The following is a 72,089-nucleotide window of genomic DNA, read 5'->3' on the forward strand; positions in this document are numbered from 1 at the left end:
TGCGGACGTCCTTACCTGAAAATTTTCCTATAATTATATACCAACTATGAATTATAAATATATATATATATATAAGGTACAAGAACTTATAAAAATATACCATTCAACATTTTTCCATGATAAATATATGGTTCAATTGAAATAATTATATTAATTTTATTAAATATTTATATACCCGGTTTGGTTCGGTTTATCGACAATTTTGGAGTCTGGGAGCTGGAACCGAACTGACCTTCCCGGTTTGGTTGGACAAACCGGGGTCTCGGTTTCAGTTACCCTTTGGCTCGATTTTTTCTGATTTAGAATTAGTTTTCGGTTTTTCGATCAAACAGACCCAGTCCTAGGAATCTAAACATCCGATAACATGAACCTCAATGACCTCCAAGCTTAAGGCCTCCAAGCTCATCATGTTTTTTCACTTAGACTTCCATGGATGCATTCATTCACTTACACAATAATCCTAGAGGTCTAGTATAGTGAATAATGCATATGCCCTATTAATGTGTAATGCACATTAATTGAAATGAGTCACTTTAACCAAACCCCTTTAGTTAACCAATTATCATTGGTTTAGCATTTTAAGGCATATTTCCAACAATCACCTAGCCATGTCCAAAGTTTCTTCACTAGGGAACCATAAATCCAAATATTCGACAAAAGTCAAAACGAAAAACGAACATGACCTTTCTTTTTTATTATACTTCTCTAGAAAATTCTAGAAACCAGTCTTGTTAAACAATATTTTTGTATTTTCTAGAGTTCATCATATTTGTTTCTACTTAAGTCTGGAGGTTGTACTCATTAAAGTCCATCAACATGATCGATCAAGTCAGTGTGGGGGTTGGGGAACCTCTAGCTAGTTTACCCTTAACATGTATGCGGAAGCACTAACCTCAACAACACGTAGTCTAGTTACTTTACTGGGATGGCCTCTATTTATTATTAAGTTAATTAATTAATAAATCCAACATTAATAGATTCACCATTAATAACTCGGCAAATCCAGACCCACAATTCTCCAGACCCCCTCAAAGCATGAAGACCATTACAATCCAGGAAATAGAGGCCCTTGAGAACTTGAGCCCAAAGAGAATTAGGATTATAGAGACGGCGCCAACATTGTTTTGCAAGCAAGGCAGAGAGAGACAGCTCATGATACCATTGCCGAACCTTCCTGAACTCTTTAAGGACAGTATATTTCGCAAAGGCCATACATATCTACTCTCTCACCTAAGACATCAAATGGACAAGATATCAACAAATTTCAATCAGAAAAAGCAGGTAAAAGTCAAAGATGAATAAGAAATACTCAAATCACCTTTACCCCGGGATTCTGTAAGCACGGTTTTTCACAGCAGCAAAATGAGGGCAGTCTTTTGCTGTTCCATGCAGTACCTTAGATGCAAAACTGTGCATTAACACAAGTCACAATCCCAAACAGCAGGTTCAAACTGTAATGTTTGAAATTGGAGAATCAGGACTTGTAGATGGAAGCAGTAACCAAGACGCTTCTTAGCATGATTCTTTTTCTTTTTCTAAGAAGGGGTAAAATCATTCTCAAGTCCCCATCAAATCAAGTAATTCTAGAGGAACTTTAACTGATGCTGCAGACATTAAAGCAAAGGACTGGGAGATTTCTTTGGTACATTCTTATAGGCAGGAACGTTTGCTCCAATTCGCTTGAGAACCTTAGCCTCAGTCATGATATAGGCCTTCAAATCTCAAGTGTCTGCTATTCCAGAATGCTGCAGGTGTTGCCAGTCCTCATTGATCCAAAGCTCCAAGCTTATTTTTTTTTTTTTTTCAGAAAAAAAAAAAAAGAAAAGAAAAGTTAGCCTGGTTATTTAGTAGAAAAGAAAATTAAGACCTGTGGGGAAAAAAAGAAGTATCTGAGTTACCTTTCCAAAAGTTCAGGAATATGATAAGACAAGTCCTTAAATTGAGTGACCATCAACAACTGCAAAGTCCTTAAAATTTTCAAATTCCAGAAAGCAGCAGTAGCTGAGACAGAAATTGGGCAGGCAATTTGAATCAGTCCAAATATTCAATAGCTTTAAAACAGTAGAGAAGCTAGAACGGACATGCTAACAAAGCAGAAGCTCATTTTTGTACACCTGAGAAAGTATATGAAGAGGTAATATGATATTTAAGATAGAGGATTAAACAATGGAGGTTTTAGAGTTACCATAGTTCAAGATAGAACCTATTAGAACATTTCATTAGTTAACAGTGTCACATAAGAGCTAACAAGCCATGATCCCTAAAACTCTGTAAAAATAGCAGTAAAAGAAAACTGCTGGTTAGGGTTTCCATACCGTGGTCTTCTATAAGAGGAGACTCCAGTAGGAGGCTCATTCATATGACGATGAAGTGATTTGAAATCCTCCATGAAAACACTGTTTTCTTGATAACCTTTCAATATTCTTACCAGTAATCTCTACAAGAACAAACACCATCTTCGAAATGATGGAAACGATAAGCATCCCGTACTACAATAGTTCGGTTTGAAATTTTTGATATGTACTTGATCCAATTATGACAATCATTACAAACACGAAGATTCTTCATTACACATATAGGAATTGTACTAGATAAACTGAGTAGGCCAAAAGCAATTGCCAATTTCTCGCTGTGAATGTATACTGTTAGATCCTTCTGCTGTTGCTCTATATCATTCCAAAGGTTGTTACCATCCTTGACATAACCAATTTTAGCCGCCTGTTCATTCAAATCCCCTAAGAATTCATATATCTTATCTGCAAGGGGGTGCAGCCGGTCACCAACATAGAATGCATGAACCAAATTGTTGACTTCAATCCAGCTACGACCAGGCTCTTTCTTCACACCCCTTTTCTTCATCAATTGCCTTGTCTGATCCCTACAACCCCACATTCCTGCCACTGCATACATATTTGATAGTAGAACGTAAGTTGCTGAGTCTTCAGGTTCCAGTTCTAGAAGGTGATGCGCAGAAAACTCTCCAATTTCCGTGTTCTTCTGAGTTATACAAGCACTTAAGAGAGTCCTCCAAATCATTGCATCTGGTTTCATTGGCATCTCCTCTATGAATTTTCTTGCACAGCTCAAAGAACCAGCTCGACCTAGAAGATCAACAACACAAGCATAATGTTCAGGTTTAGGCACTAATCCATGCTCTTTGCTCATGGATTTGAAGTAGCCAAGCCCTTCATTTACCAAGCCTACATGGCTACAGGCTGAAAGTACTCCCACAAATGTGACATGGCTTGGCACTACATCATGTTGTTTCATCTGCTCAAATAGATGTAATGCTTCAATACCGTGCCCGTGTTGAGAATAGCCAGTGATCATGGAATTCCAAGAAATCTCATTTTTTACAGGCATTTCAAAAAATTCTCTCTTGGCATCATCAATGCTGCCACACTTTGAGTACAATGTGATTAAAGCATTAGAAACCTCTGTTTCTGAATTATTCCCAGTTTTTATAATCATGGCATGGATCTGCTTTCCTTGTTTTATATTTGCTAAATTAGCAGCAGCACTAACTGCAGAGCCAAATGTGAACAAATTAGCTTCTACTCCCTCTTTATTCATCCGGGTAAATACCTGCAGTGCTTCCTCACAGTAACCGCTCTGTGCAAACCCTGATAACAACCCATTCCATGATATGTTATCTTTAGCATCAATTTTCTCAAATGCTAGGTATGCTTCCCATATTCTACCACATCTAGCATAAAGGGTAACAAGTGCATTGCTGACTGAAAGATCATCCAAATAACCAGAGACACATGACTGAGCATGAATTTGTCTTCCTTGATTCAGTGCTTGAATACCAGCACATGCATTAATTGCACTTGCCAATCCTATGTTGTCAGGTTGAATCCCTCGGTTTTTCATTTCATCAAAAAGTATAAGAGCTTCAGCAAATAAATCGTGCTGTGCATACCCTGCGATCATAGCTGTCCAAGAGACAACATCATTGTCAGTGAGTCTTCTGAGAATTCCAAGGGCAGTATCTAGTTCCCCATGCTTAGCATACATATCAATGAGCACACTACAGACATAGACATTAAACTGAAAACCAGTTTTTATGACTTGAGTATGAATCTGTTCTCCTAAATTGAGAGCTCCAACAGAGGTACAGGTTCTCAGAATACTTGGATAAGTGAATTGATTAGGAATCATGCCCTCAATATGCATTTGCCTAAAAATCTGAAATGATTCGTTCAGATTATCTAGCTGCCCATAAGCAACTAGCATCACATTCCACAGGACCACATTTTCGGTCTCTGTTGTAAGGAAAAATTCATAGGCAGTTTGCACATCAGAGCATTTCACATAAAGATCAAGCAGAGAACCTTCAATGATAATATCTGATAACATTCCCGCTTTTATTGCATATGAGTGGAGTTGCTTTCCCTTATGCAGAGCACCAACTGATGCGCACGCACTTAAAAGACTAGCAATCGTAACACAGTCTGGTTTCAAACAGTCAGTGTGCATTTTCTTGAACAATTCCAATGCTCTATCACTAAATCCACACTGAGCTAGCCCAGAGATCAGTGAGTTATAAGATACTCCATCCCTGTGCCACATTGTTTTGAAAATTTGTTCTGCAGATATGAAGTTTCCTGAACGAGAATATAATGTCACAAAAGCATTGCACACATATGTTTCACAAGAAAATCCCCCCTTGAAAACAAGGCCATGCAGCTGCTCTCCCAGCTTAAATAACTCTATTTTGGCGCAGGCACTTAGCACACTCGAGAATACATAAGGTGTTGGGGAAGTTCCTGAATTATGCATCTGGATGAAAAGGAGAACTGCTTCTTCTTCGCGTCCATTCTGAGATAAACCAGAAATCATAGCCACCCAGGAAACATTATCCCTTAAATGCAATTTATCAAAGACCATTTTAGCAGAATCCACGGATCCGTTTTTGGAATACAAATCGATCAAGGGATTACATACACGCAAACTAGTACCAAAACCACAACAGATAATCCTAGCATGAATCTGTTCCACAAATTGGAAGCTGACACTACCACCACCACATGCCCTTAAAACCCGGGCAAACGTGGTCTCATCAGGATGCAAATTATCTGCTATCACTCGCAAAAAGAGACCTAATACCCGACGCGTCAACTTCTTCTCAAGAAACCCATGAATAATGTTATTCCATGAAAATAAACTTCTATCGGGCATATCATCGAAAACCTTAACTGCGCTCTCTAAATCACCACCAGCAATATAAGCATCAATAAGTCCGTCACATATTACATGTTCTCCGTCAAACCCCAACTTTAAAATCCTAGAGTGAAGCTTACTGGCATCTAAGAAAGACCCAGAATTCGAGCACCCTTTTAAAAGCCAAATAAATGTCTGAGAATTAGCACGAATGCAACGGGCTTCCATGGAATGCAGGAATTCGATTCCCTTTGAATTACCTTCATTTTGGTGAACTAGAGAATCATCCAAGATATGGGCATTGGCTCCGTTACTATATTCTGCGAAGCTCAACCCGATGACACTCCCACGACAGCACTGCAGAAATTTCAGATATTAAAGAGCAAAACGACAAGACCCGAAGGAAATATTGATTTAGTGCACAGAAAGAAAGAGTGAAGTACCTTGTGAAGATTGATAACTGAGGTGGGTTTGGTTTTGAGAGTGAGTTGGTGTTTGAAATTACGCGGGAAGCGATGGAAAGCCGGAGGCTTGTGGAATTGGTTTACAGTGACCATCAATGACCTGAGACACCCACACCCACTCATCATCTGTCAAGGAATTGGGATATGGGAGTGGCAATGGGACCCCTATTCCTCACTTCATATTGTGCAAAGACCCTTTGGCCAGATATTTTAGTCCATATGTAGCGAAGAGAAGTCATACAAATACTTCACATTTTCTTTTAACTACATAAAATGAAATCAGAAGTAGACTACTGAAAAACTTCTAATAATTCTTACAAATACTCAAAAATGAGAATTTTGTTGTAAAAGTATGTACAAATTAGGGTTGTAGAAAAGAGGAGGCAGAGAGAATATGATCAGTCTATTTCATTCATGTTATAAATATCCTTATATAGAAGTAGGGTTTACTAGGTTTTGTATATTTACTAGTATGCCCCTACAACTAATTACAGGGATAGCCACATATAACAATATATTTACAACACTCCCCCTTGGATATTCCATGTCATTAGTGTTGTCTCTACTATGCGCTTCTAAGTTGGCTCGTTAAAACCTTGCCAAGTAATAAAAACCTTGTGGGAACAAAAACAACCTTGGTCGAAGGAAAAAGAGTGCAACGCGCGTGAGTGTGGAGTAGTCGCATCAGAACCTCGAAAGTAGGTGAAGTCATATCTTCTGGATCATAAGCAGATAGTATGTCTATGGGAGCGGAGTGCATTAGAGTTGCTACACCAAAACCTTGCCCAGTAAACCCAATGGGAAAAACCCGTGGTCGAAGGGAAAAGATGAGCAAATGCATATATATCATATCCTAACACATCTTCAGGATGTAGTATGAGTAGGGTGACCATGCCAAGATGTGCCTCATTAAAACCTTGCCAGGTAACAAAACCCAGTGGACAAAATAACCCTGGACGAAGGACAAAAGAGTACACGATGGTCAAGCGAGTATGCTTCGGGATACTCCCCCTGATGTCGACTCCCCCTGAAGACTACATACTAGGTAAATCAGCCAATCTACGCAAACCAATACCTCGAACATGCATCAAGAACGTGGACTTTGGCAGTGACTTGGTGAAGAGGTCTGCATGGTTGTCTTGAGATCGGATCTGCTTGACTTCAATCATCTGATGCTCTAGTTGCTGTTGATTGAAGAAGAACTTCAGTGCAATATGCTTGGTGTTGTCTCCTTTGATGAAACTCGTCTTCATCTGCTGGATGCAAGTGACATCATCCTCATAGATAATCGTTGGTTCATCAGTGGTGGAATTCAGCCCACACGTACTTCGAACATGTTTGGAAACTGCTCTTAGCCATATACATTCACGAACTGCTTCGTGAAGGGCTATAATCTCAACATGATTCGAAGAGATAGCAACAAAGGGTCTGTTTCGTAGACGTCCAAGATATTACTGTATTCCCAATGGTAAAGACATAACCAGTTTGAGAACGCGCCTTATGCAGGTCTGATAGATACCCTACGTCAGCATATCCAAAAAGGCGGGCATCATTCCGAGGATCGAGGGGGTTCAATCCATTCCTTGATGCGTAGCTAGGGATAGAATAAGTCCATATCCATCGTACCTCTAAGGTAGCGAAAAATGTCTTTTATGCCATTCCAGTGGCGGCGTGTTGGCGCAGAGGTACATCTAGCTAACAAGTTCACAGCGAATGAGATGTCCGGTCTAGTACATTGAGTCAAGTACAATAATGCGCCTATTGCACTTAGATATGGGACTTCTAGTGCCAATATCTCTTCGTTATCATCTACGGGACGAAACGGATCCTTCTTAGGATCTAGACTACGGACGATCATGGGCGTGCTAGAAGGCTTCGCTTTATCCTCATTAAAGCGCCTTAACATCTTCTGGATGTAATTCGATTGATGGACTAAAATTCCATCTGCACGGTGCTCGAGCTCCAGGCCGAGACAGAAATTCGTTCTCCCAAGATCTTTCATCTCGAATTCCAACTTCAGGTGTTTAGTTGTTTCCTTGATCTCTTCAGGAGTACCAATTAGATTCATGTCATTGACATAAACAGCTATAATAGCAAAACCGAAACTTGTTCTCATAATAAACACACAAGGGCATAGATCATTATTCACATATCCCATCCCGATCAAATGCTCACTTAGACGGTTATACCACCTCCGTCCGGATTGTTTCAATCCATAAAGTGAACGCCTCAAACTATTGGAGAGCGTGTTCCGTGGTCTGGAACTATTTGTATCGGGTGTCTTAAGTCCTTCGGGAACTTTCATATATATCTCTGTATCAAGATCCCCATAGAGATAAACAATGACCACATCCATAAGCTGCATACTCAGTTTTTCAGAAACTACCAAACTGATAAGGTAGTGGAACGTTATAACGTCCATTACGGGGGAATACTCTTCCTCGTAATCAATCCCAGGGCGTTGAGAAAATCTTTGCGCCACTAAACGAGCCTTGTATCTCACAATCTCGTTTTTCTTATTACGCTTCCTTACAAATACCCATTTAAATTCTACAGGTTTAACATGGGGAAGGTGTAGGAACGACAGGCCCAAACACCTTTCTCTTTGTCAAGGAATCTAATTCGACCTGGATTGCTTCTTTCCATTTTGGCCAGTCGTCTCAACGTTGACATTTATCAACGGAGCGAGGTTCGATGTCATCGCTAATTATAATTTCGGTAGCTACCGCGAATACAAATATATCATCGATGATAATCTCGTTTCGATTCCAGAGCTCACTTAAGCATGCATAATTTATAGAGATCTCTATGTTCTCGGGAGTGGGTTCAAACGTTGGAGCGTCCCCCAACGCCGTCTCTTCTGGGACGGGCCCATAATCCGGAACTATTTCGTGAGATGGATCGGTTGAGATCGCGATGTCAAGGGGACTCGTTTGTGCCAAATTTATCCTCTTCCAGGGATAAGAGTCCATCGAACCTAATGGTCAACCTCACTTCTGAGCAGGGACATATGACTGGTTAGCCGCTATGGTTGTACCTCGACCATCTGGGACGACACGTCCTCTTGGGACGATACGTTCTTCGGGGACGGATATCCTTGCAGGCACGTTTGCAGCAGGTATATGTGATCTCGTCACTTTAGCTAGATCAGAGAATGCTTCTGGCATATTATGTGTTATACTCTGTAGATCTAGAATTCTCCACACTTCGCTATCACATTGTGCGGTTCGGGGATCGAGATGAGACATAGTGCGGACATTCCACATCAATTCACATCGTTCTTCTGGAACGGTGACGTTCTTATCTCCCCCTAACGCGGGAAGACTGTCTCATCAAAGTGACAATCCGCAAATCTGGCGGTAAAGAGATCGCCTGTCAAGGGCTCTAAAAAGCATATAATAGATGGGGATTCATAATCAACATATATGTCCATCGTTCGTTGAGGACCCATTTCGGTACGTTGTAGCGGCGCAACTGGCACGTAAACTGCATACCCAAATACGCGTAAGTACGAAACGTCAGGTTCATACCCAGTCACCAGCTGTAACGCGGAGTAAGGTTGGGTAGCAGTGGGCCTGAACCGGACCAACGTGGCTGCATGCAAGATTGCATAGTCCCACGCAGAAATTGGAAGCTTGGTGCGCATAACCAAGATTCGTGCGATCATTTGTAATCTTTTAATGAACGCTTCTGCGAGACCATTCTGGGTGTGAACATGGGGAACTCGATGTTCAACATTAATCCCAAGGGACATGCAATAATCATCGAAAGTTTTCGATGTAAACTCTCCGGCATTATCAAGTCTTCTGGACTTTATAGGATAATCCGTGTGCTGAGCCTTCTAGGCGAGAAGTTTAGCAAAAGCAGCGTTTCTTGTGGACAATAGTGTAACATGTGATCACTTTGTCGATGCATCAACCAAAACCATGAAATATTTAAATGGTCCGCATGGTGTTTGGATAAATCCACAAATATCCCCTTGTATCCTTTGCAGGAAAAGGATGGAGTCTTTACTAGTCTTTGCATATGATGGTCTAGTATTCAACTTTCTGAGCGAGCAAGTTTGGCATAGTGTGTCACTAAACACAAGATCCTTATTAGTAAGGGGATGCCCGTGTGATGAATTGAGGATACGGTGCATCATACTTTGACCTGTGTATTCCAACCGGTCATGCCATAGCAAGAAACTGCTCGAATCGGTTAACTTCTGGTTAACTATGTGATTGGCCTCAATCGATCTAATGGTGGTCATGTAGAGACCGTTCGAGAGACATTTCAATTTCTCCAATGTACGCTTCTGGCCATACAAATTGGAGGTTATGCAAAGATATTCCACTCCATTTTCCTCAGTGGTTTCAACGTGATAATCGTTGGCTCGAATATCCTTAAAACTCAACAACGTTCTTCTGAAACTTAGAGAATATAAGGCCTCATTAATGGTAATTCAGTACCATTGGACAACATAAAAATGGGCTTTACCATGGCCCTCTATCAGGTTGGATTAGCCTGATATGGTTGTCACAGAGGTATGATTAAGCAATAAGTTTGAAAAATACTTCCGATCTTGAAGTATGGTGTGCGTAGTAGCACTGTCTGCCAGACAAAAAAACTTCCCCACTAAACATGCTTATTCATAAATTTAATTCAATGGATCACATGTATGAAAATAACTTGATTGAATTAAATAATATTCGAATATAACCAAATTTCCAAAACAAATAATCCAAGTCATAAATCACCAAAATAATTCCGAATAAGAAAAATATTATTCAGAAAATAAATACGGCACAAGCGCCGATCATATCCATGTCATCGAGTTTCTAGTTCTCGAAGTGTCCATATTCAGCCTGGAAATCAGTGACCTCTAAGGTGGTATCCATAGGGAATGATCCTTCAACGAGGTTGGTCTCTCGAGTTCCGCGACTGGCGTGATACTCATCTACAGCTTGCGCTGATGCACGGCAGGTGCGAGACCAGTGATCAGTTCCTCCACATCGGTAACAGAGATCATTCTGATTCTGATTTTGATGGCGACGGGCCGGACCAGTGTTCCTCTCATTTCGAGTTCTTGGGGCCTAGAGACCGTGGTTCCTACCACGTGGGCCATGGCCACGTTGGCCTCGGTCATACGGGCCATTTCTCTGAGAACTTTTCCTTCCATATCTCGGGCGATTGGACTTTTCGTCCTTTCCATGACCTCGGTATTCTCTTTCGCGGTTTGAATCGCGATAAGCAACAGCGTTTGCTTCAGGCAATGGTGCTGCTTTAGTATCGACAGGTCGGGCTTGATCATTTCTCATTAATAAGTTGTTGTTCTTTTCAGCGAACAATAAAGTAGTGATCAATGCCGAGAACTTAGTAAAATTCATCTCCTTGTATTGTTACTGCAGGACCAAACAGGAGGTAGGGAAGGTGGAGAAAGGCTTCTCCAATAAGTCAGCTTCGGTGAGCTCCTCTCCACAAAATTTGAGGAGTGACCGGATCCGGCAGATCTCCGAATTATACTCATTCACGGATTTGAAATCCTGGAAACGGATGTTCTGCCAATCATGTCTTGCTTCAGGCAAGAAAATGGTCTTCTGATGGTCAAACCGCTCTTCCAGAGCAACCCAAAGAGCTCGTGGATCCTCTTCAGCGAGGTACTCAACTTGAAGTGCTTCCTTCATATGTTTCCTAGTGAAGATCATGGCACTTGCCTTAAGGGACTCTGCGACAACATTGTCAGCATTGATTGTCGACCTCATCTTATTGGCAGTCAAATGAAGCTTAACATCTTGTGTCCATTTTAGATAGTTTCTTCCGGAAACTTCCAAAGCCACAAAATCAAGCTTATTGAGATTTGATATTCTTTGGTTGAAAGGAACAAATAATCATAATTAATGCTTTGGCCAATAACATCCATAAGCAACAAATAAGAACTTCAAGTTCTATAACATGGTATAGATATGTAAAATCTACTGGTTTTATCATGTATGGTGAATTTATGAAGGAAACTTCAGGTTCCTTATACGGCATTATTGAAGCTATAGGTTCAATATTTATGTATGAACTACTGGTTCATTAATTACCTGCAATTTCTACACATATACTCTAGTGCAAAAATTTAAACAAGTAAAATATTCATATACCCAAGTAAAACAGAAAAATATCACAAAATTATTTGAATAAAAGTTTCTGGCATTTAGGGTATATATATTAAATGGTTTGCATACTAACAATAAACCATCAGTAGCACAGTGGTTAAGGTGCAAGGTGGTGCACAAGAGGTCCTGAGTTCAAATCCAGGCATGGCAAGAATTAACATTTCCTTTTTACAAAGTTTCAGGAGGCTCGCCATGTGTCAGCGTGGGAGTGGTGCTGACGTGGCAGCTTGGTGGAGCATGCATGGAGCTGACGTGGCAGCGGCGTGGCGGGCCTGCTGGGCTACCAGCGTGGCGCTGACGTGGCGTCTGCGTGGCTGCTGACATGGCAGCAGTGTGGCGGGCCTGCTGGGCTGGCAGCGTGGGAGTGGGTCTGCGAGGTGCTGCTGGGCCGCTGCAAGGCTAGCTGCACGGGCCTGCTGGGCTGGCGCCTTGGGCCTGGGCTGCATGGGCCTGCTAAGCTGGCGCCTTGGTCTGGGCTGCTGGCTTGTTGGGCTGCCTACTGGGCAGCAAGGCTGCTGGCAGCATGCATGGCTGGGCGCTGCTGCAAAGGTGTGTGCTGCTGCTGGCATCGAGGAGGGGTGCGTGCTACTGCTGGCAGCGAGGAGGGCTGGCTGCTGCAGGCAGCAAGGCAGCACAGTGAGGCAACAAGGCTGCTGGCAGCGAAGGGCGAGGGGCTGCTGCTGCTGGGCTGCGCCTCTGCAAGGCAGCAAGGCTGCGCTGCTGCGAGGGGGCTCTTCTGCAAGGTGACGCTGCTGCTGGCAGCGATGCGAGGCGCTGCTGTGGGCGCAAGGGCTGCTGCTGGCAGCGAGGCGTTGCTGCGAGAGGGCTGCTGCAGGCAGTATGGCAGCGAGGCGCTGCTGCGCGCGCGAGAGCTGCTGCAGGCAGCGCGCGTGGGTGAGGGGGCTGGTGGCTGCTGGCCGCGCGGGGTGATTTCCGATCACCCCAATAAATTCTTCCTCTTTTTATTATTATTTAATCATTCAATTCAAGGAAGCATGTATAAAATATATGTAATCCTAAATAAATCAATCACATAGATTTAGGGTTCATGCCTCATGGAGGATTTTTCAATCAATCAAAGGTTTTAAAACATAAACATAAAATTGTTTTATAAAACCTACTTGGTTGAAGAACAAATTGAAGGATGATCCTCTATTGTTTGGCGATCCACAATCCTTAGAGCTCTTCGTGCTGATAACATGTTGTAAAAGTATGTAGAAATTAGGGTTTGTAGAAAAGAGGAGGCAGAGAGAATATGATCAGTCTATTTCCTTATAAATATCCTTATATAGAAGTAGGGTTTACTAGGTTTTGTATATTTACTAGTATGCCCCTACAACTAATTACAGGGATAGCCACATATAACAATATATTTACAACAAATTTATCTATTTTTAATTTATTAAGACATAAATAGTGTCAAATCATGTGTGCACCAACGTCTGTATTTCTCTCCCAAGAGGCCTATCAATCGTTTTAGGACCGGGGTCGATAGATTGCCCACTACAGTGTAGTAACACTTGCAATTCAAAAGACTTATTTGAGTGTTTTTTAGGTATGATTTAGTAAGTTTTATGGAATTACTGAGTTTTAAGATTTAGAATTCTGAGTTCTTTTTTGTTAAGATATAAGTAAAATTACATTGCAAAAAAATAAAAAAAGTGTGATTACAATTTTCACGCCCCAAACTGGCAACATGACAGCAGCATCCGCTTTAAAAATCCCAAGAATACAACACCCGCACCCCCAATGTATTATATTCTCAAGTTCCTTCAGACGAGTTAAACATGTTTTTGTAAAAGTCGGATTAGATCAGAGTTTTTAAGTGCCATCATAAAAAATTATTTAAATGGAAAGCATACTTATAAACAAAACCAACTCGTCATGATCATAAGTCTGAAGGAACAACCCTACATAACATATGTCAAAATGATGATCTCCAAAATATTTACAAACCACCAACCCTATTGGTAAATGACAAATGCCCAAGTTATTTACTTGCCAACTACCAAAAAGGACAACCAAAACATGAAACCAACAAAAGCTGTTGAAATACTAGCCCTCAAAAATAATTTCTTAATGATTAAATTGAATAAATGGAAAAATTATTCTCCAAAATGCTAGTCTTCAACTCTAGATTGATGTGCTAGTGCTCGAAAGTTTATTGGTAGATCATGGGACTAACATTGTTAGAACATTGTCTACCACAATGAACAAGTCTCATAATACACATATCATTTACTTAGTCTATTTGAATTGTCAATGAGGCACTGAGCTCTTATGAACTTTAAATATACCGATATGATTTGGTAGGCTAAGTATAAGAATGTGTGAACACCTTCACAAGATGGAATCTACTCTCCATTCTTTAAGGGATAAAACTCGTTATGTATAATGGATGTCCAATATTGTACTCATTATTAAGAAGAATGGAAAGTTAAGAGTTTGCATATATTGATTTTAGAAATCTTAACTTAGCAACTCCAAAGTTGTTGAATATTCTATGCCAATAGCCAATCTTTTGATCGATGGGGCGGCCAAAAATGAATTGCTTTCCATCATGGATGGTCGTGCAGTGTATAATCAAATTTTTATAGCCAAAGAGGACACCCATAAGACTGTTTTCTGTTGCCCTGGAACACTCAATTCGTTTGAGTGGGTCGTCATGCCTTTCAAATTAAAAAATGTTGAGGCTACATACCATAGGGCCATGAACTTAATCTTTCATGACTTAATTGGGAGAAATGTAGAAGTCTACGTTGATGACGTAGTGGTTAAGTCAAATAGGAAAGAAAATCATTTGGCCGACCTCAAAGCCATTTTTGAAAGGATGAGGCTTCACAATTTGAAGATGAATCATCTAAAGTGTGCATTTGGGATCTCGGTCGGAAACTTTTTAGGTTTCTTGGTCCATCAATGAGGAATTGAGGTGGATAAGAACAAGGCCAAGGCCAAGGCCCTCATCGAGGCACCACCACCTCAAAAAAAGGAGTTACAATCTTTTCTTGGACGAGTCAATTTCCTAAGGAGATTCATATCCAATTCGACCGGAAAAGTACAGTCCTTCTCTTCTTTGTTGAAAATAAACAGGGAAGAGGCCTTTGTTTGGGAAAAACAACATTAAAAGGCCTTTGAATCCATTAAACAGTATCTGGCCTCACCACTGATCTTAACCCCACCAAAAAGGGATAAACCCCTGAAATTATACATCTCAGCCTCGCATAAGTCCATTGGGAGTCTGTTAGCCCAGGACAACGAGGCCGGAAATGAACAAGACGTACACTATATTAGTCGAATATTGACCGACGTTGAAGAAAACTATACGACCTTTGAGAAATTGTGCTTGGCCATGTATTTTACTGCAATAAAACTAAGGTATTAATTACATGTTACCATCAGTCATGCAAATCATATCAAAGACCGACCTAATCAAATACATGCTTACGCAGCCCATTATGCGCGGCCATATTGGCAAATGGACCATGGCCCTTTCAGAGTTTACCTTTCAATATGTGCCTCAAAAGTCAGTCAAAGGTCAAGCCTTAGCCGACTTCTTAGCTGATCACCCATCCACTCTCATTGAAGACGTAGAAGAGATAGAGTTAGGGGTTTTGTATGCACAAACCATGCAAAACAACTATTAGACCATGAGCTTTGATAGGTCAAGGGCTCAAGAATCGGTTGGAGCTGGCGTAGTCATAAAGACCCATGAAGGCCAAAAATTCCAGTTTGCCTTTAAGATAGACTTTAAGTGTACCAATAACCAGGCCGAATACGAAGCCTTAATTATCGGTCTAGAGATTCTACTGGATCTAGGAGCAAAAAGGTCCTTGGTAAAGGTGACTCGATGTTAGTCTTTAATCAAATGGTCAGGGTATTCAGATGTTATGACCCCGGTTTGTTGGCCTATAAGGAAGTAGCTGAACAGTTTGTGGCCCAGTTTGACCGAATAACATTCAAATACCAACCGAGAAGAAGGAATGTTGAGGCCAACAAGATGGCCAAGCTGGTAGCGTGCGGGGTCAGAATCAAAGAAGGTGAATCCGGCCGTATAATTCAAATTGAGAAAAGAAGCTTACCGGCCATGAACGATTGAGGTGTTCCTCTCGAGGTCTTGGACTTAGAAGTGGAGGAAGATGATTGGAGATATCCCATCATCAAATATTTACGCCACCCAGATAAAGATCATGACTGTAAGGTCAGATACCACGCACGACATTAATTGTATCGTTTATCAAGATCAGTTATATAGGAAAAGGTATGATGACCTATTACTTATGTGGCTTGGCAAGGCCGAAGCACTTCGGTTAATCGCAGAAGTCCACGAAGGGATATGTGGAGCTCACCAGTCTAGCCAGAAGACCAGATGGTTGCTACGACAACATGGTTATTAGTGGCCGGTCATCCTCAAAGATTGCATAGAATATGGAAAGGGGTATGTGTCACACCTTGAAACCCGGGTATGCGGTAGAGACACCTTCCTTGAATATCTCGAGGAATTAATACCAATAAACCGGTGTTCATCCCCCAAGATACTCAAGAAACGTTGAGCCTTTTGAATTAAATAGACCGGGTTAGATCAGAGTACTCATTACACAACAAGATCTTTTAAGAAAATAAATAGATCAAAATAAATACGTAAATATAAATTAGCCAACCCGCTATGGTGGAATAGTTAAATCAACACCCTAGAAGAGGGAATTACTAAAGTATGAGTAAAACCCATATAAGTTTACAAAATGATTAAAATCAAAATATCATTGTTCAAAACAAGTTCCCAATGGAAAACACCCATGGGAGAACAAGAACCGCTGCAAAGCAAAATGCATGAATACAGAGACCTTAAGACACCTGACAAGAGAATCCAAGTTGCGCACCCCTTAATCGAGATTTCCTCCAAAAGGCAAATCTACATAAACAAGAGAAAAGAAAACAAAACAAAAAAAGCAGAGGGTAAGCATCACATACGATCATAGCTTCCCTCAAAGGATCCTGCTAGGTTTCAAAACTTTTAAAAATATTTTCCTGTGAAAGATTAATTTCCAAAATCCCAAAACATTTTCACAAAATCATTTTAACACCTCAGCTACAGCAGTATATGGTAAATATGCTTAAAAACCCATAAATAATAATAATTCAAATGGTCGATACACATTAGGTACGACTATGGCCAACTATTAAAATAAAAAGCATCCATAGCGAGGATCTCATGGTAAACAAAAATAGGAACTTGCATTTGAGAAACCGTATCACTGCCACCTAATCAATCATAGGTCTCCGCTTTGCACAAGAACACGTAGCCACGTGTTAGCCTGGCTAAACTTCTCATAATGTACTAATCAATTCGTCTATGAGGTTTAGAGACTTAAACTCAAGGTCACCGACGAGACTACCTTAACTCTCAAACCCATCATACAAACATAGCAATAGCATTTATAACAGTTTAAAAACTACACATACACACACAAAAGTATGGAGGTTAACCAGTTAAAGTCCAACAACATGACTAGGTCATGGCATGGAAGATTGGGGGAGCTTTGGCTCAGTGTCTAGCGCGTCTATGCTCACGTACTAACCTCGACATCACGTCGTTCAGTTACTTTAACATGGTGGTCTCAATCCGTTATTAGGTTGATTGATTAAGCGATAAATCTGTTTGCAAGTAATTAAAGTGAATAAATTCCAACTTGTTACCTTAATTGCATGCTACCTAATTGTCTAACCAGTTTGTAGCAATTATATAATTCAATTTCTCATGCATAATTTGTTATTCTACTATAAATCCAACTTTAAATAGTCATGCGTTTAATCCAACTTGAAAAGAGAGGTTTAGGAGCACTTACCCTATTGTAAACCTTCTTAGCTTAATCTCCAAACCAAGAATCGCTCAACTTAATTAGAACTATCACAAGATTATAGCCTGATATGTAAACAAGTTAAAAAGAACTTAACCAAGCTTAGGGATTTAACAAATCTTACCAAATACTACTCGGAGCGGATAGGGAAAACATGCAAAGCTTCCTTATTTTTAGCCTAACGTTTGATCGAGGACAACTCGATCAGCACCTAAACTAGAAGAAGTTGGTATCACAATCTAAGAGAGAGAAGACAGCGAAATATGAAAGAGTTTGAACTCATAATAATGGTGTGAAGAAATGAGGGAGCAGGAGTCGATATTTATAGGCAAAGGTATACCCTATCGAGCTCTCGGTGGCCTGCCGAGCCCTCGGTAGGGTTAGGGTTGCAACCTCAAATTTTGCACGTGTCCTGTTTGTGCAACCCTTGGCCACCTAGCCGGGTGGTTACTTGGTGTTGTATAGATTTTATTTTTATCAATTACTCGCAAGTGCACGAACCAGTTATAATATAGATATGCAAGAATGAGGTTGTACCCACAGAGATTTGAATAAAAGACACTCACTACTACTACTTAAACTTACGGCTAACCCTAGTATAGAAAGCAAATTTAAAACTAATTTTGATTTTGATTTGATGAACAACGTTATTTAAAGTACATGCAAGAAAAATAAAGGGAATCGTTTGGTTGAGTTTTGGTTTTTGAAAACAATAGATTAAAACACTAAGGACTCGACTTCACCATAGCAATCCAATTCCATGCCTTAAATTAACTAGTATCCAATTCACCCAATTCAGTTTCTAGGAGTTGTTCTTACTTTATTATGATCATCTATATTGTGTTTGGTTTTTATCAAATACCTCTAATTCATAACCTAACCTTGGTGTTTAGTTTAGGTTAATTCAATCAGAAATTCATTAAGCACAAGAAAAACTTATAGAACCAAGTAAACATTTAAACATGGTGTGTGCATCAACATCTACTAATTCATCCACAAACAATTCCAAGATCAAAATGGTGTTTACTTAACCTTGCAGCAGATAATCAACATGCATATTTAATGGTAGCTAAGCATCAAACAAGCATAAAGATTCAATTAAAAACAGTGAATGAAAACTAGAAACATGAATTGATAAACTAGATATCATTAGTTTAATGTTTTACTAGGCTACATCGAAACCCTAGTTATGGAATTATTTACACATCATGAATGGAAGTACGAGCAATTTAATCATAATAGACATGAAGAAATTAAACTTGAGAAGAAAAAACCCTTGAAGAACCAATTCTGGTGTTGAACTACTCCTCGTGGCTTCTTGGAGAGTGGCTACGGCAAGGATGGAAAAATTTGTGTTTTGTGCTTCTGATGGTCTTGAACGAATTGTGTGTGTATTTGCGGAGTTCTCCTCTTTAATAGACGTGAATTAGGGTTTTTAATGAGCCAAGTCAGCCCAAAACCATCCCTATCCAAATCCAACCCATTTTAGGAATCCTAATGCACAAAGGGTTAGCTTTCCTTGTCCAATCCTAACTCCATTTGTCCTAGGCAATTATAACTGAATTATAACATAATTTAGGCACCTCCTAACTGCGCAAACTACCCAAGAACTGTCCAATAGCCTTCTTCCTGAATTGGTAGCTTGTGATGCAAGATTAAATTGCATGATTTCCAATTCCCGTGCAAATTTCCTAAACTGAACAAATGACACTAAAACCAACATAACTTCTTCTAGAAAACTTGGGATTGTGAACTCTAAAATTCTCCAAAAAGCTAACTTCCAAAGCTTTCCGATTATATAAGGCTGATCAGCTGGTTCATTCTAAGGTGGTGCAGTTTTATCCGAAGATTTGACCTATCTGCAAAGGAAATTTTCACAAGATTGACCAATTGCTTCCATTTTGCTTCTAGGGTTTGACTAGCTGAAAACTTAAATAAAAGAGACGTAAAACGCACAAGTTTTAACTCAAAAACATAGCAAGGAACTAAGAAAAAAAAGGTATAAATCATATGCAATTCTAGAGTTATATCACTTGGGGGGGGGGGGGGGGCAACATTCAGCCGTTCGATCGTCGATCGACGACCGAGATCGCGATCATCGTTTTCCTTTTCTTTTTTATTTTTCTTTCTGTCATTTCTCTAATTTCTTCTGAAATTCACAGGAAATTATCTCGGGGTATGGTGCAAAATCCAAGGATACCGTGACGTTCACGACGTTCGATACTATTTTCCTATATTTTTAGGTTTCTCCAACGATTTACACATTTTTTCCAAACAGTTGGAAACGTCCGAAAAAAATACTTGTTTACCTATTTTCTACAATTTTCTAATTATTCAAAAATACAATCTATCTTTTGAAATTCTCTATAAATAATTCGGTTGTCAAATAATCATGATCTTAGTCTCGTTGGGTTCGTCTCATCGAGTACTACGAAATCAAGGTCTCAACTATTTTGTTAATAGCAAAAAACTAACTGAATAATTTTCGGAACACTTAGAAGTGTGTTTCCTTAATTTCTAAAAATAGTAAATAAATACTAATAAATCCTAGAAAATTACTATAAGCTCAAAATAAAGTACCGGAAAATTTCAAGGCATCACAAATAAAAATTATTACAGATGCCGGAAAAACAGTCCCAAAAGTCTATCTTTGATATCGATAGTGGTGCGTCGTTCGGGTCGCTTATTGGTTGTCGGTGGAGTGGATGCAATGACAATGATAGAGTAGAGAGAGAAAGTTATAAGAAAGAGAGAGTGAGAGAGTTATGAGGAAGTGAGATTGAGAGAATGAGAGAGAAATCACGTTAGAACAAACTCAAAAGCTCTGCCCAAAGAAATAAAATTAAACTTTAAAGCTATTTTGAACCCTTGAATTTAAATTGCGATATGTGGCATTATGTAATCAAAAATAGAAAGGTTAGAAGAGGATCCAAATCCAATCATATGCAATCCCCACAAAAAAGAAGCTAAAAGTTAAGATAGATTCTCGGATGATTACATTTCGTGTTTTCACAGCCTGCAACAAGTTAATATTTGTCTGGAAATAACCACACCACACACCAAATGTTTCTTCTTTTCTGCTGCACTAAGACACCAGCTCTTCATTTTTGTTGCTGAAAACTGCCTATTTAATAGGATTTGAAATTTCTGCTATTCTTGCTTTTTTACATGAATACTTCAATAGTGTGCTTCAAATGAAAATTATAAAATATTACATTAATTAAGTGATTTAAATTGCTGCAAGTAAGTGATTGCATCTTGGGGAGTTCATGTGTACGTAGCTAGCTATTTGTATTTTTTTACATTACTAGCATTCACATTGTTCTGACCGTCTCAAACTTTGACCTCAATTTCTCTCATAGTGCATAGCAAGCACAAAAGAGACGAATAATATTAATTAAGATGATCGTTAATTTAGCTTAATCATGTTGTGCGGTTGATTGCATCTCATTTTCTTCTTGCAAGTCTTTATTAATTCACTTTATTAAAACATGTACTAGTTAATCTATTTTAAACACCAAGACCTTGACTTGTTGCTTTTATTTTATTATTTTGACTAAACAACCACATGCCTTACAGTTGTAGTAGTAAACATAAACAATACTAGGACTTTAATACTAAGTCTTTAATATTTATTTGATTTAAACATATTTTAGGAGCTGTAGTTTCCTTGTAATTGCTCCCTATAACCTCCTCTTTGGCATCACTAAATTCTTTCCCTTTTTTCTCTCATTATACGTACCATTGCTTCCTTCAATCTCCTCTCTAGCTTCTTTTTTATTTGGTTTTAACTTACCAATCATTCGTTCCAATACTATCCATGGATGGTACTGTTGCCCACAATTTATTGGAAGCAGCAACCCACAAGATTGCTTTCCTTATATATGCCCTTGGCTGCTGCGTTCCTTACATTTGTTGGTGTGGAGTGCTTTGTGGATCAACTTGTTGCTCCAATCAAACCAATAGTTGCCCAGTACTTGGTCAAGTACCTGCTTGCCTCAAGTGGACCTCTGCTCACCAAGTACTTGGACATCTATGTTGCTTACATTTTAAGCTACAAGACCAACATTCAGAACCTCTTGAAGCAAGTGAAGAAGCTGAAGAGCGCAAGGGACATGGTGCAGCAAGCTGTTGAAGACGCGAAACGAAGCGGGGAAGTAGTGATCAGAGCTGAAGTTGAGAGGTGGCTGAGCAGCGTGGACAAGCTGACTGAAGAGGCAACTAAGTTTTTTGAATATAAAGGCGATGCAAACAGTGGGTGGTTTCGTTGGTTGTATGGTCTGTTTATGTCGCGATACCAGTTGAGCAAGAAGGCAAACAAGATGGTAGAGATTCTTGTTCAACTCCAAGCAGATGGAATTTTTGCTAACGTTTCTAGCTAATTAATTTTCTTGACGGTGCATGTACGTATTTTCTTGTTGTAAAAGTAATAAGTTCAATCATATTAATTGCACCTTGAATCTTGAATCTTGAATCTTGATCAATGTTTGTCACACCTAATGCTTGATATTTTCTTTTTTAATTTGAGGAGGAAATCTGAACTTGATTAATATTTCAGCTATATAAATTTGATAATGAAGCCTATGCATTATTTTATATGGTTGTATGTCTTGTGTCTGGAACAAATATCATCTGTTGGGTGACTATTCCCAAGCTAGTGGAGATCTCTTTAATAGTCGCAATTTAATTTCTTTGATCACATCAATCAATGTAATTAATTGATATGCAATAAAAGATAAATAAGGACTTTCGTCAAATTTTTTGTTTTTTTTTTTTTTTTGTTTTTGTTTAAGAAACTGTGCTTTTATTGAGAAATGTCAGAGTACACAATTTCGGAAAGCCATGAAGGCAATACATCAGACCAAATGAAGGCACCAACGTGGGAAGTGGCATACTGGAGCAATCTACAAAACGTTACCTGGGCCTCTCCTTTCTTACTCGATTATGCAGGAAGTCATTGCGCATGTTCCATATACCCCAAGTCCCAACGACTAACATCAAATTAATTAAGCGCTATGTTAATATAGCTTGCACATGTAGGGCTATTCTAGTCTTTTGGACAATCGTCAAACACCATATACAATATGTCCAATTCTGCATGTCGTCCATATAGACATTTTGTTAATTAATTAATTTGATGAAGATTTTAATTTATCCTTAATTGTAAATGAGGCAACCAATAAGTCTAATAATATTTTTCTTCCTAATATTTAAAGAGGTCTCAAGTTTGAATCTTCTTCCTTTAATATTAAAAAATAAAATAAAATAAAAACTACACTGAAATGTATGATTGATAAATTAAAATTATTAAGAGTAAAGTGAAATCTTTTTCAAATTACATTTGGTCATTTACCAAAATTGTGATAATGCACTTAGAAATATTAAAGTCATCATGAACAAAACATATGGACCATCCTTTCACCATAAAAAGAGTGCCACTTGAGTCTACCTTAGAGAAGCCAGCATGAAAACCCCAAAGAGCAAAGAATAACTAGGAGTCATGACACGCACATGAGGTGTTTGTAAGAAGGCCCCAGAAACCTGTACCCAAGAGCAGGCCCCATGGAAGGCCCCATGGAAGGAGCCACATGCCCTCATTGTTATTGGTACAAGTTTTTAATTGTACAAGCTATATTGATGGAATGAATGGGATTCCCCCCAGAAATTACTTTCTTCTAAACACTAATAATATAATATTGATTAATTGCTCCAAAAAAGAAATTATTTATTAATAATCTTAGTATTACAGCAGTAAAAAAACTGAAATGAAAGGAAAGGTTATAAAAATAAAATAAAAAAAATAAAAACTTCATATAACAGATCCACCATTGACCCTAATGACCTGGCCATTAACCCACTCCCCAGCATCACCTGCTAAAAATCCCACAAGCTGAGACACATCCTTGGGCTCACCTAGTCGCCCAAGTGGGCAAACATCCACAATTCTATTAATCATTTCCTCACTTTTACCTGTAAAGAACAACTCTGTTGCTACAGGCCCTGGTGCCACACAATTCGCAGTTATTCCTGAACCCTTGAGCTCTTTAGCCACGACCTTCGTCATGGTCTCCACTGCTGCTTTGGAGGCTGCATAAGCCGCATATCCAGGTATAAGTGACCCAACAAGCGATGTCGTTATCATGATTATTCTTCCTCCCCCTCCACGCACCAACCTCTTGGTACCCTCTCTACAAGCCAAAAACGCCCCTTTGGTGTTCACATTGAATGTCGTATCCCAGTCCTCCACTGTCGTATTGGTCAAAGTTGGGTACTTTGGGTCCAAAACCCCAGCACAATTCACAAGGATATGGACAGGTGACCCAAATTCTTGTTCGGCTTTGTCGAAGAGCAGCTTAATGTGATCTGGGTCTGAAACATCTGCTTTAACTGCAATCGCTTGTAGTGTACTGGATGTGGTGTTGAGCTGAGAGGCAAGTTGATCTGCTTCTGTGGACCTTGAAGCGTAATTGATGACAAGCCTTGCTCCAAGGGAGTGGAGGTGAGTAGCAATGGCACGACCGATGCCACGCGAACCGCCAGTTACAATTGCTACGCGGCCATTCAGGGGAAGGGAATTAGAGGAAGATTGTTCCCCAAGAAATTCAGTAGCCATGAATATGAATCGGAGAGATGGCTAATCTGGTGAGTTGATTTGGAGATGCTCTGGCGTTCTATAGTTGGGGATTGATAGATATTTAAAGGTGGAGGTCGGCCAAGTCCTCACTCATCTTTAATGGTATTTCATGGGATGATGCGTCACCACATACATAAGCCATTACACTTGACAAATTGACCATATACGGTCCTAACCTTTTCTGGATATATAAATGTCTTTTAAAGAAAAAAAAATTATGGGTCATGTTAAAAAATTAATAAAACTAAAGAGAACGTAATAGAGGAGAAAAACTTCGGTGGGTACTATTATGCCACCTTACTATGCTGACTGGCAAGACTAACAGTAAAAAACTCCCGTTTGTCCATCATTTTAACACGCACTCTCTCTCTTCTTTCTCTCTCCAACGACACTTCCCCTTTTCATCTGTTCTTCTCCTTGAAAAACCCCATGACTGAAATTCACTAACCTTTTTCTAAGGAGTCTTATAAGTTGGAATAAAATATATTCAAACTCATTCATTCTCGAGAAAACTAAATACGACCTGTTATGGCACAAAATGTTTCCCGCCACGTGTCAGGTTAGGATTCATTTTGCAGACAACATATGATTCTCTGGACGCAGGTATGTAATGAAATAAAAAGGCGTGCCACCAAGTGATATCGCACTTGGAACGAACAAATCTAAATCTTGAAATTGTGCAAGACCAGTTTGTGTGATTAAAAAGAAAGAATAATTAACTTCTAATCAAACGATCGAATTAGGTCCATTTACTGCCTATGCATTCCAGGACTTTGAATGGCTATGAGTGCTTGAACGAATGTTCGTTGTTTAGTACTTTATTCAGAAAATGTCCATTATCTTTGCGCAATTTAAATGTAAGAAAACTCAAGATTGTATGAATGAAAAAATGGGAAGGTAGATCTGAAAGAAATTGAAAAGATCCCAGATCCAACCAGCTGGATATGAATTCCTTCGTAGATCTAACTAAAATTAAATGAAAAATTCATAAACAAGAATAAGACACTAAAAGAAAGGAATGCAATAAATGTAGATGATTCAATTCTTCTTTCTTCTTTAATTGATCCTCATATCTCAAGAGAGATGTACATTCAATGAAAGGAATTTAAGATCAATCCGAGAAATAAAGACTAATGAAAGCAAATTCAAACCAACTTAATGCACAAGTCAAAAATCAAAATAAAGAGAAAAGATCATGATTCTCCCTAACTAACTGAAAATTGAATGTGATATGTAATCAAATAAAAATTCTATAAGCAAACAAAATGTAGTAAATGTCAAGCCATGTCATGACTGTGCAAATTGCAGAGAGTTTTTAGGGTGTTTGTTGTAAAATTTTATTTACTCGCAAATATACGAGTCTAGTAGCATATTAACGAGGTCGAACCTCAAGGAGTGATAAACAAAACGATATACTAAGCTTAAACTTAAGTTAATTTAAAGCTAACCTAGTTTGGAAATTTTGTTGGTTTGTGAGTCAAATTAAAATAAAATGCAACTAAATTAAAAAGCAAATAAAGTAGATGGAAAGAGATTAAGGTAAATAAAGGTGCAAGATTAAATCTAGAAAAGAAAATCACAACTTTTTGGTTTTAGAAACTAAACAATGGTATAAGAACCAAGGTTAGGGTTCCACACCACTTATGAACATATTAAATGAGATTTTTATTAATTTTCCCAAAAAGGAGGGCACCCAAGAGTCACTTGATGCCCTCTTACAAAGATAAATATGAATTAAGCACAAGAATTAAAGATTTATATGGTAGATCTTGATTTTGCTTAGAGGGTACAAATTTTAAGCAACTCAAGTGAACCAAAACTAAGGAACAACTAGAGTTCAAAAAAAGTTTGTGTTTAAAACAATTAACCATAAAACTAAAATGTAGAAACAGAATCTAACTACCCATAATATATGAGATTATGGGTGAAAGGGGATCTCTTTCTCATTTTAATATCAAAATCTAGAGCTTGTAAGATCTTAAACAAGGGGAAAATTTACATAAAGACCTCATTTAATAATGTTCATGGTGGTGCTTCCCCCTTACCTTGGTAAGGGGGTTTAATGACCACCCATGATCTTATATCTTAAATAAAAATAAAGAAAGAAGTAAATGAGCATGGAATTTAAAGAGCAATAAAATAAATAACACTACTAACAATAAAGTAAAGAACTACATAAAATAAATGGCATAAAGTAAATAGAGAATTAGAATTAGAGAAGATAGAAGGGAGACATAATATTAAAGAAAGAAGTAAATGAGCATGGAATTTAAAGAGCAATAAAATAAATAATTCTACTAACAATAAAGTAAAGGACTAAATAAAATAAATGGCATAAAGTAAATAGAGGATTAAGAGAAGAGAGAAGAGAGACATAATATTAAATTTTCATTAATTAAAATGCTAGAAAATTACATCCTATTCTCTCTCAAATATCATAGCCAAATGGCTTGAGAGAGAAATTCTAGGAGAATACTAGAAAAGGCAGCAAATTAAATTCTAGACTAAAAGATATGAAGAGGGGGTTGAATGTTCCTATTTATAGGCAAATACTAGGGTGGAAAATATCAGAAAGGGGGAGAGCTGGTGACAGCTAATGAGGATCAGCACAAGCACAAGAGGCGTTGGAACAATCTGGAAGCAGCTGGAGAAGACTGGACACGTGTCGCCTGCTGGTTGGTTGAATGCTTGATTAATCTAGCAAATTGATGGGCGGAAGAAAGAGGGGCGGCTGGCTTGCGCTGTGCTGATGCTGTGGCTGCTTTGAAATGCGTGAGGGAGAGAGTAGATAAGGGAGCTCGGAAACAAAAAATTACTTAAGTGAGTTACCGGGAAAAATCCTTAAATTTCTTATGTGAACAAAAATTTTAGAACACTATCACATAATCAAAAATTGTCCATTAACCAAAAACAATACATTAAACTTTCTTAAAGTGCTACTATCCCTAGACTGATACATTGAAAAATTGTATACTAAAAATGTTACAGCTGCACTCAAAACTGTGATAAACCAAAATAGCCATAAACTCTTGTTTGCCAATTTACTAATATATATTTGATTTGCACTAAAGAATATAATCCATTAAATTAATTTGATTTATTATGTGGTCAGAACCAAACCAATAACAAAAACAAGTCATAATTGATACTTAAAACATAGAGCACGACAAATCAACCAAGCCATATAATAAAACTTTAATGAATTTGTCATACAGTTAAAAGTATTAATCTAAAACTGAATTGGAACCAAAATCTAAAATCCTTACCTGTATTAAATCTATTAAAACTTGATGTTATTCATGAATCAAATGATCTACTTATAAAAAGATTCATATAAATTTAACAACTAATGATGTAAACAAAAAAACTCATTACTCATATAAGTTTAATTAACATAAATAGACAAGAACAAATTTGACTGACAATTGTTCTTGAAACTGTAACTTTATGCGTTGTTATATCACATCTTTGGGCAAAAAATATAACAAGCTCAAACAAAATTTGCACAAAAGTACCCATGAATTATATTGCTAGCTAAAAGAATACAAATAAGTGAGAATAGGTTCAATCAACAAAGCTGTTTGAATTTTAATTGCAGATATCAATGCAACATTGAAAATTAAAAAATACGAGTAAACTTGTTTCCATACGGCTACCATTATAATGAAAATGAAAACAAGATCAATCTCTTTTGCCAAAAAGCCCAATCAACTCAATTTGTAGCAAAGTTAAATATCAAAAAAACCCAGATTGAAAAAATCATTTATTAGGATTGGTTTTCAAAATCGGATTTGAGATCCCTATTCTAAAAAAGTCACAATCCCTTTTGCTCAATATCCCTCAATATCCTCTCTTAAGGCTAAATTGAGGCCTAACACAATTTCAATGTCTTGCTTCCACTTCTTGAAATTGTGACCATTAAGAGGTTCAATGTTGGATTATAAAACTCATGGATGCTGCAGTTAGAACCAAATAACACTTAAATTTGATTAAAGATGCTTAAAAGAATATATTTTCATATCTGCATTGAAAATATATTCGTATGTACCCCAATCTGCAGGTGTCCTTGACCACATGAAACATTTTTGTTCTGTTCATGTAGTTAAGACTATGTATCATATTCGATTATAAGATCCCTTCTTCTGGATGGTCTTTCTGCATTTTGTTCAGTAGAATTTCCAACTATATAGGAAAACTGATCTTATAAGCAGGAAACAATATGTGAATTCTGTATTTTAAGTATTCAGATGGCTTATCCCTTTAAAGAGAGCTAACAAAAAACTTAAAATCTCAGACTTTCAATCTAGATGTCAGGTACTGTTAGCTTGATCACAACACTCAATATGTAGAAGGATTTGTGATTTCTGACATAATGAGAACTATGAACGAAAACCGAGCAACTGATCACAGATTTATCATCAATTCTATAGTGGATTATATAGCCTTATTAATCCTTGCATGTTCTGAATTACCAGTTGGTACCTGGTACCATATAGGATTAATCAATAAGTAAACAACCTAATAAGGTTACGTATCATATATATAATATATATGCAGCGGAATGAAAAATTTATTAACACATAACCTCATGAAAAAATTGTAGATATGCAGGTACTCATAATTTAGTTAACATGGAAGAGAACGAATGGTCTAATTCTGGGAGAAAAACTCTTATTTAGTAAAAACCAAAAACCAAAAACTGAATATTCTTTTTTTGCTACATGAATCGAATTTGTTGTGTTCATGTAGAAAAGATATATGCAATGAATCATGTCCCCAATCTGCTATGAGTGCCCTTGTTCTGAATATGCTTTCTGCGATTTGTTTAGTAGAAATTATATCCAAAAGAAGAAACTGCCCGTGCCCAGCCCTCAGAGCCAATCCTATGGTACAGACATAAAGAAAATTATAAGGACTTGAAGTCTACATATGAACTTGAAGTTCAAAACTCGAACATTTTAGACTCGGAAGTTTTAAACTAAATTTATGCCCATGTTTTGATTCTGGAACATGAAGTTTCAGAAATATGTTAATGTGGACATGATGTTCATGTTATGACTTTTGAGGAGCATAAATTTAGAACCCGAAGTTCTAACCTACTCCAAATTTGAGGTTTTGGGAATACATGAGAACATAATCACATATTATATGTATTTTGCCAATATTGATTAAACCAGAACTTCAGATATATAAATATTAGATGTTGTACATTGTTAATTAATTCTTTTCATTATGTACACTAGTTGGCTATATCATTTTCTTTATATAGAACCTGAAGTTCTAAATCTTTGATCTATACTGTATGTATTTATACCTCCTATCACGGAATTGAGAGATCAAAATTATAAAGAAATTGATATTCTAACGCATACAAAGTGAAGTTCCTTATTTCTTGGTTTTACTTAAAACATGAGAAATTTGAGTTCATGAAAAATAGGACCAGAACGTGCATGTAGTTCTACATTAAACAGTCATATAAGAACCTGACGTTATTTGACTTTTTGTTTCTGTATCAAAAGTGGATGAAAATTGGAGATGCGATAGAATCTAATGTTTTTATGATTGATTAAAATTTGTAGTTCAATGTGCATTACTTAATCAAGTCAGAACTTGAAGTTCCTTGATTTTCATGCGCTATGTTATAGAATCAAATTGAACAAGAAGTTTTTTGATATAATGATGATATATTTTGTTTATAGTAGCTACTAAAAATCATCATGGACTATAATAATGTGGAATCACGTTTACTATAAATGTCGACAAAATTAAATGATTGGTCAAACTGAAAATAGGCAATTCCAGTAGAATTGAACATCATTATAAACGTGGAATAATGAGAACCTATAGTTCAAACACCAAAGATGTTAACCCTGAAGGTTATAGAGTGTTTGAAATAAAGTGAATGAAATCACTATTTATAATGGCACAAGGTTTCTCTAAAGAAACATGGGATTGTGGTTATATATTCTCCTATTATAGATGCAACTGCATTTTAACAAATTTGGTAAATTTAATGTGTTCATTACATATGGAAAAAACCTTTAAAGATTATGAAATCTTGAAATATATCGCCAGAAGCGATTTCCTACAAGATATAAGACAAATTACTAAGTCAAATCTCAAATTGAAAGTGCCATGAAATATTATGTGCATGAAGCAAATCCTTGAAAGATTGAAAGAGCCTGCAGCTCAAAGTATGTACTAAACTATAAATTATGAATATGGTCAAAATTCCCTTATTGAGTACTTTGATTAGAACCCAAATTCAGAAATTGTTGCAACATATTCAAACTTTTGAAAGAAGTTATGAATTAATTGAGGCTCCTGAAGAGCTCATAAGATTATTGAATGCTTGAATATTAGATTTGATATAAATGACTTTGGGAAATGAAAATAGTGTCTCGAGCTGCAGATCGAGTACAGTACTAGTGAAATTCTTATACCCAATAGTTATTTAGTTTATTGGCACTAAGATTGATTACTTGCTTCCTAAGGAAGATGGAAGAAAGGTCTTTGGTCCAGAAGCATCATATCTTAATGTGCCTTATTTAACTTAGAACAATGTAGCAGACCGAATATAGCATTGGTGATTGTGTCATAAATTTTTTTTCAATACTCAAAGTATTTTCATAATAATTCATCTCCTTTTAGAGAGAATTGTTTCTAACCACTTTATTTAGTGGATTTATATTTGTTAGTATTGCTCTAACTTCAACAGGATTTCAACAAATGATGACAAGCATGTATCCCCTAAAAGTATGGAAGTCATGTTGATACAAGCATTGTCAAACTACACTCTCTAGAAGATGGCATATAAGATATCATTATTTGCTAGATTATTGAGCCAGTCAAATTAAAGCTTGTTGTTATCAGGGGGAGCATCAAACCATTTTGCGTGTTGTACTCTTTTCCCTTCGACTAGGTTTTTTTTATCCCACCGGGTTTTTCCTAGCAAGATTTTAATGAGGCAAATGCATCCAACATTGTATCAGTAATATTGCAAAAGTTGCACTCTTTTTCCTTTGCTTTGGTTTTGTCCCGTTGGGTTTTTTAAGCAAGATTTGAACGAGACAACCTTCACTGATTGGAAAAATATATCAACATCAGGGGGAGCGTGCCATCAAACATTGTACTCTTTTTCCTTCGTCCAAGGTTTTTGTCCCATTGGGTTTTCCTGACAAGATTTTAATGAGACAGTGTCGCGCGCTCGCCATAACTATTAGAAACATATGAAGATTGTACTCTTTTCCTTAGCTAGTCTTTTTCCCATAGGGTTTTGGCTAGTAAGGTTTTTAATTTGGCAATTGTCATATTCAATGGACATCCAAGGGGAAGTGTTGTAAATATCATTATTTATGTGGCTTGTCCATTATCATGTTTAATATTTATCTCTTGTATTTATATATACAAATTGTATAGATAATTGAGAAGAGTCCAATTCAATGTAAATGACTTATCCCTGGTCATCCAAGAGCCTATAAATAAAGGCCTTATGTGAATAAAAAAGAACATTCTGATTCCTCCTCAATTTTCTCTTATGTTCTCTCTGTATTTCTCTTTATTTTATAACAAACTAATAATACTTGTATTTATATACTTTACTAGTTTTTATAATAGCTATGTTTTTATAATATCCCCTACATATTATATACTTATCGTATAAACCCAAATTTATGACACTTATATGTTTAAATCATGCATTGATGATTGATTTAATATATTATGAAGTTTCATTAAAAAGTTATGTATTTTGAAGCCAATATCTATTGTTTTTGTGAACAGGGGCCGATATCGAGAACGATATTGATATTTCCTTATTTTGGAGTCTCGATCATATACTCACGGCCGATATTTTGAACCTTGGATGCACCATAAGGCACAAACGCTGATCGGCTGATGAGAGTTGAAATAGAATTCTTGGCCTCACTGGAAAGTGCTATTTCATGTGGTAGATCCCTTTTATTGGCAATACCCAAGCAAAGAGATACGTTTCTTATTTTGTATGTAAAAGCACTTAGGTTTTACAATCATTTAAGAAATATATGCAAAATGTGGCCAAAAAAAAAAAAAGAAATATATACAATCATTTTGTTCATTAGTGTTGCAGCTATACCATATTTGGATTTTTTTTTTGGGGTATGCATCAATCTATTTCTTAGTTGAACTAGGATACATGTTACAAAAAGAATACCCTAAATTTTAATAGTGCCTAATTTTAAACACCCTACTCACCAAAAAAATTTATCTAAACCCCCACCCATCTAGAAACTCTTTCAAAACCCCCTAAAACTTATAATCCTAAATTACCCTTCTGACGCGCGCTGACGCATGCTGACGCGTGCTGACACATGCTGACGTCACTGTAACTGTATTTTGGTGAAACTGTTTTTTTTTTATTTTTTTTTTTGAATTGAAGTTTTTGCTAAAACTCAATATTTCACTAAAACTAAAATCAAACACTGAAATTGAATTTCATTACACTAAAACTGAATTTCAAAAATTCAGTTACACTGAAACTAAATTTCAAAAATTCAGTTACACTGAAACTGAATTTCAAGAATTCAATTACACTGAAACTGAATTTCAGAAATTCGGTTACACTAAATTGAAGAATTCAGTTATGAATTCACTTACTGAAACTGAATTAAGTGATGAAACAATTACACCTCGACTAAAATGCAATTACACCTTAATTAAAAAACAATTACACATTTACTAAAACAATTACACTTCACTAAAACAGTTACACCTTTACTGAATTCCGTTTCACAAAAAAGAACACAGCAACCTTATAAAAAAAAAAAAAACCAACAATACAACAAGTCATTGAGATGAGAGGAGTAGCCAACAATACAACGTCGTCCGATCACCTCACGCGTGACGAGTACACGACAGCCGCCACTGTCTTGATCTGTTTCTACCTGCAAATTTGATTCATCATATTTCAGAACCATAATTTCATTCAAAATTCATTTAAAACTCATGTTTCACGAACTGAAACTGTTTCATGAACTGAAACTGTTTCACGAACTGAAACTGTTTCACGAAATGAAACTGTTTCACGAACTGAAATTGTTTTACGAACTGAAACTGTTTCACGAACTGAAACTATTTAATCTCAATATAATTCCTAAGCCTAATTCATCTAAATTAAGATCTAATAAATTTGATTTAGCATATCTAAGCAGATTTCAAAAAATTTCAAAATACAATAGGCCAACATTTCAGAATATTAGTGAACTTTTTATGAAGAACATCAACACACCATGCATAAACAATAATGGTTTCTTAGGTGTGTCAGATGAAACATTTCACGTAATAAAACTAAGACAATACAAACCAAATAGCATCAATCTCGAGGTGGTCATACTTCCTCCACTATAACTCTATAACTCTATGGCTCGTTGACCAAATGGATTTTGCTCCACAGAATTTTGAACATTGTCAGCCAAAGCTAATCCTTCCAGGTAGGAACGAATATCACCTCTGGGTCTGCGATGAATAACAATTGTAAAAAAGTCAATGATGCTGGAATATGTGATCTAGGAGCATCCGTAAGGAAATATGTATGTAACTCCTACTCTGATGGATGTATCTTTATCGTCTCTGAATTAATATAAGTAAGGAAATATGCAGATCTACAAGTTACTAAAAGATAAACAAGCGAGGAGGAGTGAGGATCTTACCGAAGCCATCCATAGTTCTTAGCAGCATCTCCGATCAACCTCTTGGTGTCGATGAAGGTGACGTAAGATGAGAGGAAGCCATCCATGGCGGTCCGGCACCTCGTCGTCGCCAGAATCAGCGAATCGCCAGCGATAGAGCTCGGATCTGCCTAGACCCGATCCGGCGTCGACGTTTGGTTTCACGGCACATGGAGGGCATAGGGAGGAAGAGAGAGGAGAGACGAGAAGATCGGGACCGGTCTCGCCGGCAACCATTGCCGGACGACGGAGCACTCGCCGATGACAGCCACGCGGAGAGAGAGAGAGAGAGAGAAAACACAGAGGAGAAAGAGAATGTGAGAGAGAGAAATGTGATTAATTGATTAAGTGATCAGCTGCTGGGGTTATAATTGGAATGTTAGAAAAACTTGGGGTCAAACCCAGTTGGTTATTAGTTGACCAGGGGGTTTTGGGAGAGTTTAAATAACTAATAGGGGGTTCTGAATTAATTTTAGTAAGGCTGGAGGTTTTGAAATAACTAAGCTCTAATTTGGGGGTTTTGAATAGTTTACTAAAATTTTAATGGTGATTTCATTTCTTCCTTCTCTATAAAAAGAAAATGTAACTTGAACAAGAAAGGAATGAGCATACCAAAATTTTGTAGATGAACATGCCTTAAGCTTTCACCATGTGTGCCTCACCCAGTGAAGAATTGAGGTCTTATCGAGATTGTGATCGCCCGCTTTGAAGACGCATCTGAGATTTGTGAGGAGACCAGAAGGAACCCATGCCACTGCTGTCAAATTGCATCTGTCCCAGATTATTTGAGGAATAACTATGGGCCATACTGGTCGTTGATGGGTATAAGGAAGACTACATTAGCTGGATGCCACTGCCGCTGTTGAGACCATGTCCCAAGCCAAATGGTCTCTATTGGGCACCACCTGCAATAGTTGGACTTAGAGGCATCTTTACTCTTCCATCCCCTGAAATGCCAAAGTTAACATTGATTTCTAAGGACTAAACACGGGAAAATTATATAACAAATTAACGGTACGATATTAAAGGCTCACGTTGGACTAAAATCTAAATCTGGTCTTTATTTTTCTTTACTTTTGCTATGTTTTTCAATTAAAGTCCTCTATCTTTCAATTGAAGTAATGTGGTTCTTCCATTTACTGAAGTCAATATCTTTCTGTGCGAAAATGTTGTTTTGGCTGATATGGCAAACACTAACGGCCTACAGGGTTATCAAAGGTCAGTCACAGAACACATGCCATGTGACTTTCATGCCACACGACTATTGTACGGACAGCGATGCAGTCTGTTTACCTTAATACAAGGGATTAGAGCTTCAATATGCTCCCAAATGAATCCAATTGTAATCAGAATTACTTGCAATCTTAACTTAGATTATGTGCCAAATCAACAAATTCTGCAATAAAGTTATGTTTGCAGTGGATGAGACAGACAAAATTGCTCTGTTTAAAGAACTCAACAGCCTTGATTAAAATAAACTAAAAATATGAAATTAAGGTCAAACATGAGGAAGCAAAATATTGGCATGTGAATAATACAGCTCAAATTAAACTAACCGCTAGCTCAACTAATAGAAACTGGCTAGAAGAATCATCATTATTCATTTGGGGGTCATTTAAGAACTACATGAAAATTAGAAGTCTGGGGAAAGAGCTTACCAGCGCTGGAACCGAAAAGGAGATGGAATACTCAGAACGGATGCAGAAGATGCACTATTAGTCCTAAACAGCGGGAGATATGACCTCCAGAAAATTTTTGGCTGCACAGACAGACAGAGAGAAAGGGAGAGAGGAGAGAGGAGAGAGGGGCAGGGAGGGGGTGGGTGGTCGCCGGAGGTGGTGGGCTGCTCAGAAAAACCTTTGAGTTCATGGGTGAGCAAAAAGATTGTGTTTGTCTGTGTATTTTTGAGGTGGTCGGGGATGCACAACTCAAAACACAATTTTTCAGATTAGACACTGAATTCTTCAAGAAAATGCACAACTCAAAACACAATCTTCTTGCTTTCAAATTACATACTTTGAGGTGGTCGGGGATGAGTGTGTGCTTGTCTGTACTTTTTTTTTTGGTTTAGGTTGGGTGTGCACAAAGAAAAATAGATAGGGGTATATGATCTTTTTCCTTGGGTGGTTTTTTTTTTTTTTTTTTTTTTTTTTTTTTTTTTTTAAAGGGTGTGAAAAAGAAAAAAAAGGATGTGCAGTCCTCTTAAATAATCGACCAAAAAAAAAAAGTCCTCTTAAATAGTTGAATGGGTCGGGGTGGTTGATATTGAGACTTTTCTCAACTTGATCAGATTGGAATGAACTATTTATTATCATCAGTTTACTTTACTACAAGTAGGAATGGGGCATTTATATTTTTGTGACTTTCTGCTCTAATAAAATCTTTATTTTTGTTGGGGTTCTATTACCTAACAAATCCAATCTAAAGCTAGCAAAACTGCCAACCTCTGTCTCTGTCTCTGTCTCTCTGAGTCTGCCAGTTGAAAGGAATATCAGATTCATGTCAGGAACTTTATCAACAGTTTTGGTGTTATTCTGGTATTCTGCAGCTTGCAGCTGCTTCATCTTCATCTTTGGCTTTGCTGGTATAGCAGAAGCTCAATCCATGACAGACCCTTCTGAAGGTGATCTCTAATTCTCTCTCTTCATATAATTAGCTTTTTTTTCGTTTTCTGGAATCTGGGGAAGAGTTAAAATGCCAAGTTATATGACATATATTTAGCTTTTTGGCTTTTTTATTCAAATAACACTTGAATTATAGAAGGTGTGCTCAAATACCACCCAAACTTTTTTTTTGGTTAATTTACCACTGAACTTTTACATATTGGCCAATCTACCACCTACGGTCATTTAGTTAAATTTTCTGTTTATTTCAAGAGTATTTTCGTCAATTTATATGATAAAAGCATTTTAAATATTAAAAAAAAAAATCTAAGTAAACCCCCTAAAAAAAAAGGTATTTCCATTTTCTATTTTTTACCTTTTAAGTTTTTTTATAATTATATTTTAAAAAAAGTTTTTAAAATAATATTATTTTTTTATTGTATTCAAGGACAAAATGGGAGGTTTAGGAAATTTTTTGATGATTTAACAGAAAAATGAATGTTAGGTGGTAAATTAGCACATATTGATAATTTCAGGTGGTAAATTGACAAGAAAAAAAGTGTGAGTGATATGAGAGCACACCCCTATAGTTCAAGTGGTATTTGAGTAAAAAAGCCTAGCTTTTTTGCCTTTTTTTTTTTTTTTTGGCCAAGAGCTTTTTTGCTTTTCTGAACTGTAAGATTAGTGTCGTAATTTTTTTTTTTTTTTTAAATAAATGGGGGATTGAGGTTAAGAAAAAACCACTTTGGTTTGTGTCAAACAGAGATTAATTCCTTGCAATTGGTGGTGCAGTGAGAGCTCTGAATTCAATCTTTCAGAAATGGAATATTTCAATGGTTAATCAGAAGCAATGGAACACAACCGGAGACCCATGCACTGGAGTTGCCATAGACGACACCGATGTTGACGGCTATTTCTTTAACTCAGATTACAACCCCTTCATCAAATGTAACTGTTCTTTTGAGACGAACTCCACTTGCCATATCACCCAACTGTAATTAAGTCACTTACGTACTAACCTCTCTTGTTTTTACTTCACTGCCACTCTGAAGAACTTCACTTTCTGTTCAAAATCACACCTTGCATTATTGGCATATATAATTTTAATTTGCATTTGCAGGAAGGTTTCTACTTTGGACATTGTTGCTGACATTCCCGAAGAGCTCTGGACTTTGTCTTTCCTCTCACATCTGTATGCTTTTATAACTTTTGTACAATATTAGTTCTACCCATTACCCAAGTTGCAAGCTAATTTCTTCCATTTCTTAATTATAGGGATTTGAAAAAGAATTACTTGACAGGACCTATCTCTGCATCCATTGGAAATCTAACCAGGATGGATCGCTTGTAAGCCAATCTGAATTTTATTTAAAAAGCATATTCCTCATACAGAATGGTATTTATACCCGGCCCAAATAAGTTGTATAATTATGTATTTCAAGCTCATGATTGCTGTTTAAATTTTAATGTCTAGGGACTTAGGCCATAACGATTTATCAGGCGAACTACCAAAGGAACTCGGAAAACTCACTAATTTGACATTTTTGTAAGTTTTCTCATGTTGGAGCCTCAAACAAGAGAGCATCTCTCTCTCTCTCTCTCTCTCTCTCTCTCTCTATATATATATATATGTGTGTGTGTGTGTGTGTATTGGTATTGTCCTTATTTGATTGTGCGATCAATCAGGTGGAAACAGAACTTGTTGTTTTTGCTGTCAGATAATATACACCATAATATTGGAGAATTTTCTGAATGCTTTATTCCTCTCCATAAGGAGGTATTTATACAAATATACATGTACAAAATATGGAAAGTACTTGGATACAATAGGATACAAGGCATATACAAACTTAAGTAACTCAGGCTAACATTTGCTTCTTTTCTAAATTCAAGCATGCACGTAGCCATATTGCTTGATTCAAGCATGAAACTTTTCTTCACCAAAAAAAGCATGTAACTGTTCACTGTAGTCATATACATGCTTGTACTTAATCTTGATTATCTGAACCTCTAAAGATCGAACAATATCCTTGCATGGGAATTTTTAACTGCTAACTCGTCAATTTTGTAGGGGTATTGGGACACTGAACCTTTCTGGTGCTCTGCGACCTGAGATAGGGAGTTTATCAAAATTACGAATGATGTAAGTTTGATATATATGTTGTTCATTTCCTTTCACCATATACAAGAAGTTGTAATTAAGATAGCAGTACATATATTTCTGATAATTCATTATCGTCTACTTTGGCAGTTTTATTGATAATTCTGGACTTAGCGGTGAGATTCCACCAACATTTGCTAATCTAAAAAACTTGGTGACATTGTAAGTTAAAGCTTTACTAATTGTAATTAATGACATGTCGAGGAATTATTATTGATTATCTATCAGAGATTACCTTTGTTTGCTGCAGTTGGGCAACAGACACTGAACTCTCTGGCAGGATACCCGACTTCATAGGAAATTGGTCAAAGCTTACTACATTGTAAGCTACTCTAAATAATACTCTCTCTCTCTCTCTCTCTCTCTCTCTCTCCATTCAGTTCAGATGCTGTTAGATGATAATAGGTTCATCCTTTAGTTAGGCTTCATAAGCTCAATGCTTTTTGAGAAAAATTAATTTCTTATATGAGTTAGCTAAATGTTTTGTTAGGAGGTTTCAAGGAAACTCTTTTGAAGGTCCTATACCATCGACACTGTCCAATCTGATTCTTCTGACAGAGTTGTGAGTATCTACCTAGATCTACTTGTCACTTTTCGTTTATTTCTGAATATCTATAAAGCTTAATTCTCCTGTGTGATGTAATAATAGGCGAATTACTGATTTATCAAATGCCAATGGGAACTCTTCTCTTGGATTTATTAAGAATATGACGTCTCTAGAAGTCTTGTAAGGAAAATCTTTCTCGTTTACATTTGAATCTAGTACAACATCTGATATGATAATACTTCTATTCTATTTTCTTGTTGGTTTTCCTTCTGAAATCAAATATGTCAATTTGGTTTCACATCCTGCAGAATGCTGAGGAATAACAATATTTCTGATTCAATTCCTTCAAATATTGGAATATACCGAAAATTGATTCACCTGTAAGTTTTTCTTGGTGATCTGTGACCTTACATGTTGAGCTAAACCCAAATTGCCCAACTTTGGAACCTTTTCTTTTTTAAAGTACAGAAGGGTACCAATACCATATGCTAAAGGCAACGTTATCCTCTTTTCTTACATAATTCAATAATGTATATAAGGTTAACTGATAATCATTTTGTTTATAGTGAATTTTTACCTGCTTTCGGTGCATCAAGATTATGGTGTTTTTTATAATAATTTTACTACTAGCTGCTTTTGACATCAAATCATGTAACTGCATAATTTTTCTTTTCCCCTCCAGCGATTTGAGCTTCAACAATTTAAATGGACGAATACCAGACTCGCTGTTTGATTCGAGTTCGCTCGCTGTCCTGTAATATATCATCCATCCCCCTTAAGTATTTTAGATTCCTTCCGTACGTATTTTTCAATTATTAAAGCATGTATTTCTATCTTCATAATTAGGTTTCTTGGCAACAATAAGTTGGTTGGTTCCCTTCCTGAGAATAAAAGCACGTCTATTCTCATTGTGTAAGTATTTCAGCATATTCGCTATAAACATCATTCATTCTAATGCAATAAAACTGATGTTTTCTGATAAGTATGTTTTCCATTTGATAGATAAAGTCATCTCTGTGTTGATGGACAGGATGCACTTATTCTGGCTTTATCTAAATTGGACAGTATCAGCTTCCCTTAAATGAACATGAAGGATTCTGAAAACCCCACTTTTCTTTTGCTAGTTAATTTTGGATTTTTTGAACGACCTTGATACTAGATGCTAAAAAATTGTTTTTGGGTTGATGATTATACTAAATTGCTTACAACGAAGAAAATAACTCCACAAAAGTACAGATTTATATTCAGTAAGCTAAAATAAGTCAAATGAACAGATTTTTCTCACCACTAGAACAATCGTAATTGACTGGGCTACTTGATGCATCATGAGGAAGAAATAGTAAGTAGCGCGCAATTATGAGTTACAGCTAAAAGCCTAAAATTCATCCCTCAAAGAGGCTTGCATTTATTTATTTATTTTAGTAATTGTAAGTTGTTTTGAAATTGTTCTTCCTTCAAGTTGGTTTGGAGCTCATTTTTGGTCCTACAACGTATTCAGTCTGTCAGTCGGTATTGGCAGTACCTAAATTTGATAATGTGATACACTATTTTGTTATATTAATTTTTTGAACTATGTATTTGATGTTTTTGTCGGAAATGAATGCAGAGATTTGTCTTACAATAATCTAGTAGGGCAGAGCTTTCCTTCTTGGGTCAACGAACCAAATTTACAGCTGTATGTCTTCACATTCCACTATATATTTAGCTTTTATATTTCTGTTTGCTACAGAATTTTCGTTTTCTTTTAGATGAAAGGTTTCTAGTTTAATATATAAATTTTTTTTCGTATATTGCACTATTTTTGTTCGTTAGAGACATTTTCTCCAACAATATAGATTTTGCTTTGGCTGGATCGGCTTGCATTCTATAATATTAGATGTAATTAACATTGACATTTTGTTGGGTGTATTTTGCAGTAATTTAGTTGCCAACAACTTCAGCATAGAAAGTTCAGACAGCAGGTGGTTCTTTGCATCTGAGCTCACTTTTAGTGTTTTGAACATTTCGATAATGCATGTGAGAGTCATATGTCATTTACAATATATGTTCGTGTTAGCATGATTAAAGGCTAATTTAGAGTGATTAGCTTAATTGCAGAAGTTGACTTTAGACAGATTTTGTAATTACTCTGTAATTAGTTCTTTCCTTATTTCAATCTTTTGTACGACTATATAATGCCTCCAAATTGGAGAAGAATACATATAGAAAATTATTCCAACTACTCTATTTTGGCATGGTATCAGAGCCAAAGATCCTAGCCTCCTAGGGTTTTTGTATCTCCTATCTTGCTTGCCGTCGTCACATACCCAATACCCATATACCATACCCATACCTACTCTTTACACCTACCCAGTAACATACCCGTTAGACTCTACCATACTTTGTGAGAGCTGGAATAATCCTGGTTCGCATTACTTTGTGAGAGATTTAGTTTTTTAGAGGTAAGAAAAGGCAAGTGGTTTTTGAGAGATGTGTTATGTTGGCATTGTTCTAGGTTGTATGGATGGAAAAGAATATGAGGGTTTTTGATTATGTGAAGGGTGAGGAGGTGGATCAGTTATGGTTCTGTTTTTTTTTTGGCCACTGATCAGTAATGGTTTTTGTTTGTTTTCTGGAAAATAACTGCCGTATTCCTTATTTAAGTGCTATTTTTTTTTTTATTTCAGTGTTGAATTTCCTTCTGGGTTGAATTGCCTCCAAAGGAACTTTCCTTGCTATCGTGGTCATGGAATTTGTAAGTACATTCCAAGCCTTATCTGATGTTAACATTGCAAGTTAAAATGCCTTTCTGAACACTCTATGACTTGGTGCCACTTTTGTATCTTTGCACAGATTATAACTTCATGATTAACTGTGGTGGTCCTTCATTTACGTCTTCCAATGGGACTGTGTATGAGAAGGACAATGAGCCCCTTGGTCCAGCTACATATTTTGTGAGTGGCACAAACAGATGGGCAGTTAGCAGTGTTGGTCTTAAAACACAGTTTTTGGGTAATAATTCTTCACTTTCATTCTTCTCCATAAGGATGTTTAAATAGCTATACAAAGGAATTTACATAATCTAAGCTATTATGAAAATCTAACCATTTTAGTTGTCTAGAGTCAACTCAATTAGTGAAGAATAGAAAGTACCACTCCACACTGCCTTTTTTAAGATATCAGCCACCGGCTGGTCTTCTGACTTCATGTATGAAATGAAAATTTGTCCTCCCTTAAGCTTCTCCTCGAAAAAGTGTCTATCCACCTCAATGTAGTGAATTAACACCTACCCGTGACCTTGTTTCTTTGATATATCTAGGTTTAGACAGTTAGCAAACAACACAAACTATAACAGCAAAAATAAAGCACACAAAGAACACCAAGATTTGTTCTCGAGGTTCGGCTAACTTTGCCTACGTCCCCGTGTGATCCTTAGAGAATCACAGCTGCACTATGTATAGAATAAGATTACAAGAACTTATTGAAACCCTAGACTACCCAACTCGCAGCCGCTCTCTTCTCTCTTGCACAAATAGCCCTCTTGTGTTTTCCCCTCTTGAAAAACCCCTCCCTTGATGTCACTCAACCTTGAGTCTCTAATGAAGACTTAAGAAACCCCACCTCTTTTCTATGAGACTTATAGCAGTATATTTATAGAGCATAGGCTTACCACTTACAATATGGATTCCTAAACCTAATAGAATTAGGTAATTCACCTATTAGCTAATTCTATTTCCTTGTGCACAAGGAAAACCCTTTAAAACTCCTTCCCACACTAGGAAAGTCTTGCGCAAGTCCTCTTTGTCTTCCAAAACCGTACCCCTCTAGGAAACCCAAAATCTGCCCCAAAAAACTTGACTCCCTTCCTCACTAGTCTCGAGCGACTGGTCAGCCAGAGCTCCAATCGGTCTGCCAAAGCTCCAATCGGTCTGCCAAACTGCCTGGAAAGTCCAATTTGCCTCTGGAGCTGGGTGACTGGTCAACCAGAGCTCCAACTGGTCGGCCAAAGCTCTGACTGGTAGGGCAAACCTTCCAGAACTTCCGACGAGCCCACTTTCACAACACTCAAAATGTTTCATGTGATGATGCTAAGAGATAAAGATGCCCTCCTTTGACCTTGCAACCTCAATGCCACTCCTTACCCAAAAAGCTGTGGGATTTGATATAATTAGAATATGGCTGAATGATTTAATTTCATATATCAAGGTATATTTATACAAGAGTACAAAGACCAAATAGGGTAAGTCAACTATACAGCTATAACATTAACTCCTAGCTAACTAAGGAAAACCTATATACACGCTAACTCTCCCCCTCAAGTTGGTGCATAGATATCGCACATGCCCAACTTGGATAGCGATGTATGGAAAGAACCACTAGTAACAGCATGAGTCATCACATCAGCCAACTGATCCACACTCCTAATATAAGGAACCTCTATCACACCAGAATGGAGATTATCCCTGATGTAGTTCCTGTCAACGTGTTTGGTTCGATCGTGCTGTATTGGATTATTACCAATCTCAATAGCTGCCGTGTTATCACAAAAGAGCACTATCGGTTTCTGAAGACCATATTCAAGTTCACCTAAGATGATTTTGAGCCAAGTAACCTCCGTAGTTGCATGGTGAAGAGCACGGTATTCGGCTTCTGCACTAGACAAAGATACTGCATTCTGTTTCTTACTCCTCCAAGTCACCAAATTGCCTCCAACAAATGACACATACCCTGAAGTAGACTTTCTATCCAATCTGGATCCAGCAAAGTTAGAGTCAGTGTATTCCACAATATCTAAGTGTTCATGCTTGGAGAACATAATACATTTGCCTGGAGAAGACTTCAGATAAACTAAAATACGATTCACTGCATCCATGTGTCGATTGTTTGGATTATGTATGAATTGACTAACCACACTGACTGCATATGATATGTCAGGCCTAGTATGAGCTAAATAGATCAGCTTCTCCACTAGCCTCTGATACCTCTCCTTGTTTGTTGGAACCTGATCAGGATAGATAGTCAGACCATGGTTCACCTCGATAGAAGTATCCACAGGTTCACAGGCAGAGTAGCCAAAAGATTTAATATATACTTCCGTTGGGAGAGGAAAATTCTTTGCTTAGACCGAGACACTTAATGCCCAGGAAGTATTTTAAAACTCCCAAATCCTTCATTTCAATTCCTTGGCCAAATAGCTCTGAAGCTTCTCTATTTTTCTTATATTACTATCAGTAATAATCATGTCATCGACATAGACATAAGCAAAGTAATATCATCACCATCCCGTTTATAGAACATAGTGTGATCTGCCAAGGCTTGCTTAAAGTCATATGCCTTCATGGAATAGCTCAACCTGCCAAACCAAGCCCTTGGCGACTGCTTCAATCCATACAGCACCTTCTTCAGCTTGCATATCTTACCCCCTTTTGGTGTAAATCCCGGAGGAGGATCCATATACACCTCCTCCATCAGATTACCATGCAAAAAAGCATTCTTCACATCCAATTGTCGTAATGGCCAATCCAAATTAGCTGCAAGAGAAAGTATAACTCTAACAGTGTTCATCTTGGCCACAGGAGCGAAGGTCTCTCGATAATCAATCTCATATGTCTGAGTGTAACCCTTGGCAACCAACCTTGCCTTATACCTGTCAACAGTCTCATCTGACTTATGTTTCACTGTAAACACTCACTTACACCCCACTGTCTTCTTTTCCCGAGGTAACTCAACCAATTCCCAAGTAGAATTCTTCTGGAGAGGCTTCATTTCCTCTACCATAGCAGACTTCCACTTGGGATCTCCAAGAGCTTCTTGAAAATGACTAGGGATAGACACATAGGACAACTGAAGGGTAAAAGCTAAGTGAGACTGAGACAGACGATGATAAGAGACAAAATCAGACATGGGATAAACAATATTAGAAGATGATTTGGAGAAACCCAGCCTATCAGGCTCAGTACGAGTACGAGTACGAAGGGGATATCTCTATCCTGGACTCCAACTTGTGGTTCCAAGATAGTAGACTCCGAAGCTGCAAGGTTAGAATCCAAGACAATATCTGAAAATGTTATAAGGGAAGAAACATGTACCTCAGAGTCAATTTCAGAAGAGTCATCCGATGGCATGGTAGTATCATTAAAAGGAGGATTGGAGTCACTAGGAGGCGCAACAATATCAGTTTTGTTCTTCCTGGTATAAACCTTTCCAAACAACGTGTTTGGCCGTTCAACCTCCAACTCATCACCCATTTCCCCTGGTTCGATGTCACTCGAAATCCAAAACTTTTTTTCTGCCAACCATAAACGTTTCTCTTCCTTACTTCGAATCTCCCCTGAAGAGGAGCTAGATAAACCTCCCCAGAAAAATAAGAAACATGTTCACAGAACTCAACATCCATGGACACATAGAATTTACCTGTAGGAGGATGAAAACATTTATACCCCTTTTGGGAACTAGAGTAACCTAGGAAGACACACTTAAGAGTTTGAGGATCAAGTTTATCCCTGTGGAGAGAATGAACATGGATATAGCAAACACAACCAAAGACCTTAGGGCAAAGATTGAGGGCAGAAGGAATAGAGTGAAACCGTGACAACATCCTCAATGGAGTCTGATAGTTAATAATACGAGCAGGCATTCGGTTAATAAGAAAGACAGTGGTCATGACAGCATCAGCCCAGAAATGTTTAGGAACATGCATAGTAAACATAAGGCCCGTGCTACCTCAAGAAGATGACGGTTCTTACGTTCTACTATGCCGTTCTGTTGTGGCGTGTAAGCACACGTCGTCTGGTGGATGATGCCATGTTGTTTGAAGAAATCAGTAAGAGACTGATTAACAAACTCCCGACCACTGTCAGAATGGAATACCCGAACCTGAGAATTAAACTGTGTGACAATCATTTTGTAAAATTGAGGAATAACATGAATAATCTCACTCTTAGACTTCAGCAAATACACCCAGCTCACCCGAGTATAGTCATCAATAAAAGACACAAAGTATTTATGACCAGAAGCAGAAGAGGTAGAAAACAGACCCCAAACATCAGTATAAACACATGAGAAAGGAACATTACTTTTATTGAAACTGACTTTAAAAGGAACACGATGGTTTTTTGCTTAAATGCACTGTTCACACCATAAACTAGCAACATGAATATTGAGAAATGACCTAGGAAACAAACGTTCTAGATAAAGAAACGATGGATGTCCTAGACGACAATGCCATAAAAGAATATTCTCTTGTTCAGACTTCCCTCTTTCAACTTGAAACCCACGTCCAGACTCTGACTGCAACTGCCTTGCCCCTTCCAAGTAGTAAAGTCCTCCCCTCTCTCTACCAGTGTCAATCGTCATCTTCGTGAGATTGTCCTGAAACACAATGAGTAGAATAAAAGGTTACAGAACAATTAAGACTCTTGGTAAGCTGGCTAATGGAAAGAAGACTATTTGAAAGGGTAGGGGCAAGCAACACAGAAGACATGGATAGTGAAGGGGTAAGAGAGACGGTCCCGGCCCCTGTAATCGGCATGGGAGTCCCATTGGCAACCTGAACAGACATAACAAGCGGAGACATTAGAGATTTAAACAAGGAAGAATGACTAGTCATATGATCAGTAGCCCCTGAATCAATAACCCAAGTATTGTTAGTAGAAGAAAGAAAGGCCAAACCAGAATTACCTCCATGAGAAGAAACTCGAGAAACCTGAGAAGCAGAAGAGATAGAGGCGTCTGCAAGAGCAACCTAAGAAGATTTTTTTTTTCCGCTTGGCTTGATTAAGCTTATACCACGCCGGATAACCATGCTTCTTCCAACAAACATCTACTGTATATCGAGTACCATTGCAATAAGTACAGAGACGAGCAGAAGGCTCAGAGAAACCCGCAAGAGGAGCTGGCCGAAAACTGCTCTTTTGGACCACCAGGGCTGAAGCCTCAGAACTATCTTCAGTGCTCATGGTGACTTGTCGTTGTGCTTCGTGACGAACCAGTGAGTAAACTTCTTCCAGGCTTGGTAAAGGAGAAGCAGCTAGAACACGGCTGCTGACCTGATCCAAACTATGATAAAGACCTGCAAGAAACATATCAACTCGATCCTCAGCGATACGCTTCCTCTGTTTCTCAGCATCAGTCGTACACTCCATATCATTAGGCCTTCGATAATCTAACTCCATGAAAATGGAGTTCAGCTCATTGTAGTACTCTGTGAGAGATCAGCCACCCTAACGCAATTGAAAGGTCTTCTTCATCAATTCATAAACCTGAGACGAATCAGAGGCATCAAGATAGCTCCTCTTAACAGCATCCCAAACCTCCTTCGTTGTTCCACACTGAACAAAATGAGACATGATGTTAGGCATCATGGAGTTGATGAGCCATGACTTGACTAGAGCATCCTCAGCTTCCCACTCATCATAGGCAGGATCTGCCTCTGCAGGTGCAACCTTTCTCCCTGTAATATAGTCCTTCTTCTTTCTGCCGGCAATATGCATCTCTAGAATCTTAGACCAAATGCAATAATTTGTGCCATCCAATTTGATATGGATTGGAGAAGAAGTCTCCTGAATGGTCACAGTAGATGACACCTTATTCTCAAGGATCGAAGAGGACTTGGGTCAAAACTGGATGATCTTCCATCAGCCATGTGTGTTGCAGAAGAAGATTGCAGCTACGGTTTTGTAGAAGACGATTGTGGCTAGGGTTTTCGAAAAGAAATAGACACAGCGGCAACACAAAGAGAGGCTGGGGTCGCTTCTCTCTGGAAAAGGCCGCAGCTGTAGAAATTAGGAATTTTTTTTTCAGCAAAGAGAGTAGGTGTAACACCCCGATCCTAGGGCCCAAAAATACACTGAAACTTGTCTTTTAAACCTCTTTTCAAAGAATGAGCTATGCACTTATCATAATAATTAAATACATTTGGTAAATAAGAGTGTGAGCCCAAAACATTTATGTAAAATTTACTGTATAAAATCAGTTAAATCAAATTAAAGTGGGTCCCACTGCCTCGTCTTCTCCTCACTGCCTCCTCAGCCTGCTTAACCTGCAAAACACTAACAACCACACTGCACAATACACATGGTACACCGGGTCATTTAAACAAACAACCCGGTAAGCTCACTAGAGCTCGTATAAGTGAAATGACATAATAATAATTGTACTCTGACAAATCAATTGCATAATCATAAACCATTAACCTCAACCTCAATCATTCACATCCTAATTAATATCCTCAATGCATAGACACCATCATTTCCGTCCTCACGATTCAAGCTTAGATTTCACTAAGTCCTAGTAAACAAATGCAATACAAGCAACCTTCACACACTTCGTTTCTTGGAAATCCTCCAGCTTTACAACTACTTTCAAAAATCTCCTTTCAAAACCATTTTAAATCCCCTTAACCGTAAGTCAAGCTCTGAACTGAATTTATCCTTGGAAACTGATATCTCAGAAACACTTATTCTTAAAACTCACATCATCCTCGTACCTGTACTGTAGACAATGTCCTGGCCACAATCCCGCGCTCGAGCAGGCTCAAATCCTAGCCACAATCTCGTACGGATGACCCTTCCGCACGAGCAGGCTCGTATCCTGGCCACAATCTCGTACGGAGGGGTCTCTCCGCACAAGCAGGCTCATATCCTGGCCACAATCTCGTACGGAGGGGTCTCTCCGTACGAGCAGGCTCGTATCCTAGCCACAATCTCGTACGGAGGGGTCTCTCCGTACGAGCAGGCTCGTATCCTAGCCACAATCTCGTACGGAGGGGTCTCTCCGTACGAGCAGGCTCGTATCCTAGCCACAATCTCATACGGAGGGGTCTCTCCGTACGAGCAGGCTCGTATCCTAGCCACAATCTCATACGGAGGGGTCTCTCCGTACGAGCAGGCTCGTATCCTAGCCACAATCTCATACGGAGGGGTCTCTCCGTACGAGCAGGCTCGTCCAATCCGTACTCGCATTTCCAACTCACAACATTTTTCCCAAAATTTCTCTGAACTCTGCCGAATCCTTCCGAATTTGATCCCCGCGTATAAACCATCACTTGTCTGTCACTCGAAACATACTGACTTTTCCTCAATAATTAGTTTGATCATTTGTATATAATAACTGCCTAATCATCAATCATTAACCTCGACTATAAATAATCCTTCTCTAATTTGGTGACTCTCCTCTAAGCAACGCTATAATTCCCAATTAATTCCTTCGCCTCAAATCCTCGTCAATTCATTCTCATGATCCAAATCCTACCTTTAGTCTTCCTAACATAAAGCAACAATCACACAAAACAAACCATTCAATAACAGTACTCTACATTACAATCCAATAAGCATCATTCATAGTTCCACTGCTCGGATACCAAATCCGGCAGCATAACGGCATCGGGAATGAGATTCCCCGAGCCCGTGTACCTGTTAGGACCAGACAACCAACTTCAATATATACAGAAATTTCACAGAATTCTCCAAACAACCTCCGAGGGTTTCCTAGAAGTTCAAATTGGGCAAACAGAGACAAATAACCGCTGACCCGCCGCCACAAGTGGCGGAGACAGTGGTGGCAGCGGCGACAGATCCTTAAAAAAATTTGGTTTTTCAACTAAAATCAACCCCAAATCAACCTAGGCACTTCAATTGGACCAAAATCAACTCAGCATTCATTCAAATATGCTCAATTCAAGGTAAACCCGAAATGGGTACAAGCCCTAAAATTTTCGATCTCCAAATTCTCAAAATTTACACGCAAGAACAAGGGGGAAAGAAAGTCCATACCTAGAGGATCATTTCTCATAACTGGATCGAGGGCCAAATCTCGCCGGAAAAGCTCGAACTGGCCGGAGAAACCGCCGGCCTGAAATTTCTCGGTTTGCCACCGTGAGGGGTCGTCGGAGCTAGGGGAGGACATGGCTGGACTCGCCGGGGCCTAGGGGAGAGAACCCAGGTGGTCCGGCGTCCCGTCGTCGCCGGGAAAAAGGAGATCGCTGGCGAGGGCCTCTCTCGGTCTTCGCGTCGATCCGTCGCGATGGTGGCTCATGTGGGTGATCGGCGGCCAGGGGAAGGATGAGGGAGGAACGGCGAGGCTGGTGGGCCGAAAACCCAGCCCATCCGCCGCCGGACGCGCCGCCACGCGCCGATGGCAGATCGGCGAGAATGAGAGAGGGAGAGACGCGCGAGAGTGGGAGAGAATCGGGGAGAGAGGAGAGAGAATGCCCCGAAATTTCTGGATTTTTGGGTATTTAAAACCCACTCTTGTAAAAATTACAAGTTTGCCACTCGCTTCAAAAGCCCGTATCTTTCAAACCGTAGCTCCGATTGACGCGTGCCGCGTGTCTACGAACTCGTAGGCTCGAGATCTATCAAACGGACCCAAGGTCAAAGACGAAAGTCTCTTAATTTTAAAAGTCAATTTTGGGTCGGGTCGTTACAACCTTCCCCCCTTACAAAAATTTCGTCCTCGAAATTTAGCATATATCGTAACAGACAAGTGATGCCCAAACTCGTACCCCCTATCAACCTCGCTGATCCCTCTATTAACCACGTGCCAACGTGATTTGTTTAAGACTCACCATGCTTCCGCTGCGCCACTCTGATTGACCCTCTGACCTCTTATTAATAAACTTACTAAACCTTCTAACTTTTCTATCTTCAAACCTCATACTAAGTCTCAAACTTCCAACTTTCCTGAACTTGCTGAGGAGCAGAGAGACGATGACAGTGCAGGGGACATTTCTCAAAACTTTCTCAAATATTTTCATGGCTCAAATAAATACATTTCTGAAATCACTCGAAAATCATTTTATTTCTCAAACTGGCTTCTCAAACCTTCTGTAACATTACCAATCCTCACCCGGGCAGTGTGGGATCAATCACTTCTCCTCACCTGGTGGCTCGCCACTGCCTCGCGCAGCCGCCCACTCAGGGTCTTGGTCCCTGGGTCTTGCAATCCACACACTTCCGGCTGGGTCTAGCTCTGATACCATTCTGTAACACCCCGATCCTAGGGCCCAAAAATACACTGAAACTTGTCTTTTAAACCTCTTTTCAAAGAATGAGCTATGCACTTATCATAATAATTAAATACATTTGGTAAATAAGAGTGTGAGCCCAAAACATTTATGTAAAATTTACTGTATAAAATCAGTTAAATCAAATTAACGTGGGTCCCACTGCCTCGTCTTCTCCTCACTGCCTCCTCAGCCTGCTTAACCTGCAAAACACTAACAACCACACTGCACAATACACATGGTACACCGGGTCATTTAAACAAACAACCCGGTAAGCTCACTAGAGCTCGTATAAGTGAAATGACATAATAATAATTGTACTCTGACAAATCAATTGCATAATCATAAACCATTAACCTCAACCTCAATCATTCACATCCTAATTAATATCCTCAATGCATAGACACCATCATTTCCGTCCTCACGATTCAAGCTTAGATTTCACTAAGTCCTAGTAAACAAATGCAATACAAGCAACCTTCACACACTTCGTTTCTTGGAAATCCTCCAGCTTTACAACTACTTTCAAAAATCTCCTTTCAAAACCATTTTAAATCCCCTTAACCGTAAGTCAAGCTCTGAACTGAATTTATCCTTGGAAACTGATATCTCAGAAACACTTATTCTTAAAACTCACATCATCCTCGTACCTGTACTGTAGACAATGTCCTGGCCACAATCCCGCGCTCGAGCAGGCTCAAATCCTAGCCACAATCTCGTACGGATGACCCTTCCGCACGAGCAGGCTCGTATCCTGGCCACAATCTCGTACGGAGGGGTCTCTCCGCACAAGCAGGCTCATATCCTGGCCACAATCTCGTACAGAGGGGTCTCTCCGTACGAGCAGGCTCGTATCCTAGCCACAATCTCATACGGAGGGGTCTCTCCGTACGAGCAGGCTCGTATCCTAGCCACAATCTCATACGGAGGGGTCTCTCCGTACGAGCAGGCTCGTATCCTAGCCACAATCTCATACGGAGGGGTCTCTCCGTACGAGCAGGCTCGTCCAATCCGTACTCGCATTTCCAACTCACAACATTTTTCCCAAAATTTCTCTGAACTCTGCCGAATCCTTCCGAATTTGATCCCCGCGTATAAACCATCACTTGTCTGTCACTCGAAACATACTGACTTTTCCTCAATAATTAGTTTGATCATTTGTATATAATAACTGCCTAATCATCAATCATTAACCTCGACTATAAATAATCCTTCTCTAATTTGGTGACTCTCCTCTAAGCAACGCTATAATTCCCAATTAATTCCTTCGCCTCAAATCCTCGTCAATTCATTCTCATGATCCAAATCCTACCTTTAGTCTTCCTAACATAAAGCAACAATCACACAAAACAAACCATTCAATAACAGTACTCTACATTACAATCCAATAAGCATCATTCACAGTTCCACTGCTCGGATACCAAATCCGGCAGCATAACGGCATCGGGAATGAGATTCCCCGAGCCCGTGTACCTGTTAGGACCAGACAACCAACTTCAATATATACAGAAATTTCACAGAATTCTCCAAACAACCTCCGAGGGTTTCCTAGAAGTTCAAATTGGGCAAACAGAGACAAATAACCGCTGACCCGCCGCCACAAGTGGCGGAGACAGTGGTGGCAGCGGCGACAGATCCTTAAAAAAATTTGGTTTTTCAACTAAAATCAACCCCAAATCAACCTAGGCACTTCAATTGGACCAAAATCAACTCATCATTCATTCAAATATGCTCAATTCAAGGTAAACCCGAAATGGGTACAAGCCCTAAAATTTTCGATCTCCAAATTCTCAAAATTTACACGCAAGAACAAGGGGGAAAGAAAGTCCATACCTAGAGGATCATTTCTCATAACTGGATCGAGGGCCAAATCTCGCCGGAAAAGCTCGAACTGGCCGGAGAAACCGCCGGCCTAAAATTTCTCGGTCTGCCACCGTGAGGGGTCGTCGGAGCTAGGGGAGGACATGGCTGGACTCGCCGGGGCCTAGGGGAGAGAACCCAGGTGGTCCGGCGTCCCGTCGTCGCCGGGAAAAAGGAGATCGCCGGCGAGGGCCTCTCTCGGTCTTCGCGTCGATCCGTCGCGATGGTGGCTCATGTGGGTGATCGGCGGCCAGGGGAAGGATGAGGGAGGGACGGCGAGGCTGGTGGGCCGAAAACCCAGCCCATCCGCCGCCGGACGCGCCGCCACGCGCCGATGGCAGATCGGCGAGAATGAGAGAGGGAGAGACGCGCGAGAGTGGGAGAGAATCGGGGAGAGAGGAGAGAGAATGCCCCGAAATTTCTGGATTTTTGGGTATTTAAAACCCACTCTTGTAAAAATTACAAGTTTGCCACTCGCTTCAAAAGCCCGTATCTTTCAAACCGTAGCTCCGATTGACGCGTGCCGCGTGTCTACGAACTCGTAGGCTCGAGATCTATCAAACGGACCCAAGGTCAAAGACGAAAGTCTCTTAATTTTAAAAGTCAATTTTGGGTCGGGTCGTTACAGTAGGCAGCGGAAATCGTTAGCCTTAATAAGAGCGATTTCTGATGGTCCTGTAGCAGCAGCGAAGTACTGTAGCGTCGGAGTTACTGTGGCAGCGGCGGGGTACTGTAGCGTCGGCGTTACTGTAGCGACAGAAAAAAAAAATCTTAAAAGGAAAAACCCTAGCGCTCTGATACCAAATTAGAATATGGCTTAATGATTTAATTTCATTTATCAAGGTATATTTATACAAGAGTATAAAGACCAAATAGGGTAAGTCAACTATACAACTATGACATTAATTCCTTGCTAAATAAGGAAAACCTATATACACGCTAACTGATATTTCTTCCAAATCATTGCTTTTCACCACAATGTCATCAACATATACAATCATTGTTGTGAGTTTTCCTCTAGGTGGTTGTTTGGGAAATATTGTATTAGATTGGCTTTTATGAAAACACGATTATGAGGTATCCCTCGATTTTGTCAAATACGATAATTCTCATCTAGACTCAGAGGAAAACTTAGGTTCAGAAGGAATTACCTTATGATGATCTTCAGAAATAATGTCAGTTGCAGCAGCCGATGGGTGTGTTGGTTGTTAAAGAGAAAGCTTTATTATTTACCAGTCTGAGCATCTATCTGGCTTTCTCTCCGATTAGCTTCCAACCAAGTATCTCCTTGATCTTGATTTAATTTTTTACTTCTCTCATACTCTTTGGTGAGAGTAATGTCCAACATCGAAAATGTAAGACCTTGCATAACACTTGATAAGAGTTTGGTCATCTCCACCCATTGTCAATTGGTTTTGAGTTGGATGTCTAGATTTTATCATGGTATCAGAGCAGACTATCTGCGTGTCATAACCAAGTGAGAAAGGAAAAACACTTTCGGTAAAATACAGAGGAAATGAAACACAATGACTTTAGCAAGTATGCAATCTCTGCACTAAAAATCAGAGAGTAATATTAGAGAATAATAACCAAATTTCTTATCGAGTCTTGGTGAAGCTCTCAAATCCAAGTGAAGCTCTCAAATTCGTCTACTCCTATTTTGTACACACGGTATGCCTATAAACCAGGTGAAGCTCTCAAATCCAAGTAGTATAGATGCCTTCTCTCCCTGCCAATACCAACCATGGCCTTTGTACGAATATCCTGAAAAACATTATGTGTAGGAAAAAAGGGTACACAACATTTAGCTTGTTTTGTAATTTGACTAATAGATAATAGATTGTTAGATAGGTTGGGAACATTTAAAATTGAAGAAAGAGATAATGCAGAAGACAAAGAAACATAACGAGCCCCAAGGACTGTAACATTATTATGAGAAAAGTAAATAAGGAAACAAAATGTGTTGAGTCATTGGTCATATTGATTGGAAGCCCCTGAATCCATGGTCCAACGTTTATCACAAGGAAAAAAAGGTTAAACTTGAGGCAAATCCAAAACCATCGGTGTTGGCTACGGGAGTAAATGCATCAATCATAAAAATCTGTCGGGAAAACTGAAGTAACTGAGAAGATACAAAAGCCTGTAGCATGGCCCGGAATCCAACAAATTTTTTTTTATTACTCATTAGTGCGAATTCCAAGCACCAAAATAGAATAGATGTAAGCAGCAAAAGAAATATTTGTAAACCTCCTGCCAAAACTGAATTAGCAGAGATGAAAACAGAAAAAACACAAACCAAAAGGAGTACCAAACAGAGTACTTGACAACGTATAGATCTGCAGCGACAACACTAAGGCTAGCTAACCTTTTGGCTAAAAGTTACAAAGGTCCCTGTGGTTTCGGGTGATACTCAATGTACAAATGTCTAATAACAGCCTTGTGGTTTGGAACTTAAGCTAATTTTGGTCGAAAGTACAAAAATTCATTTTTTGAACAAAGTTGAGGAAGCTTTTGCTATTCTAAATGGAATCAAGGAGATATTTAAATTCATTTGCATCTTCATAGTTTACGCGACAATTTCTTCAGGTAAAAAATGAAGAAATTGTGATCTTTGGACCAAAATTGACTAAATTCTAAACCACAAGGGTGTATTGGACATTTTTAAACCTCATGGGCAACATTGAGTATCATGTCAAACCACAGGGACCCCATTTGTAACTTTTGGCTATCCTCTTTTGGTAAAAGTTACGAATGGTCCTTGTGGTTTAAAAATGTCTAATAACACCTTTTGTGGTTTGGAACTTAGCCAATGATTGTTCAAAGTACAGAAGTTCTTCGTTTTTAGACAGTTGCAGAAGCTATGGTTATTTGAAATGGAATCAAGCACAAGTAGTTAAGAGAGGACAATTTCGGTGTTGGGCCAATATTACGAGTGGGCTATGCCAGCCCATTGTTTAATAAAAATTGACTATATTTTAAACCACAAGGTTGTTATTGGACATTTTTAAACCACATGGGCAACACACTAAACCACAGGGACCATTTGCAACTTTTGGCCAAACTTTTTAGTTTGGTTGCTGCTCTGATATCATGTTAAAACACAGTATTTAGGTGATAATTCTTTTTTTTGAACTGATGGGTGATAATTCTTTACTTTTATTCTTCTGCATGAGGTTTAATTATCTATACAGGAATTTACAAAAGTTTAGTTATTATGTACATTTAATTATATTAACTTTTTAAAATCAATTATACTAGAATATTCCAACTTAAATTGAATTCTTGCTATTTAATCATGCCAACAGCTGCATCGTATTTGACTGGGACTAGTCCTCAGTATACAATTTCCTCGCCAGCCCAAATCAGAAATACTTCAGATGAGGTGCTATTTCAGACTGCAAGGATCTCTGCTTCATCACTTAGATACTATGGCTTGGGGCTTGAGAATGGTAACTACACTGTGAAGCTCCAATTTGCAGAACAAGCTATCCTAGATTCTACAAGGAAAAGTCTTGGAAGACGTGTGTTTGATATATATGTCCAGGTCTGTACAATCTTAAGGAATTTTTAACAAAACCAAGATTTTGGAAAGAAGCACTTTAAAATCTAACGGATTTTTAGAATAATACCTAAAGTATTTGAATAGGCATACAATCACCACATGTATTGCCTTTAACCATCACATATGTCTTATTTATTCCCAAAAGTTTACTGAATCAAACTAAAGTGTACTCTCTCATACTTGTGCAAAATTAATTTTCCCCATTTTTTGTTCCTCCTCTATTTGTTTTCAGGACATTCGAGTTCTAAAAGATTTTGATATACGAAAGGAGGCAGGTGGGGCATCTTTGCTAGCTGTTGAGAAGGAATACAAGGCTCAGGTTTCACAGAACTACCTTGAAATCCATTTATTTTGGGCTGGAAAGGGGACTTGCTGCATACCTGAAGAGGGTACTTATGGACCCATTATTTCAGCCATTAGTGCTACACCGGGTAATACAATTAATGTGGAAATTTCTGATGCAATTTTGAATGTTTAAGTTTCTGATATTCTCACAAAGTGGTTCAATGCCGTTGACTACAGAGCTTTAATTTGTACAGATTTCCCACCTACTGTCAGTAACAAGCTGCCAACTCCTAAGAAGTATAGGACTGGGCTGATTGTGGGGATTGTTGTTGGTGGTGGAGTTTTAATTCTGGTGGTGATGATTTTCTATATTGTTCAAAGAAGAAAAAGGCCAGACATCGATGATGATTATGATGAAGGTAAACTGTTCTACTGTTTTTCAAATGAAAGAAAGCAAACTGATTGTGTGAAAAACATGCTAACAGACATATTAGTCCATTGTGTTGAATTGGCAGAGCTGTCAGGGATAGATCTTGGACCTCTCACTTTCAGTTTTTCCGAACTAAAGACAGCTACGGATGACTTTAGTTCAGCTAATAAGCTTGGAGCTGGAGGATTTGGACCTGTCTATAAAGTAAGTTACAATTCTAATCAATGACATGCATGGTGTGGCTACACAGATGTCAATGCCTTAATGTTTACTACTTGATACAAAGTGTACAACTCCTACAAATTTAGTGCATGTGCCTGCATGTAAACCTTGACATTTTGAAACATTTTCTTTGTTTTTTTCCTAATATCATTGAAGTCACTGTAGAGCATAAAGCACATGCATCTCCTGGAATTATTGAAGAAAATAAAACACATGCATCTCTTGTAATTGCCACATATAGGTTGAATTGATATATATATATATATTTCTAAACTACATTCATCGCCATTTATGACATGAAGCACTAAATTTAGTGCGAGTGTGAGCTATGAAGCATGAACACTTCTACAAGGTGGCTGAGTCCATTTTGAACATCGGACATCCGCACTTGGGTAATGAGTATATATTACATTTGCTTAACTTTTATGAATTTTGTTATGAATAGGGTACCCTTAATGATGGAAGAGTAATTGCTGTGAAGCAATTGTCTGCAACATCCCACCAAGGAAAGAACCAGTTTGTAACTGAGATTGCCACTATATCTGCCGTGCGGCACAATAACCTAGTGAATTTGTATGGATTCTGCACTGAGGGAGTTAAACGGCTCATTGTCTATGAGTATCTAGAGAACAAGAGTCTTGATCAAGCCTTATTTGGTATGAGAATTACATTTTTAATTTATTACCTCTAGCTTTATGTATAATATAAAACATTATAAATATTTATAATTATGGCTTGTATGAAGCAGGAAAAAGAAGCTTGCATCTTGATTGGTCAACACGTTTTGATATATGCTTGGGCGTAGCTAGAGGTTTAACTTATCTTCATGAAGAATCAGGGCTTCGAATTATACACAGAGATGTGAAGGCAAGTAATATTCTGCTTGACTCTAATCTCATAGCCAAAATATCAGATTTTGGTTTGGCCAAGCATTATGATGATAAAATGACCCATATGAGCACTCGGGTTGCCGGAACAATGTAAGATCTTAAAAAATTAACCTGATTTTTCTTGTCAAATATTTATACTCGTTTCCTTTTTGTCAATGATGTAGTAACTAATGCATCATAATTGTCAATGATGTAGTGGGTATCTTGCACCGGAATATGCCATGCGAGGACACCTTACAGAGAAGACCGATGTGTTTGCCTATGGTGTTGTCCTTCTAGAAGTTGTCAGTGGTAGGCCAAATTCTGACCCGAGTTTGGAAGGCCAGATGATTTATCTTCTTGAATGGGTAAGAACTTATTTTTGTGCCCTTGTCTAGATTCTCCTCCCCCCCCCCCACCCCCCCACCCAAATATGCCAAGTGCTTTTCAGATTTCGACTTTGGTAGGTTCATTGTTGCATGATTCTACCACACCTACATATCTTCTGCTAAAATCTAGCGCCTCTTCAAACTTAGGTTCATCATAATACGCCTTTTAGTTATCTTCTGCATTGTTTAATTTTTCTTGATTCTATTGCATTCTTGCTTCTTAGGCTTGGGACTTGCATGAAAACATACGTGAAGTTGAACTAGTGGACTCTAGATTATCCGAGTTTAATGAGGAAGAAGCAAGACGAATAATCAACATAGGACTTTTGTGCACTCAAACATCACCAATGCTACGACCACCGATGTCCCGTGTCGTCGGAATGCTTTCAGGAGATATCGAAGTGCCGACTATAACTTCAATGCCCGGTTACTTGACAGGCTGGAAATTTGATGATGATCTAGGTACTATCACCAGTGTAACCAAATTTGATGGTGTAAGTGCCACCAGCCTAACGACTGATATGTCAACTAAAGGAAGTGATTTTAGCTTTCACAACTCATCGGCAAGTACAAGTGTGATGGGAGATGCAAGGCAAGTACCTGCAAATGTCACTCGTCTTCACAATACAAATTATGTTAAATGGTAGGTAAGAATTTTGAAGGAATCAAATACGTTGTGCGTCCTAATGATTTTTTTTTTTTTTTTTTGTTGGGGGAGGGAGTGAGAAGTGAGAATATACACAACTTTTAATATTTGATCATGTATTTATTTACTTGCCAAATGACACTCATTGATTATCTTTATATCTTATTGTTTATGTCTTTTGGTTGGACTTTTTCTTTGATGATCGATCGTGAGGTTTGGCACCCTTTTCATGTTGAAGATAAATTGGAGCTAGCTCTGGATCTTCTTGTGAATGAAAAATTAATTGAACGTATGAGTTTTTTTTTTTGTTGACAAAAAGAAGAGACTTCATTAAGATTTGGAAAACTTACAAAGGGGAGGTTGCATGTTAAGTGGCATCATTGAAACCTTGACAAAATCCTGAGACCAAGGAAAATAGTACCAGATGCCTCATTAACAAACTAAACAATGATGAGAAAGTAAAGGAGGCTCTCATCATCGACCAAAAAAAAAAATGAGGCTCTCATCTTCTTCCAAACGGTATAATCCTTCCATTTAAGCTGACCCAAACACATGCAAACGGGCAGACGATACCCTTCCCTTTAAGACTCTTTCTAGTCTTTTTCTAGTATTTTCTAATTAGAGAAACTTTGGCATATTATACCCCTTTTTGTCAAATGAAATGATAAACCAGCCCAAACGCGGCATTTTGGTCCAAAAATTGAAAAACAAAGAAAAAGGATGAATCATGGCCGGAAGATCCTTTGAACGGTCAGAATTAAAAGTTCTGCATAGAAAAACAAATTTTTGTCAAGACTCAGAGAGAGAATCCGAGTCGAGTCCATGTGTGCATCATTGCATGTGTAGATGATGGCTCATCTTTTCAATAATGATATCTGGTTTTTAGTCTTTTAGTCAGTTCCATTCATTGCCAGCAGCATAGTTTTGAAAGTTTTTCCAGGGAATCAGAACAGACTCAGAGCCAGTACTCTTAAGCAAAGAATTTTTTTTTTTTTTAAATAAAAATTGTCATATGGGCAACATCTTTATATGTTTCTTTAGAATTGCATGGCTAATCTGTAAACTATATATAAAACATTCAGTTACATATACTTGAGACATACATGTATAAGAACACAAAATCATCACTACCTGCAAATCCAAACTTACCATTAGACGAAGAAGACATGGTGGAATCAACAAGCTAGCCTTCTACTCTCTCTACAACTTGAAGCAATTGATTCTATGGGGCTCAATATTCTGCAGTATGTATGAGAGCAGGGACTAGCTCTATTTTATAAAGGTTGTCTCGGCAAGTCCTTCCCATAGTAGACTTTGTGCCGAGATACAATCCTGCTCCTCTAAAGTTAAGAGTCCTAGTTCATATCTAGGTGAAGTCCTACAACTTCTATAAGTCCCTCATCCCTTAAAACTTATTAACATAGCTGGCATATGGGGTGAATCCGGATAGACCATGGAGAGCTCAATTCCTTTGTTCTTAAACATGATGAGTTGTTTTGTTTCCTAAGTAAACTAGGTTTGTCCATAAATAATTCTTACATAATCCCCATATGGATAGCACTTGTTACTAGACTAGCCCAGTTGAATATTTTTTCGCTAAAAAAAAAAACAACTCGGCCAGTTAAATATTTGAAATTATGATCTTACCATCTCCAATAGTTACAAAGAAGCTTCCTAAGAAGCTTATCTTCTTGCAGGCATCTCCAATTAATATAGCTATAGAGAAGTTGATCTTCTTGCAAATATGACGAGGGATATTTGTTCTTGGCATGAATCTGCTTATGTCTGGCTGTTCTTTCATACGATATCTTCCCCTACTGATAAGATTCCCCTTACTTCAAATAATGGAGATCCTTATATTCCTTTTGGTTTGCCTTGAATGTTGGTCTGTAGTTTCGGAAATAACGGTCAGAATTTGATCATGGTGAAACTAGTTAATTACACAAACACTCCCTGAGGTTTAACATGTTCTCACAAAATCCCCTGAGGTTTACAACATTACAGCGAGACCCCCCTGAGATTTTAAAGTTGTTTACACCCTAAATGTAACATTGGGCCAATGAAATGGCCAAAGCCCGGTCAAAAGCATTAATTGATAAAGACAAAGCCCAACACGTGAAACTAGCCCAAAGTCAGAGCAAAGAAATGCGTAAAATTCAGTACCAAGCGCTCGGTGGATCTGGTGAGCGATCGATAGCTCTGTTCTTCATTGAAGGTCAGTGTATTATGGCAAGATCCCAGCACAATTTCATCGATAACAACATAGGCAAACATACTTATTTCGATTGATCGACTTTTATCTTTTAGAAATGATTAGGTTTGTTAGTGGAAAACAACATAACGCTTGAAACCAGAGACAAGCACAGCTTGGCAAGCGATCAATGGGCTTGGCGAGTGCTCGATAGCCCATCGAGCGCTCGGTGGAGCTGAGTGGAAGCTCGGCGGCTTGGCGAGTGCTCAATAGTCTCTTTTGTTCTGACTTAGGATTCCATCCTTCTTCCCTGATTGGTGCAGAACATAAAATATCATTGAAGCTAACCAATAGCAGCTGCACTTCTCCTCTACTTCTATAAATATAGAAGGCTTCACAAATAGACAAATATACACATCAAGCAATCAAAACCAACAACAACAATCATGGGGTGATGGCCGATCTCAATGTCGTCGAGAAATTGGGTCAACGGCGATGAGCACTGGTGTGGGCTACGAAGGAGAGAGTTGCAGAGAGAGTGAGGGAGAGAGATAGTCACGTGGAAATTTTTTTTACATGTTTTTTGTAATTTTTAATTATTTTTGTGTACATGGGAAAAAAATTTAACATCCACATCATTAAAAAAGTCTAGTTAGTAAAGCCATGTAAGCACTTAACTGACAGATAGTCATTTTTCAAATTAGATCTTAGTTCGGTATATATTTGAAATATTTTTTTATTTATAAATTCGATTGAAATGACTTATATAGTTAAGTTTCTATATTAAACTTATGCCACCACCCTATAGTTGTTCATTCTTGAGCCATAAATTTTCATTGTTTTCTTTAATCTAATTTAAGGGCAAATATGAAAGTTTGTGAACAAAAATTGATGTGCAGGGCTTATAAATCAAAAAGTGAGAATTTCTCATTTTCTAAGGTGGGGGCTGGCCTGGCCAGACCTTCTTTTTTTTTTTTTGGGTCACATGGCTGGACCTATTTAACAGGCCTAGAATGTAATAAGATGCAATGCCATTTCTCTCTTTATGCTATTTTCTTTGATTAAAATTTTTTCCCTTAATAAATTAAGGTTTTTTTTTTTTCATATTTAGCACTTAAATTTTGACCGTTGTATTAATGTGGTACATAAACTTTTATTTTTCCCAATTGAGTACCTAAACTTTTATTTTGTGTCTAATAGATACCCATGTAAATTTCTATTAAAATTGTTAACAGAAGTTATGGATAATATGGTCACTTCAAAAAAATTATATTTTAATTATAATTTTTGGGTTAAATACATTTTTGGTCTACGAACTTTGAGAGATTTCTCAATTTGGTCTACAAATTTCAAAAAGTGACAAAAATGCCCACGAATTATCCAACTTTTGTCAATTGAGGAAATATGTTAGCTTCCATCCACAAAGCTAACGGAAACGGCCATGTGAGAAACATGTGACCACATCCCCAAGGGTGGTTTCGTCCATTCAGACCCCCTTCCACCCAGTTCCCTATGTCCTTCCACTTCCCTCCACTCCCTGCCAATTTTCCCGCCATTGTACATTCATTTTCCCAAAAAAAATCTAATCTTATACTATTTATGTCAGGAGGTAGAGATGTTATTAAGGCTTGGGTTCTGAACAAAATAAAGCATTTAGCATTTAAGAAACATTTAGATTTTTGGATTTTACAGTTGGGTTGTGTGAGAGAAATCTGAAACAAGGAAGAAGATAGATCCAGTTTTTTGTCATTGTTCAAGGTACGTTGGCCCAACAAAAGACATCATGGACTGATGCTAATCCAGGGAGAAGGTTCTTCGCATGTGCAAGATATCAGGTGAGTTTTATTTTGGTTTTAATGAGAGATTAGTAAGGGTCTCATACCTGGTTTTTTATTTCACTATATTTCTTCATGTGACAGAGCCATGGTGGTTGTGGGTTGTTCATGTGGATTGATCCATGCACCCATTTGTGAGCGATCCAAACAAGTGATCCCGGGGCTGTTGAGACGTATTGGGCAACTCGAATCCAACAAGGGTATAGCAAGAGAAAAGATTTTGTGGTTGTTGTTGGTTGTATCTTGGTTGGTGATACTGGTGATGTGGAATGGAAAATGCAAATAGTCATATGGGCAGCTGATGTAGGCTATGTGGTGGGAAATTTCTAGTGTGATGTAATGCTAGTTTTAGTAATGCCTAGGTATTTCTATTCTATATGCTATGTAATGTATGGGTGTGGGTGGAGTAGTCTATTTTGGCTTGTGGGGTTGGAATATGTACTGACTGCTTTTTCCAATGAATATGTATCGACTCTTTTGAACAAATGAATTCAATGGCTACAAGCACATTGTCTTACTGGACAAATTAATAGAACGTGACCAAATTGACAATTGAAAATTTACATTTGTTTAAAGTAAGTGGGGGATTTGTTTAAAGAACAAAAAGAACAAAAAGATGGGGTTTGTTTAAAGTAAGTGGGGTTTGTGGGATAAAGAACAAAAAGAAATGAAAAAGAAGGTGGGGGGTTGATTAAAGAAAGGAAATGGAATGATGTTGTTGTTTAAAAATATTGGCTTACTAGACAGTTATGGTACCATTTCATTTCATCTGAAAGAATATTGCACAATATTGCCAACATTTTTCCACAAAATATCATTCATACTGATTATAGGATTTTGCCAATAATTGCTACAAAATATACATGAGTAAATTCTCACCAAAATGAACACTACTCTCATACAAATAACATTCATATCCCATCACATGGCCAAAATAACATTATAACTATACCAGGGTAATCTAATTGTGCAATATTTTAACCCCCTGCCAAAATAAGTCAAATTGATAAACTACAAGTCCCCTAAATAACTAGATTTATAATTTCCAGGTACAAGTTCCAAAATAAACACTCTTAAGAGTTAATTCATCAACTTGATGTCTCAAATTAAGTCAATTTCATGCATACTCCCCACCCAAGTCAGTTTCAGAATTGGCATTCTGTGATGGCATCCATTGAATACTTGACTGAGTATTGGTTTGCCCAGTAGGCTGAAATGAGACATTTCCAGTGGGCTGAGATGAGATATTTCCAGTGGACTGAGATGAGATATTTCCAGTGGGCTGAGATGAGTGATTCATAGTGGTCTGTCTTGTCCTTCTAACCTGTAGTCAAAGTGAGTTATGGCTTCAATTGATTGCAGTGAATTTTACATACAAACACAAAAAGTTAAAGGCCTTTATCTGATTGCTTACAGGGCATTTTTTGGCTTGGCTCACATGTGTCTAGCTCCCTTGAGTGTTATGTGCTTGGCTGCTCCCCTACATTGATTAATTAACTATAGTCAAAGTGTGCATTGATGCTGTGATAGAATATAACAGCAAATAATTACTAAAAGCATACCTGAGTAGCCTTTTTTCTAGGTGGTGCCTCCTTGATGTTCTAGCTTGTTCTCCACCAGAGGTTCCCTACATGAAACCAGGTGCATATAGTCAAATGAATTAATTAGTAAACAATTACAACCATCTATACCACATCATTTTGATTGTGCCATACCTGAGTTGAATTCTTCCTTCTTTGACAAGACCTGATGTTATGACCTTCTCCACCACACATGCTACACTTGATTTTAATATAAAGTCTCTTTAACTTTGTTGGATCATGCTCATAAGTTGCAGGTACCTCATCTGGCTCTTTGTTTCTATTCTTCTTTGGCCTCCCAGGTTGTTTGTGGTACACTGGGGGAGAAATTGGATGATATCCTGTCTTAAACCACTCTTGTTGATTCGTAATTGGATTGATATAAGGCTCATATGCCTTCAGATATGTGGACTTCTTGTAGTACTCATCAATATAGTCAAGTGGATCATGATCTTTCCAGAAAATTGCAGCAAGGGCATGTGGACATGGGATACCACTCAAGTCCCATTTCCTGCAACTACACTCTTTTGCATTAAGATCCACTGTCAAGGTTGTACCATAGTGACAAGTTACTTGGAATTTCCCTTCCCCATTCCAATGAGCCAAGCACCAACCAGCATCCACTTTGTTCTTCTCCAGTATCTTATGAATTTTAGGCCCAATATCGTCATGCCACTTCTCCAAAGCTTGCCTTCTAACTGTCAATCTGTTAACAACATACATCCTAACCCTTTCAAGCATTGTAAGGATTGGTTTGTCTCTTGCTTGAATGATAGCTGCATTGAAGGATTCACATAAGTTGTTAAGCAATATTTCACATTTTGGGAAGGTATGAAAGTGAGACCTAGACCAGTTTGTTGGTGAAAACTTATGCAACCAGTTATATGCTTCAACATCTACCTCCTTGATTACATCCATTGCATTGGTGAATTTTCTCATTGTAGTTGCTCTAGCTGCATCCCAAAGCATATTCTTCAATGTGAGGCCTTTATGATCGACTTTAAAATTGTTATAGAAGTGGCGCACACAATGCCTATGGTGAGAGTGAGGTAGCTCAAGTTCAAGAGCAGGAACAAGGCCTTTTTGCTTATCTGTAATGAAGGTCCAACCATAGCTATTGTTGATCTCCATATCAACCTTCAAATGTTGCAAAAACCAACACCATGAGCTTTTAGAGATTCAAGTATTTCTCTGAGATCCATTTTGCGGTATATATTGAGTTTTAGAGATTTGTTTTGAGTGTTCTTTAGATGGTTATAAAAAGGAGTTGCAGAGCTTGAAAACGAGTATAAGTTTTCTCAATTTGGAGTTGATTTGATAGGGTAAACAGCGAGCCAAATTTGAGAAAAAATTTGGAAAAATTTGGAAAAATGGCTGTTGGAGGTTGAAGATGAACAATGTCGTCGGACCACCACTCGCACCACCGGCGCGTGGTGGCGCGTTCAGCGGCTCCGGTGACAGGGGAAAGTCCCTCCCCACTGCATTTTCGATTTCGAATCTGATGGTTGCCTTTGTTTTGCGATTCGAGACCTTTAACTTAGTGTTTTCACTACACACACTAAAATTGGAGAGTGAGCAAATTTTATTCCGTAATTAATTGTGATTTTCTTATTCGAGATTAGGTTCAGAGAATGACCCGGAGACACGAGGCTATTTCTAGCGACGGATTAAGATTGTTTTCGAGGTAGGGAGATCTGGGGAACCTTAAACTGCAAAAATTTGATTTTATTGAATGTTAGTTGAAAAATGCAATATGCGTGTTAATATGTGACTTATATGAATTATTTGAATTATTTTAGCACGATATAAATTAATTAATTATTATATATAATTATGTGCATTTATTTGAATGTGACATTTATTTGAATGTGAAGTATAATTCATTGAAAATTGAAGTTTATAGTGATGAGAAAGGATTGGGTGTCAAATTTAAATTCATAAGTGCGTGAGGAGAGACACTATTTCAGTTGCAACCGATAAAACTATCTTTTTCCCAACACGCATTGGGACCTTCGGTTGCGACCGAAGTTAGGATATCTTGCATTTTGGTTGCGACTGGAGTGAAGATGTGATGCAATTTACTTTTCAAGGGTTTAAATAGAGGAAGTGCAGCATAACATTCATGCATCTATAATATTATTAAATATATATTATCTGCACTATGTTGTATGATTTATTGAGATTCAATATAATTAATTTTGCATGTTAAGGTAAAATGTCCCTACTGAGCCATTGGTTAGAGCTCACCTCCTTATAGACTTTGCAGGTTCAAATACTGAAGATCAGAACCTTTAGAAGAAGTAAGTAGAAGAAGTTTATGTAAATAAGTGTGAACAGACTTTGACGTTTAGTTTCATTTTATTTTGGAAGTTTTGTTAAACTTAAGTTACTGAGACAGGTTGTGTGTTGTAAACTAAGCTTGAATTCAGTATGGTATGTTAATAGTATACAGTATTCTTCTTTTATTTTATTATTCTCCGTCATATTCTAGTTATAGAAGTTAATTTTATAATTAAAGTGTGATTCACACCTTAATTCATAATTAGTTCTTAATTACGGATTGGGGTGTGACAAAACACGACCAAAGTTCAAGTCATAGAACGCTTTAATTTCATTGTTATGCCCTTCAATCCCTGCAATGAATCATTGAACTTAAATTTTGAAACCAACAAATCCATAGTTACAATAAAGTTTTAGTTTTTTCTATTTGGTGTCCGTACAATACAATTTCAATTCTTAGGAATGCTTTTAGCAATGAGTTATGCCCAAGTCGACAGAAAATTTTTCAAGTGAGGCTATTCCAAATACAATACAATTTCTATTTTTCAAGTTTATCTTGCCACTCAGCATGGTGAGGTGGCACAGTAATGCCAATCGAAGTTTTTCATTCTCATTAAAATCTCTATTTATAAGCTCTCAATTGACCACGGATAGATTCCAATGTCTCTTATTTTACATTGAATAGAACTCTTATCAATTATCTAGACAATATCATGCATCTAGATAAATATGTGAGATAAATATTAAATATAATTGTGGACAACCACATAAATAAGAATATTTACAATAGTCCCCATGATGTCCAATAATCAATGATGATTACCTCATTAAAATTTTGTTGAAAAATCCAGTGGGACAAAACCTGAGTGAAGGAAAAAACGTACAACCTTCTTCAAGATCATCGCTATGGTGTTGGACGAGCTTAATATTGCCTCGTCAAAACCTTGCTAGGAAAATCTCAGTGGGATAATAATTTAGTTGAAAGAAAAAGAGTACAACATGCATATGTCCGGTATAATGTATTACTGGATGCTCAACCTGATGTATTACTCCTTTTGATAGCAGTACACATAAATTTGGTTGTTTTTTTACCCAAAAAGTTGTCTCATATGCCATCGTTTGAAAAATAGACTTTCATACTTGGGTGAAGATTGTTTTAAGATCATTAGTGGATTATATCTGCTTGTCACCATCCATTTGTGTTCATGTTAAAACTAGATTAATTCCTGGAAAATCTTGGTCATAAAGTCATTCACTACATAAAACGGTTAGAAACAATTCCACATTTAATAGGTAAAGATATTACCAAGATAATAACAATGTAAAGAAACAAATACATGAGGATTAGGAAAACAAATGAAGCATTGTAAGAATTTCATGGCATATATAACCCGCCATTACTTTATACGATTTTTCGTACATTTTGATAATCATTTCATAGGCTCTCCAGAAAATCTAATTTGTCAAGATTTTGAATATGTTGCAACAGTTCGATTTTGAATATGTTGCAACAGTTCGACTTTGAATTTTAAGTTTATTCTCTTATCTAAATACTCATTGAAGCAATTTATACCATGTGGGTAAGCATAATAAAATTGAGTACATACTTTGAGCTTGAGCTTTAGGCTCAATAAATTCTTCAAGGATTTGCTTTAAGCAATTCAAATATTTCATGACATTTTATACATTTCAGTTCGGGATTTATTTCTAGCAATTTTGCTATATGCTTCAAGTATTTCATATTATTTATAGCATATAAATCTCCATATGCAGTGAACACGTTTCATAAGTTTACTTTTACCAAACTAGTTTGTTGAAATGTGGCTGCATCTATAACAAGAGAAAATATTTTTCATAATTGTAATCTCCAGTTTCTTTAGAGAAACCATGTGCAATATATAGTGATTTTTCTTTCACATTATTTCAAGCAATCATTTGTAAACATCTTTAATTTTGGTGTTTGAACTATAGGTCCAATTATCGATCCTACATTTTAATGATATTCTGTTATACTGGAATTGCATTTTTCTAGTTTACCAATCATTTAATTTTTATTTACATTTATAGTAAACGTGGTTCCATATCAGTATAGCCCTTGATGATTTTAGTAGCTACTATAAACAAACTATATCATCGGTGATCATCAATTTGTGATCCTGCAATTCTCGTGTCATGCATTAGCTATAAATAGCTCATTGTTATTGGGTGCACATGCCTCTTCAAGAGCTTTCATAATCTCTTCTTGAACTTAACAATATTTTTTAGCAATTTTGTAGCAAGATAGAATTGTCTATCTTTATAAAAAAAAAAGTGTTGGTAAAAACTTATTAAGTTAATGGTGCATTAATTAAATTTTTGGCTACATATAGAACTTCTCTAAACCGAAACCCAACAACTAGGGATGTGTTTCAGCCAATCGGATTGGAAATATGGTGTTTCAATTCAAATCCAAAAAATTTCGGAATGGAAACAACCCATAGTCCATCCCAGCCTTAACTTAAGCCCAAGCCCTCCAAGCTGAGCCCACTTGCCCGGAATTGTCACAATCCACCGTGTGTAAACCCAGCTGCCCGCCCCTCGCCCTCCTCCTTCTTCACTTGTTCACTCGTCAAGTGTGAACCCAGTTCTTCTTCTTCGTCAGCTAACGCTTGAGCTTTGAGGGGCTGGTTATGCATATCAACATTTGCTCAACTGAAGAGGTATACACACATACATACATACTATTCTAGTTTTCATTCAATCCCTTTGTTACTTCTCTTTCTTTGTTCATCTTATTACCTCATAACTGGTTTGATTTTTATTTTTTTCTCTTTTTTACCGGGTTGTCCTTTTAGTTTGAATCAAGTCCGTCTATTTGAATTTTTTTTTTTTAATTTTTTTTTAGGGTAAAAAAACAGTTTTGAATTGGGATTCTTGACATGTATTTAAAAAGAACCCCATTTGGGTTTTGTTTTCAGTTTAGGAAAATATTTCCTCTATTGAGCTCATTCGGCTGAGAATTTTATATTTTTGTTGAATTTTTATGATTGTTTCATTTTGTTTTTGCAGAAAGTTTAGCTTGGCTGTGAATTGCAGATTCCACCAGAAAATCTTCATTCGACAGGTTTGGTTTCCTATTTTCTTTTTAATTTATATTTGGTTACTCTGATCAACATATGAATATGCTCAATCATAGGTAGCAAGATAATTAACCCAAATCAGGGCATCGGTGGTAACAGTTGAGATTAGCCTAAACTTATTTAGCTCACAATCTTGAAGTCATTGTTTATGAGTTCTTATGAATCTAAAGATTCGAGGCACCTAGATGTCTTATTGGGGTTCATATTGTGCTCAAAGGCACTTTCTGAAATCTGATGAGAAAGATGTCTATGTTGTTAATGTATTAATTAGATGGAAGTAGTGTACATGTGGACTGTCTTCCTTCATTCTTAGCATTTACATTTTACGTGCAAGAAAAATGGTGCGATTCTGATTACTGCTTAAGTTTCTTTGTTGCATAAAACTACTATGGTATTGTAAGCTTCCAGTGTGAAGGATGTGGTTAGAAAATTTGACATTGTGGCTGTTGCATTTTCAATTTGAAGTGGCTGCCATAAACTTATGTTTTAGATTATTTGCTATTTTAACCAATTTTCTCAGTAATTCTTCATTCACCTCTTGACTATATTTCTGGATTTTTTTATTTTTTTTTAATCTTCCCTATGTATCTATTGGTTCTTGTATATTCTTTGAAAGTCACTTTGCAACAAATTCCTGCCCTGCCACCTAGAAGGTTGTCTACTGATGAGAAAAGCTTTTTTTCATTATTTTTGTTTGACTTGATTGCATACATTACCCCTGATGAAGTCCTAAAAGTTCTTGATGACATTTATACCTATGCAGCCAATATCACCTTTTGCACCAAGAAAACCATTGCAACCTGATAAGATGAAGCATCTGTTTTGAAGTCTTAGCTTAATTCACTTGTGTTTTTATCTTCTTCCCACTAATTTCTCATTTGTCTTTTGAATTTTATTCACTAAACATGCATAGCACAGCAGCTAGCATCTGTGAGGTCCATTAGGTCTAGAGAAATTGTTGCGTAAACTCCAATGTTTATGATTAGTCAGTAATTCTTCATTCACTAGTATAATGTTTGCATTACATAATTCAGTCTGAACTTGTTTAGCTCATAGTGTTGCCCTATCTCAAAGATTGACAGTATCTGGATTTTTTATTTTTTTTTTACTTTTTGTGTTTTGTGATTTGGGTATGGATTTTTGAAGAGATGAGTACTTTTTATTTGGGAAATTTTTTTTTTTAAATTATATTTGGGTAAGATTGACGGTAACATAGAGTTCAATCGTGGGTAATATTATTTTTCCTTTTATTGTATTTGGGCATGAAGCTTCACAATCGATTGATCGAACTGTGTGCTTGATAAAATGATGGTTCCTACAAAGCTCTTGTGCTATTGTGGTTCGTTTCTGAAGATAATTTATCTTTTTTGTCATTTTTCAAATCTGTGACTGATAATCTATAACTCATTAATAGTGAATTTTATAATTTTCCTCTAAATATCAAAGGGAAGCTCACTGCAAGAAGCAAATATGCTAAGAAGAAGACTCTCATCCCTTCTCTCAACCTCGATTCTCAGCTCCTCATTTCGCACCAAACCCACTCTCACTCTCACACCCCCAA

General features: G+C 37.8%; 5 protein-coding genes and 1 pseudogene across 8 annotated transcripts in view; 3 read left to right on the forward strand and 3 right to left on the reverse strand.

The window, feature by feature from the left end:
- Window positions 1-815: 815 nt before the first annotated feature.
- Window positions 816-5,753, reverse strand: LOC147283067 (Pentatricopeptide repeat (PPR) superfamily protein). 2 transcript variants are annotated; one of them, XM_086247483.1, is made up of 5 exons: window positions 5,610-5,753; window positions 2,316-5,523; window positions 1,899-2,001; window positions 1,325-1,785; window positions 816-1,230 (listed from the first exon to the last, which is right to left on the reverse strand). In XM_086247483.1, the coding sequence occupies exons 1-2, from the start codon at window positions 5,751-5,753 to the stop codon at window positions 2,425-2,427; spliced, it is 3,243 nt and encodes a 1,080-aa protein (XP_086103609.1). In that variant the 3' UTR covers window positions 816-1,230; window positions 1,325-1,785; window positions 1,899-2,001; window positions 2,316-2,424. The 2 variants fall into 2 exon arrangements, with proteins under 2 accessions (XP_086103609.1, XP_086103608.1); XM_086247482.1 differs by having other exon boundaries at window positions 1,319-1,785.
- Window positions 5,754-23,404: 17,651 nt separating this feature from the next.
- On the reverse strand, window positions 23,405-24,312 carry LOC147283068 (NAD(P)-binding Rossmann-fold superfamily protein). The gene has a single exon (XM_086247484.1). The coding sequence runs from the start codon at window positions 24,239-24,241 to the stop codon at window positions 23,438-23,440; it is 804 nt and encodes a 267-aa protein (XP_086103610.1). The 5' UTR covers window positions 24,242-24,312; the 3' UTR covers window positions 23,405-23,437.
- Window positions 24,313-36,422: 12,110 nt separating this feature from the next.
- On the forward strand, window positions 36,423-42,315 carry LOC147283069 (putative LRR receptor-like serine/threonine-protein kinase At1g56140). Its single transcript, XM_086248340.1, has 17 exons — window positions 36,423-36,589; window positions 37,362-37,563; window positions 37,690-37,761; window positions 37,845-37,916; window positions 38,044-38,115; window positions 38,641-38,712; window positions 38,821-38,892; window positions 38,981-39,052; window positions 39,221-39,292; window positions 39,380-39,457; window positions 39,586-39,657; window positions 39,960-40,031; window positions 40,124-40,189; window positions 40,884-40,952; window positions 41,194-41,328; window positions 41,944-42,011; window positions 42,110-42,315. Exons 1-17 carry the CDS (start codon window positions 36,466-36,468, stop codon window positions 42,313-42,315), a joined length of 1,596 nt encoding a protein of 531 aa, XP_086104466.1. The 5' UTR covers window positions 36,423-36,465.
- A 14,100-nt stretch (window positions 42,316-56,415) lies between these two features.
- On the forward strand, window positions 56,416-59,524 carry LOC147283070 (putative LRR receptor-like serine/threonine-protein kinase At1g56140; annotated as a pseudogene).
- Window positions 59,525-64,983: 5,459 nt separating this feature from the next.
- LOC147283071 (uncharacterized) lies at window positions 64,984-66,260 on the reverse strand. The gene is made up of 3 exons (XM_086248342.1): window positions 65,265-66,260; window positions 65,112-65,176; window positions 64,984-65,029 (listed from the first exon to the last, which is right to left on the reverse strand). Exons 1-3 carry the CDS (start codon window positions 66,258-66,260, stop codon window positions 64,984-64,986), a joined length of 1,107 nt encoding a protein of 368 aa, XP_086104468.1.
- A 3,669-nt stretch (window positions 66,261-69,929) lies between these two features.
- The window catches only part of LOC147283072 (uncharacterized), a 7,979-nt gene continuing 5,819 nt past the window's right edge, over window positions 69,930-72,089 (forward strand). The window contains exons 1-3 of one of the 3 annotated variants that reach the window (XM_086249342.1): window positions 69,930-70,108; window positions 70,458-70,512; window positions 71,943-72,089. The exon at window positions 71,943-72,089 is cut by the window's right edge and continues 314 nt beyond it. In XM_086249342.1, the coding sequence (XP_086105468.1) occupies window positions 71,999-72,089 (91 nt within the window). In that variant the 5' untranslated portion in view covers window positions 69,930-70,108; window positions 70,458-70,512; window positions 71,943-71,998. The remainder of the gene's footprint in view (window positions 70,109-70,457; window positions 70,513-71,942) is intronic. The other 2 variants (XM_086249341.1, XM_086249340.1) reach the window with 2 other exon arrangements.

This window comes from Dryas octopetala, chromosome 6 (assembly GCF_963921425.1).
Source record: "Dryas octopetala chromosome 6, drDryOcto1.1, whole genome shotgun sequence".
Taxonomy (NCBI): Eukaryota; Viridiplantae; Streptophyta; class Magnoliopsida; order Rosales; family Rosaceae; genus Dryas; species Dryas octopetala.

Excerpts from the sequence above, each read along its gene's own strand:
- LOC147283067 (XM_086247483.1), bottom strand. The coding sequence starts at position 5,753 with ATGAGTGGGTGTGGGTGTCTCAGGTCATTGATGGTCACTGTAAACCAA. Across the intron at positions 5,524-5,609 it reads CAGTTATCAATCTTCACAAG|TGCTGTCGTGGGAGTGTCAT; the intron begins GTACTTCACTCT and ends AAATTTCTGCAG.
- LOC147283068 (XM_086247484.1), bottom strand. The coding sequence starts at position 24,241 with ATGGCTACTGAATTTCTTGGGGAACAATCTTCCTCTAATTCCCTTCCC.
- LOC147283069 (XM_086248340.1), top strand. The coding sequence starts at position 36,466 with ATGTCAGGAACTTTATCAACAGTTTTGGTGTTATTCTGGTATTCTGCA. Across the intron at positions 38,116-38,640 it reads CTCACTAATTTGACATTTTT|GGGTATTGGGACACTGAACC; the intron begins GTAAGTTTTCTC and ends TCAATTTTGTAG. Across the intron at positions 39,458-39,585 it reads ATGACGTCTCTAGAAGTCTT|AATGCTGAGGAATAACAATA; the intron begins GTAAGGAAAATC and ends CACATCCTGCAG.
- LOC147283071 (XM_086248342.1), bottom strand. The coding sequence starts at position 66,260 with ATGGAGATCAACAATAGCTATGGTTGGACCTTCATTACAGATAAGCAA. Across the intron at positions 65,177-65,264 it reads GAAGGAAGAATTCAACTCAG|GGAACCTCTGGTGGAGAACA; the intron begins GTATGGCACAAT and ends GGTTTCATGTAG. Across the intron at positions 65,030-65,111 it reads CTAGAAAAAAGGCTACTCAG|GGGAGCAGCCAAGCACATAA; the intron begins GTATGCTTTTAG and ends TAATCAATGTAG.